This window comes from Ipomoea nil, unplaced genomic scaffold (assembly GCF_001879475.1).
Source record: "Ipomoea nil cultivar Tokyo-kokei standard unplaced genomic scaffold, Asagao_1.1 scaffold2845, whole genome shotgun sequence".
NCBI classification, from domain to species: Eukaryota; Viridiplantae; Streptophyta; class Magnoliopsida; order Solanales; family Convolvulaceae; genus Ipomoea; species Ipomoea nil.
In genome coordinates this window covers 5,363,148-5,435,236 of record NW_017619273.1, presented here as the reverse complement: position 1 = coordinate 5,435,236, position 72,089 = coordinate 5,363,148, and the positions used below count along the sequence as shown (strand labels likewise).

Genomic DNA, 72,089 nt, shown 5'->3' with positions numbered 1-72,089 from the left:
TTCTCTGCCGCCACCTTCTTCTCTGCTTTCAATGCCATCTACGCTAGAGGGAAAACACAAAAATATTTTCTAGAAGAGGAAGGATTGCGTTTGGTGAAGGGCTTCCTGCATTCAAAAAGGTTTTGTTTCACGTTAGTTTAATTGTTTAAACCTTTAATATAATTAAGATTAAGATTGCGCATTTGCTTTAGGATTTAGTTATATCTTACCTTAATAACGCGGACTGGGGGGTAATGAACCAAAAATATCTTACCTTCGCGTTATTAGCACGACGCTCTAACCAACTGAGCTAATAGGCCAAATCAATATTAATTTTACTTTTTAGCTATATGTGCTACGTAGATTTGATTTGTTTATGATGTTCAAACTTTTCACGGTGGTAATTTGAGTTATTTTCTATCTTTTCTGTTCAATATGCATCAAATGTGTATTTGAACTTTTGTTTTTTAAGTGAAAACAAATATTTGCACTCATTTATGATTAGACATTAGGGATTTGCTTATTTATTTCACGTATGAAGAAAGTACCATTACTAACTTTTCAATATTATTTACTAGATTAGATATATAAAATGATTTAATCTCTACTCATTGGTTTATTTTTGCCCCGTGCTTTTGGTTTTATAGAAAAATAAATTACAGGATTTCACATATAGGGATCTCAAATAAGAAAGAACTCTATAGATTTTAAATTTTATGGTTAGTTTTCTAGATTTATCAACAAATGCACTCTATAGTTTTACTTACTTGCACTATATAGTGTTGAAAGTTGCATTCTATACTGATGTTAATTCCACTTTAAAGTTCAAGTTATTTATATGACGAAGAAGAAAATGAAAAGCTCATTAATATGAACTTAGATTGCGTTGAGGAAAAGAGAGAGTTGACTGCCCGAAAGATGGATTAATATCAAATGAAAGCCAAGTCGTACCATGATGTACACTCGAGTAAATTCCCGTTACTTTGAAGTCAGGGATTATGTGTTGAAATGGTGAGAAGCCAGCTGGCCACTAGAGGGAGGAAAGTTGACCCAAATTTGGGAAGGTCCGATCCGTATGTTATCTCTGCTGTAATCCGACCATGGGCTTACATGCTTGAGACCACTACTGGAAGGCTGATGGGCGAATGAGTTGAGATTATTAAATCATTTTATATATCTGATTTAATAAATAATATTGAAAAGTTAGTAATAGTACTTTCTTCATACCTGAAATAAATAAGCAAATCCCTAATGTCTAATCATAATTAAATTATTGCAAATTTTTGTTCACTCAAAAAACAATAGTTCAAATACACATTTGATGCATATTGAACAGAAAAGATAGAACATAACCCAAATTACCACCGTGAAAAGTTTAAACATCATAAACAAATCAAATATAGTCTCTGGTACATATAATTAAAGTTTAAAATTAGTATCAACTTGGCCTATTAGCTCAGTTGGTTAGAGCGTCGTGCTAATAACGCGAAGGTCGCAGGTTCGAGACCTGCATGGGCCATCTTAATTATTTTTGCTTCATTACCCTCCAAGTCCGCGTTACTAAGGTAATATTAAACTAAACCCTAAAGCAAATGCGCAATCTTAATTATATTAAAGGTTTAAACAATTAAACTAACGTGAAACACATTCAAAAAAAAAAAAAAAAAACTAACGTGAAACAAAACCTTTTTGAATGGTAACATTTGGCAAGAATTTAAACAATACATTATACAAAAATTTGACAAGCTAATGCAATCTCAAATATTTTATTAAACCTACCCTATATAACCCAACTTTTAATTATAGATTAATTCTGTTTTCCTAAAATATATTTCAAGTTTGCATTTCTTTTATTTTAAAATATTTAATATTTAAAAATTGAAAAGCATGTCAAAATTAAATTTTCTCCTGATATATTAAATACAAAAATTACTTAATATATATAATTATTTTTAGTGGGTATAATTTATATACTATTTAGATGTAAATGTCTTTATTCAATTTAATTAATGTTACATTTATTTTTAGTTAAATTTATTAAAGTAAGATATTTGGGAGAATAAATTTACTCTTTTAATTTTATGCTTTATCCTAAATTAAAGAATACATTTTGACTTAAAAGTATTATATTTTTCTTTATAAGTATTACATTTTCTAGTACGACTTGTCTCACGAAAAAACGATTTTACACAAATTTTTATCATAAATAAATAGATAAATGGGTAAAGGTTAAATAGTTCTCCACACTATTTCAAGAAAACAATTCATCCCTTGAACTATATAAGCTTTAAAGACACATCGAACACAACAAAGAAAGTGAAATTGCTACTTTTTTTTTTTTTTTTCTTGTAACCTTCCAAACAGTTTTGATATGGTAATTTATGTAGAATTTTTTGCCTTGGTGTTTTTGCAGCAACTCAGTGCCATAGATATTGAAAAATTCCATTATCTCAAGTTCGATAGAAAAGAATTGTAATTTCTTTCCCACGTAATTTCAAGAAATGAAAAATTACAAAGTTTGGTTAAGAGAAATTGCAATTATATGAAATTACAATTCTTCAAATTCGAGGAATTGCAAATCTCACCTCCCTTAGGAATTGTATTTCCATAATACATGGAAAGAAAATTTAGAGTATGAGAACCAACGGAGTAAACAATAGAAAATGATAATTGTGACAGTAATATAAAGAAGTCAACTTCAAAACACAACCCCAAAAAGAAAAAAAAAAAAAGTACAATTGCAACCACAAAATCAAAAAATCAAAATGAATATTCCATCAAATAAACAGAAATAAGAGGGTCAAGCACCTTGTGCTCAGATGACATGTAGTGACCTTTCCCATATGGGAAGTCATGAGATCGAACTTTAATGGAGGTAATACTACAATATAATAAAGTTAGCAGCATTCAAAAAAAAAAAACTAGAGGAGAGGCAATTCAAAAGGGAAGAAAGCATTTTCCTTTAAAATAATATTTGTATTCTTGTAATAGGGGGAGGGAATTGGATAATCATCAATAATTGAAAAACCAAATTAAAAATATATATTTTTTACTGCATCATGTCTACATGTGATTGTAAATTAATGAAAAAAACAAACAAAACAGATCTAGTCTTTATCTTCATTGCTGTTCCTTAAATACTAAAGAAAAACAAGGCACTGATTAGTCTTTGTTTTGGGAGCTAAAGAAGATGGAAAGCAGAGTTGAAGAAGAGAAGAAGCAAGAAATTCCTTTGATTACGCCTTATCAAATGGGAAATTTCCAACTCTCTCACAGGTTTTACTGACTGTTCTACCACTGTTAAATTACTGTCCTCTTAGTTCACACTGCTATATTTATACTTTTTTTTTTCTCAGTTTTAATTTAGACATGATTGATCTTTTGCGATGTAGTCCATATATATATGTTCTATGATTGTTAGGAAAAAAAAAAGCATTAATTTGAACTAACGACGACTGAATAGAAAATTGTCAAAACTAGGTATTCACATTTAGGGGTGTTTGTTAAATAGGTTTTAGCTGAGTTTGTGTGTTTGACTAATTGATAGTGTTAGCTGATAATTGATTATACGCAAAATGATTTTCTCAAAAAGTTGATTAAAAAAGTTATTTTGAACAACTTTTTGAATTTTTATGTTTTGAAACAGTAAGCTGTTATAAAATATTAATTAATCAAACACTTGTATTGATTGTTTAACCAAGTTAAACAATTAATAATTGTCAAATAGATCAAAATTGGCTGATAAATTAACTAGGTTATCAAGTAAGGTTAAATAACTAATAGTTGTTAAATAGATTAAAATTGATTGATAAACTAACTATGAAGTGAATGTTGAAATATGTGATGTGATAAATGCAGAGTGGTTTTGGCACCCTTGACAAGGCAGAGATCATTCGGAGGCATTCCGCAACCGCATGCCGCCGTGCAGTATGCCCAGAGAGCCTCTAATGGTGGGCTTCTTATAGCAGAAGCCACGTGGATTTCTGAAACTGCCACTGGGTAAATTTCACATATATATTTGTTAAGCCAATTAACCAACATTTTCATTTCTGTGATAAATGGGAAACCACAGTCATTAGAGGGTATGTACTATCCTGTTTTGTAATTCTAGCTGATAAAAAGTCATAAGAAAGTATATGAATTTAGGTTGTCCATAGCTGACGGGAGAGAGTGGAACTTGTAATTAGTTGTAATTTTGTGGTTAATTACTAAGTCAACTGTCTGACTAACTTTGTTGGGATGACCAATATTTTTTTTGAATGACAAGATAAACCCACAACTATTACCCGGGGGTGTGCGCTGGGTAAACCAAGAAAGCCAATCAGCCGTTGCAATGTAGATTTCTGAAACTGCTAGAGGGTAAATTCACATAAAATATTTGTTAAGCCAACCAACATTTGTGCATATATAGTTTGGGGATAATAATGTTACGCTTTGTGAAATGGTATATATATATATATATATATATATATATATATATATATATATATATATATATATATATATATATTAATGTATATAGTTTCTACTTACATTTTAAGTTTTTTTTTTTCCTTGAATTGAAGCTATCCCAACACTCCTGGTATTTGCACAAAGGAGCAAGTAGAAGCCTGGAAACCAATCGTAGATGCATGTCATGCCAAAGGTGCTGTGTTCTTCTGCCAGATTTGGCATTGTGGCAGAGTTTCACATTATGGTTAGTTATTTGTTGATATCCATAATGTTTTGACTTTCGATTTAGCTGAGACAGTCTCGAATTGAAAAATTAGATAGCAAGAAATGGGTTTATAAAGTATTATGATTCGATTTATAGATTTTCAGCCAAACGGGCAACCTCCAATCTCTAGTACGGGCAAGGTATTAGCCCCTCAAGTCAGAACCAATGGCGTAGATGTTGCACATTTTTCACCCCCAAGACCGCTAAGAACAGATGAAATTCCTGGTGTTGTGAACCATTTTCGGCTGGCCGCAAGAAATGCAATTGAAGCTGGTGAGCCAATTCTAGAACTTCACAAAGTATTAGGGCCTGTCCAGTACAAAAATGTGTTGAGATTAAAAAGAACAAGCAACAATAATAATAGCAGAAAGTAAAGATCGGACATCTATCCCTATACCAAGAGTCCAACCCAATTCGCTCTAACCCTTACCCATATTCCTTATATTAGACAACTTCTTAATCCTACAAACCCAACAAAATTGCATGTTTTTTTGGTCAGTCATACATCAACCTATGTTTGTTGACTGTTGTTGTGTTTGGTAGGTTTTGATGGAGTTGAGATCCATGGAGCCCATGGCTATCTAATAGAACAGTTTCTCAAAGACCAAGTGAATGACAGAACAGATGAATATGGAGGCTCCTTGGAGAAGCGTTGCAGGTTCGCATTAGAAGTGGTGGAAGCAGTTACCAGTGAGATTGGAGCGGGTAGAGTCGGGATAAGGCTCTCCCCCTTTGCAAACTACCATGAATCGGCCGACTCCAATCCAGACGCTTTGGGCGTTTACATGGCCCAAGCATTGAACAAGTACAACATTTTGTACTGCCATGTGGTCGAGCCGAGGATGATCAAAGTGGGCGAGAAGGCCGAGTGCCACGAGAGCTTGTGGCCGATGAGGAAAGCGTTCAAGGGCACGTTCATGGTTGCAGGGGGATACGAAAGGGAGGACGGGAACCAAGCCGTGGCTGAAAACCGGGCTGATTTGGTGGCCTATGGGCGTTTGTTCTTGGCTAATCCAGATTTGCCAAAGAGGTTTGAGGTTGATGCTCCTCTTAATAAGTACAATAGGGCAACTTTCTATACGCCTCATCCAGTTATTGGTTACACTGACTATCCATTTCTTGAAACAACTACTGTGTGATCTTTGAAAGAATTTCTGGCTTTGTAATTTTTTTTTGGTTAAGATACATAATTAAAATGGGACAAAATAAAGGCTTGTTAATTGAATCAGATACATAAAATGGGACAAAATGAGTATTTCTTAATCTCCATGAACTAGTTCCCTATGCAAATAATAAAATGGGACAAAATTAGTATGTACTTCTTAGTATCTATGAACCTGTTCACAATGCAAATTTTTGTTAATTGAATTAGACACATATACATGGGACAGAATGAGTACTTCTTAGTCTGATCTCTATATATGAACTAGTTGACAATAAAAATCTTTGAATTCCATATATTGCAAAGTTCTTAAAAAGTTACCATGATCATACAGCTACTACCAACTATATATATATGTTTTGTATTTGTTACATCCACAGGTTGCAGAGAACAGTGCCAAACATCAGTACATAACACACAAATTAAGGCTGCTGCAGCTGAGATATATTTTAATTTGTGAGGTATTACATGTATGTTTAATTAACTTCCATTTGGTTTCGGGCGAGTTGAGAACCGCCGGCGCACGTCACCCGCACGGCCGCACCCACCTTGTAGACTTCTATTGGGAAGGAAAACGCAAAGTGGTTTAGGGTAGCCCAAACCGGAAAACTATGTTTTTTTTTTTTTTTTTTTTTTTTTGAGTAAAGGGAAACCGCAGCCACTACTAATGGTGTGCACAGAGTAAACCAATTTAAGTTGTCCATAACTGGTCTGACTAACTTGGCTGAGGTTATCCCATTGCATGTTTGATCCGGTTTTGGTTGTCAAATTTCTGGGAGATAATTGCTCTATTCTCTCTGTGCATGTATAGGATCTTTGTGCATGTCTACAGTTGGTATATATGATGGATGCTTGTCTGGTTGAATTCTCTTTCCGGTGACTGTTCACTACTGGGGTATGTATCAAGATTAGTTCATGATTATTAAGCTATACTGGATTCAATCACGGTTGAAAATCTCGTTGTTTCTGTCTAACCATAATATTGGTCGGTATTTTAATGAAAATTTCAACTTTCTATCACTAAAGATGAGTTGACGGAAAGTTGGTACTTAATTGATAGTTAGTTTGTGCTGTACTTAATGTTGAAAATGGACTATGTAGAAGCTAGTTTGAACTGAAAAGAAATTGAAAGAAGAGGTTAATGCATGCAGGGGAGTATCATAGTAAATTAATACAAAGTAAGGTTATATATCGGGGAGTGATCAGGTGCGGCGAACTGTCACCCAGGAGAGAAATAATAACCATTCAGAGTCGTCCACGTGTTCGATCAACGAATCAGATGTAATTTTTAAAAAACGACACGGTAGCATTATTTTCGTAAATAACTCAAACTTTGGTGCAAGTAAATGTGTCAATAAGTGCAAGTAGCTGGTGCAGTTTTGCAAGTAAAAAATGCAAATAAAATCGCTTACAAGTGTATCTATTTACCTTGTTAACATTCATGCACCTAACAAAAATTTATAAACTCAAGACAACCTTTCTAAATATGGAAAATAATTTCATATACTAGATTGACCCCCTAACAAAATTTTAAAAATAATTTTATAAACTCCAGACAACATTTCTATATATGGAAAATTATTTAATATACTAAATTGACCCATTAAAAAAATTATTTTATAAATTCCCTACAACCTTTCTATATGTGGAAAATAATTTAATATACTAAATTGACCCACAAAAAAATTTTAAAAATAATTTTATAAACTCAAGACAACCTTTCTAAATATGAAAAATAATTTCATAAAATAGATTGACCCCCAAAAAAATATTTTAAAATAATTTTATAAACTCTAGACAACATTTCCAAATATGGAAAATTATTTCATATACATAGTTGACCCACTGAAAAAATTTCAAAAATAATTTTATAAACTCCAGACAACATTTCTAAATATGGAAAATAATTTCATAAACTAGATTCACATCATAAAAATTTTGAAAATAATTTTATAAACTAAAGATAACATTTCCAAATCTGGAAAATTATTTCATAAACTTAGTTGACCACTGAAAAAATTTTAAATATAATTTTATAAACTCTAGACAACCTTTCTAAATATTGAAAATAATTTCATATACAAAATAGACCGACTGAAAAAAATTTAAAAATAATTTTATAAACTCTAGACAACATTTCTAAATATGGAAAATAATTTCATATACTAAATTGACCTAATGAAAAATTTTAAAAATAATTTAATAAAATATAGATAACATTTTCAAATTTGGAAAATTATTTCATATACTTAGTTGACACACTGAAAAAATTTAAAAATAATTTTATAAACTCCATACAACCTTTATAAATATGGAAAATAATTTCATATACTTGATTGACCCCCAAAAATTTTTTTACAAATAATTTGATAAACTCCAAACAACATATCTAAATATGGAAAATAATTTTCTTTACTAGATTGACCCCCTAAAAAATTTTAAAAATAATTTTATAAACTCCAGACAACCTTTCTAAATATGGAAAAATAAAAATTAATATACCAGATTGACCCCTTAAAAAATTTTTAAAAATAATTTTATAAACTCAAGAAAATCTTTCTAAACATGGAAAAGAATTTCATATACTAGATTGACACCCTAACAAAATTTTAAAAATAATTTTATAACAACACACAACCTTTCTAAATATGGAATATAATTTCATTTACAAAATTGACACATTTAAAAAATTTTAAAAATAATTTTATAAATTACAGACAACCTTTCTAAATATGTTAAATAATTTAATATACAAAATTGACCAAATGAAAAAATTTTAAAAATAATTTTCTAAACTCAAGACAACATTTCTAAATATGAAAATTAATTTCATATACTAGATAGACCCCCTAAAAAAATTTTAAAAATAATTTTATAAACTCCAGACAACCTTTCTAAATATGGAAAAAAATTTCATATACTAATTTCACCCACTGAAAAAATTTTAAAAATAATTTTATAAACTCAAGACAACCTCTGAAAATATGAAAAATAATTTCATAAACTAGATTGACCCCCAAAAAAAATTTAAAAATAATTTATAAACACTAGACAACATTTCCAAATCTGGAAAATTATTTCATATACTAAGTTGACCCATTGAAAAAAATTTAAAAATAATTTTATAAACTCCAGACAACCTTTCTAATTATGGAAAATAATTTCTTATACTAAATTGACCCACTGAAAAAAAATTTTAAAATAATTTTATAAACTCATGACAAATTTTCTAAATATTAAAAATAATTTCATAAACCAGATTGACCACCAAAAAATTTTTAAAAATAATTCTTTAAACTCTAGAAAATATTTCCAAATATGAAAAATTATTTCATATACTTAGTTGACCCACTAAAAAAAATTTGAAAATAATTTTATAAACTCTAGACAACCTTTCTAAATATGGAAACTAATTTCATATACTTGATTGACCCCCCAAAAAAATTTAAAATAATTTGATAAACTCCAAACAACCTTTCTAAATATGGAAAATAATTTCCTATACTAGATTGACCCCCTAAAAAACTTTTAAAAATAATTTTATAAACTCCAGACAACCTTTCTAAATATGGAAAATAAATTTATATACTAAATTGACCCATTGAAAAAAATTTAAAAATAATTTGATAAATTTCAGACAATGTTTCTAAATATTGAAAATAATTTCATATACAAAATTGACCGACTGAAAAAATTTTTAAAATAATTTTATAAACCCTAGACAACCTTTCAAAATATGAAAAATAATTTCATATACTAAATTGACCCACTAAAAAAATTTAAAAATAATTTTATAAACTCAAGACAACCTTTATAAATTCGGAAAATAATTTCATAAATTAGATTGACCCCCAAAAAAATTTTAAAAATAATTTTATAAACTCTAGACAACATTTCCAAATATGGAAAATAATTTCATATGGAAGATTGACCCCCTAAAACATTTTTAAAATAATTTTATAATCTCCAGACAACCTTTCTAATTATGGAAAATAATTTAATATACAAAATTGACGGATTGAAAAAAAAAATTAAAATAATTTTATAAACTTAAGACAACATTTCTAATTATTGAAAATAATTTCATATACAAAATTGACTCACTGACAAAAATTTTAAAAATAATTTTATAAACTTCACACAACTTTTCTAAATATGGAAAGTAATATAATATACTAAATTGACCCATTGAAAAAATTTTAAAAGTAATTTGATAAACTCCAGACAACGTTTGTAAATATTTTAAATAATTTCATATACAAAATTGACCCACAGAAAAAATTGAAAAAATAATTTTATAAAATCCAAACATTCTTTCTAAATATAGAAAATAATTTCATATACTAGATTTACCCCCTAATAAAATTTAAAAAATAATTTTATAAACTCCATATAACCTTTCTAAATATGGAAAATAATTGAATATACTAAATTGACCCATTGCAAAAAAATTTAAATATGGAAAACAACTTCATATACTTAATTGACACACTAACAAAATTTTAAAAATAATTTTATAAACTCCAGACAACCTTTCAAAATATGGAAAATAATTTCATATACAAAATTGACCCACTGAATAAATTTTAAAAATAATTCTATAAACTCCAGACAACCTATCTAAATATGGAAAATTATTTCATATACATAGTTGATCCACTTAAAAAATTTTAAAAATTAATTTATAAACTCTAAACAACCTTTCTAAATATGGAAAATAAATTTATATAAAAAGATTGACCCCGTAACAAAATTTTAAAAATAATTTTATAAACTCCAAGACAACATTTCTAAATAAGGAAATTAATTTCATATACTTTATTGACCCACTGAAAAAATTTTAAAAATAATTTTATAAATTTAAGACAACCTTTCTAAATATGGAAATAATTTCATATACAAGATTGACCCCCTAACAAAATTTTAAAAATTATTTTATGAACTTCAGACAACCTTTCTAAATATGGAAAATAATTTTATATACTAAATTGACCCACTGAAAAAACTTAAAAAACTCAAGACAACCTTTCAAAATATGGAAAATAATTTCATATACAAGATTGACCCCCTAATAAAATTTTAAAAATAATTTTTTAAACTCCAGACAACCTTTCTAAATATGGAAAATAAATTAATATACTAAATTGACCCAATGGTAAAATTTTAAAAATAGTTTTATAAACCCTAGACAATGCTTCTAAATATTGAAAATAATTTCATATACAAAATTGACCCATTGAAAAATTTTGAAAAATAATTTTATTAACTCCAAACAACGTTTCTAAATATGGAAAATAATTTCATATACTAAATTGACCCAATGAAAAACTTTTAAAAATAATTTAATAAACACCAAACAACCTTTCTAAATTTGGAAATAATTTCATATACAAAATTGACCCGTAAAAAATATTAAAAATAATTTTATAAACTCCAGACAACCTTTCTAAATATGAAAAAATAATTTCATATACTAAATTGACACACTGAAAAAATTTTAAAAATAATTTTATAAACTCTAGACAACATTACCAAATATGGAAAATTATTTCATATACTTAGTTGACCCACTGAAAAAAGTTTAAGAATAATTTTATAAACTCTAAAAAACCTTTATAAATATGGAAAATAATTATATACTTGATTGACCCCCAAAGAAAATTTTAAAAATAATTTGATAAACTCCAAACAACATTTCTAAATATGAAAAATAATTTCCAATACAATATTGACCCCATAAAAAAATTTTATAAATAATTTTAGAAACTCCATACAAACTTTCTAAATATGGAAAATAATTTAATATACTAAATACACCCATTGAAAAAATTTTAAAAATAATTTTATACACTCTAGACAACCTTTCTAAATGTGGAAAATAATTTAACATACTATATTGACCCATTGAAAAATTTTTAAAAATAATTTGATAATCTCCAGACAACGTTTCTATATATTGAAAATAATTTTATATACAAAATTGACCCAATGAAAAAATTTTAAAAATAATTTGATAAACTCCAAACAACATTTCTGAATATGGAAAATAATTTCATATACTAAATTGACCCAATGAAAAAATTTTAAAAATAATTTAATAAACTCTAGACAACCTTTCTAAATATGGAAAATAATATCATATACTAAGTTGACACACTAAAAAAATTTTAAAAATAATTTTATAAACTCAGGACAACATTTCAAAATATGGAAAATAATTTCATAACCTTGATTGACCCCCAAAAAAATTGTAAAAATAATTTTAAAAACTCTAGATAACGTTTCCAAATATGAAAAATTATTTCATATACTTAGTTGACCCACTTAAATAATTTTAAAAATAATTTTATAAACTCTAGACAACCTTTCGAAATATGAAAAATAATTTCATATATACTTAATTGACCCCCCAATAAAAAATTTAAAAATAATTTGATAAACACTATACAACATTTCCAAATATGAAAAATTATTTCATATACTTCGTTGACCCACTGAAAAAATTTTAAAAATAATTTTATAAACACTGGAAAACCTTTATAAATATGAAAAATAATTCATTTACAAGATTGACCCCCTAAAAAAACTTTAAAAATAATTTGATAAACTTCAAACAACATTTCTAAATATGAAAAATAATTTCCTATACAAGATTAACCCCCAAAAAAATTTTTAAAAACAATTTTATAAACTCCAGACAAATGTTCTAAATATGGAAAATAATTAAATATACTAAATTGACCCATTGAAAAAATTGTAAAAATAATTTAATAAAATCTAGACAACCTTTCCAAATATAAAAAATAATTTCATATACAAGATTGACCCCCTAACAAAATTTTAAAAATAATTTGATAAACTCCAAACAACCTTTATAAATATGGAAAATAATTTCCTATACTAAATTGACCTCCTAAAAAATTTTAAAAATAATTTTATAAACTCCAGACAAACTTTCTAAATATGGAAAACAATTTAATATAGTAAATTGACCCATTGAAAAAATTTTAAAAATAATTTAATAAACTCCAAACAACCTTTCAAAATATAGAAAATAATTTCATATACAAGATTGACCCCCCCCCCCTAACAAAATTTTAAAAATAATTTGATAAACTCCAAACAACCTTACTAAATATGGAAAATAATTTCCTATACTAGATTGACCCCCTAAAAAATTTTTAAAAATAATTTTATACACTCTAGACAACCTTTCTAAATGCGGAAAATAATTTAACATACTAAATTGACCCAATGAAAAAATTTTAAAAATAATTTGATAAACTCCAGACAACGTTTCTAAATATTGAAAATAATTTTATATACAAAATTGACCCAATGAAAAAATTTTAAAAATAATTTGATACACTCCAGAACATTTCCAAATATGAAAAATAATTTCATTTACTAAATTGACCCAATGAAATTATTTTTAAAAAAAATTAATAAACTCCAGACAACCTTTCTAAATATGGAAAATAATTTCATATACTTCGTTGACCCACTGAAAAAATTTTAAAAATAATTTTATAAACTCTAGACAACCTTTACAAATATGGAAAATAATTCATATACTTGATTGACCTCCAAAAAAATTTAAAAAATAATTTGATAAACTCCAAACAACCTTTCTAAATATGGAAAATAATTTCATGTACTAGATTGACCCCCTAAAAAAATTTTAAAAATAATTTTATAAACTTCAAATAAACTTTCTAAATATGGAAAATATTTTAATATATACTAAATTGACCCATTAAAAAATTTTAAAAATAATTTAATAAACTGCAGACAACCTTCCTAAATATAGAAAATAATTTCATATACAAGACTTACCCCCTAACAAAATTTTAAAAATAATTTAATAAACTCCAAACAACCTTTCTAAATATGGAAAATAATTTCATGCACTAGATTGACCCCTAAAAAATTTTTAAAAACAATTTTATAAACTCCAGATAAACTTTCTAAATATGGAAAATAATTTAATATATACTAAATTGACCCATTGAAAATTTTTTAAAAATAATTTAATAAACTCCAGACAACCTTCGTAAATATAGAAAATAATTTCATATACAAGACTTACCCCCTAACAAAATTTTAAAAATAATTTGATAAACTCCAAACTAGGGATGGCAACGGGGCGGGGCGGGGGCGGGGAGTATAGTCCCCGTCCCCGCGACCCTGTCCCCATCCCCGTCCCCGTCCCCGCCGGGGAATTGGAGACACTCCCCATCTCCGTCCCCGCAGGGAATTAAGCGGGGACGGGGATTCCCTATTCCCCATCAACTCCTAGTCAAAATGTTAAATATTTATAATTTTTAATAATAAAAAAATTAAAATCCAATTCCTAATATTAAAATTTAAAATACTAAGTCTGTATATATATAGTATACTCCCTCTGTATTAGTTATATATACAAATATACAGTGACGACATTACTGCCCCTTATATTACCTATATATATATATATATATATATATATATATATATATATATATATATATATTAATACTATACTGCTAGTACTTGCTGCCAGAGATATGGAGACATTACTCATTAGTTATATATATATATATATATATATATATATATATATATATATATATATATATATATATATATATATATTCGGGGACGGGGCTGGGAATCACATATATTCCCCATCCCCGTCCCCGTTCCCCAAAAATTTTCCCCATCCCCGTCTCTATCGGGGATCCTCGTCGAGGACGGGGCACATTGCCATCCCTACTCCAAACAACCTTTCTAAATTTGGAAAATAATTTTCTATACTAGATTGACCCCTAAAAACATTTTAAAAATAATTTTATAAACTCCAGACGACCTTTCTAAATGTGGAAAATAATTTAATATACTAAATTGACACATTGAAAAAATTTTAAAAATAACTTGATAAACTAGATTAACCCACAGATAGATGATGAAGAAGATGAAGTGAAAAGTGCATTACTTGCCATTAAGCACAAACCTTATGCACAAAAAGTTGATGGTATTGGAAATCATGAGGTAAACATATATGTTTTGGGCTATTTTGATCAAAATTATTATAAAGATAGATGATCAATATATTCATAGTTTATATAGTATATGTAGATAGATTTTAAATTTCACCAATGGTATGATTTTCTATTCTTGGGCTATGAATGTCTCTTGATCTAAATGACTATGAATGAAATGAAAGAAATGAAAGAAATGTGTTAGGGATCAAGAGACATTTTAATAGAAGAAATATGTCTCTTGAAATTTAAAAGAAATGTTTAACGAAATATATATATATATATATATATATATATATATATATATATATATATATATATATATATATATATATATGAATATAATCATAGTTTATATAATATATGTAGATAAATTTTAAATTTCACCAATGGTATGATTTTCTATTCTTTATAAAAAATAAAAATAAAAAACAGTTGAAAAAGGATACAGAGATTTACCAAATGTGCAGGTGCAGTGCAACAGCTCTTCTGGATATGGAAGCTTCGACGGCCACACCTCACGCAAAGAATATGGGTCTTGTTCCTCCTCTTCTCGAAGCTCCTTGTTCTCTACACCATTGCTATGCAGTTGCAGAGAATATTTCCTTTTGTTCTTTGTAACTTTGTACTGTTTGTATTGAAGAGAATGTGATGTATATATAGGTGTTTAGATATGATTAAGAGTAACAATTATGGTTTTTATTATATTACCAATTATCAATTAAAATTAGGGTTACCATTTTACATTTGCTTACCCAAAAATTATATATAGATACCTAATTTATATTTGAAGAATATATTTACCTAATTTACGTAAATGAATAATATATAATATATAATTTCTATTTGGTTACCAAAAAATTATATATAGATACCTAATTTATGTAAATGAATAATATATAATATATAATTTCTATATTTTGATAATTAATTAAATTAGAAAATTAAAATATTACATAAATGCCCTTAAGTTTTGGGGGGGAAATTTGGGATGGAGGATTTTACTTTTTGTATTATATATATATATATATATATATATATATATATATATATATATATATATTATCCTACTAAGCATTTGACCCTTAAAAAAAAAAAAAAAAAACTAAGTAGAATATAATGAAGTATTTAAAATTTTCATGTATTGTGTTCTTATAGCACTTTCTAGTTGTCCTTCCTTCTACATTTTTTTGAGTAATTATAAATTTAAATTTTATTTTTTAAAAACAAAAGTTTAAAATTGCAGTCAGTTTGGTAAGTTTGTGGAGATTCAATTTGATCAGAAAGGAAGGATTTCATTGTCAAATGCTTTTTTTTTTAAAGGGTCAAATGATTAGTAGGATAATAAAAAAAATAAAATTAAAATATACACATGACATCTTAATCAGCAAAAACTTGTTGGCAACCTGTTAAAAATGTCAATTGCACTTTTTTTTTCCAAGTTCATGAATCAATTTGGAGCTTATTCGAGTTTGATGGCTTAATTGCTATCGCCAAATAGTTCACTGGCCTATTTGTACCTTTTCCCAAAATTAAATTGTAAATAACTTCAAGACTTGTTAATTTTAGTCAGATGCATAAAATGAGACAAAATGAAGGCTTGTTAATTGAACCAGATACATAAAATGAGACAAAATGAGTACTTCTTAATCTCCATGAACTAGTTCCCTATGCAAATAGTAAAATGGGACAAAATGAGTATATACTTCTTAATATCTATGAAATGGTTCACAATGCAAATCATTGTTAACTGAACCAAATACATAATATGAAACAGAATGCATGCGTACTTCTTAATTAATCACTATAAACTGGTTCACAATGCAAATATTTGTTAATTGAATACATAAGATGGGATGGAAGTACTTCTTAAAAAGTTACCATGATCATACAGCTACTACCAACTATATATATATATATATATATATATATATATATATATATATATTGTATTTGTTACATCCACAGGTTGCAGAGAACACTGCCAAACATCAGTACATAACACACAAATTAAAGGTTGCTGGAGCTGAGATGTATTTTGTGAGGTATTAAATAGATGTTGAATTAACTTCCATTTGCTTTTGGGCGAGTTGAGAACCCCCAGCGCACGTCACCCGCAGGGCCGCACCCACCTTTGTAGACTTCTTAGTGGAGCATTATTAGGCCGGGGTGGTTGATTGCTAGGGGTGTTTAAACATATTACATGTCAACATTCAAGATATATGTGGATGTCAAGTCAGTTAATTTTAACTCATTATTTGATGGTAACTTGTAAAAAAATCTGATTGCATTTTTTTTTTTTAAAGTTGAAGTGTCTAATTGAAATTTTTTGTAGTTAAGAGGACTAATTACACTTTCAACAATAGTTAAAGGGTCTATTTAACCCTTATCCTTAAAATAAATGTTCAAGTTAGAAACTTGTTGAAAAAGTTTCAATATATTTTAGTTGAATACACAGTGAAAGTTCATTTTTATGACAGAAAAAATTGTTAGCATAGTTGATATTGAAACTCTTTTAATTTGAGAAGATTATTGCAATAATATAATACAAAAAAAATTAAAAATTGTTCAAGTTATTTCTTCTTTACTTATTTTCTTATTATTTTTAAATTTGATTTTTTGTATTTAGTAGTATTTTTTAATGTAATTTCTAAATATATAAATTTTATATACTAATAAAAAAAATTAATATTATAAAATATTAAATTGTAAATAACTTGAACTAAGGCTTGTTAAATGAATCAGATATATAAAATTAGGCAAAATGAAGGCTTGTTAATTAAATCAGATACATAAACAGAATGAGTACTTTTTATTCTCCATGAACTGGTTCCCCATGCAAATAATAAATTAAAATGGGACAAAATGAGTATGTATTTCTTAATATTTATGAACTGGTTCACAATGCAAATCATTGTTAACTGAACCAAATACATAATATGAAAAAAAATGAGTACTTCTTAATCACTATAAAATGGTTCACAATGCAAATACTTGTTAATTGAACTAGACACATATGTAACGTTTTCCTGTTATATCATTATTATAACATTAGGATAAGTTATGATAATATTACTTAAACACATATAACTACAATGATAGCCGATGGTTATATAAGGTCACTAGTCTTCTCACTGTTCACATTACATACCTCATATATCATCTAGAGAGTTGAGTAAATCGAAGTGAGAGACAAAACTCTATCCGTAGTAGTCCGGATCTCTCAATACAAGAACTAATGGCGGGAGGTTAGTATGAACTAATGGCGAGAGGTTAGTATGATCCTGTATTGGTATATTTAATTCTACCCGGTTGGCATATTTTCATATCCAAAGTGGAACCTTTTGGCAGAAGAACTCCAAAACTAAATATTTGACCTCTCTGAACAACCGCTCCTATCTTCATCCTCCATGCTGCAACTCCTGACAACCTAGTGTTGCTTCCTTTTCGCCATTTCTGAGTAAACATCTTACAAAGGCCTTTTGCGGACTCCATTTGGAGAAGGAGAAGCAGTTGTTAAGTCCATCTGCGCGTTCAAAAACCACTAACTTCAACTACACCTCCACTTTCCTCTCTGAACAACACAAGAAAAAACTAGAAAATTGTATTCTTGTTGTCATCTAACCGCCGGCGCACGTCACCCGCACGGCCGCACCGCGGGATTTCTCCCTCGCGCCGCCGCTCATTTTCAACGCCAAACGTACTCGCCTTCCAACCCAATGCCGCCATCTCTTAATCACTATGAACTGTTCACAATGTAAATTTTTGTTAATTGAACTAGACACATATACATAAGATGGGACACAATGAGTACTTCTTAATCTAATCTCTATATATGAAGTTGTTCACAATAACAATTTTGAATTCTATATATTATATTGCAAAGTTGTTAAAAAGTTACCATGATCATATAGCTACTACCAACTATATATATATATATATATATATATATATATATATATATATATATATATATATATATATATATAACTAATATGTTTTGTATTCAGGGATGGAGCCAGGAATTCCGTTGAAGGGGGCGAAGAAGCATGGACCGATCTCGAAATTTTTTCCAAGGCAAAACAATAAAACAAAAGAGATAATTTGAAAAAAAAAAATCTTAGGGTTATAAATATTGTTGGATATGAGCAAAAAATAAAACACATCTAAACTATATAAAAATATTAATAATAAAATATGAGACATAATTAATTTGAATAAAAAACACATTATAAATTACACATGACTTTTTTTTTTTTTTTTTAGAAAAAACACATCTCATTATTAATTAAAAAGAAGGTTATATATATATATATATAGGATTATATTCAAATACAAACAGCCCTTAAAATACAAACGTGTGGATTGATTAAGATCGTTGGATATTAGTGTTGGATGGTTAAGATTGATTCTAATATTTCAGCCTTTTAAATTCACCGCGATTGTTTTTATTATTAGCGTTGGGCAATTTTGGAATTTTAGTGTTTATCTAATCCCAAGAATCGCGCACCACGCGCCTGGGGTTTTTGGCTGACCGTAATCCCTAATCTCTATTCATCTCACTTTGCAGTTTTCTCTACGCCTTGCGTTTCTTCTCCGCGTGTGGTCCAACATTCTCATTTTTTAGCAGCGTTGGACGATGGTCGTCAGTGGGGGCTGCAATCGACGCAAGCACCGGGGACCACCCGCTCGGAGTGTAGTCGAGGTATTTTTTCCCCCTTTTGTTATTTTCGATTTTTTTTTATTGTTCTTGTCTTCTCTGTGGTATTGTGCATTTGTCTGGCGGTGGTGCGGGTTATTCCGGTGTGTTTCAACCTCTATATGTTTCGAATGTGGTAGTGGTAGATTTAGGTTTTTTTTTTTTTTTTTTTTGGTTAATTTTTTCCAATTTCGCTGGTCAGTAGCTTTGTGGGTTTTTCGGGCTAGTTTGTTTGGGTGGCCGGTCGGCACTTGTGAGGGCTGTGTGTGATGATGGTATTGCAGAATTTAAAAATGCTACAATGTAGAAAACATTCTCTTTAGGAGTGACCAGGAATGCCCCATTTTTCCACCTAAAATAAGAAAGTATATTGAGATTACAGACAAAGAAAAAAAAACTTGTGGGAGACAAGCAAGCCATATATGGTACTTTGATTTATTGAGTGGGTAGATGAGAATGAGTTTGTGGCTGGTGTTTGTAAGAATGTTTCCAAAAACTTTTGTAGCAAATTCATGAATCTTGCTTTTCGGAGTAAGTAGATTTAGCCATGGATGAGGGACTTCCCACAACCCTTTTTCCTGGGGTTTTATCTATGAGATGTGCACCCTATCCAGAGAGGTCACATGAGAATCCTCTGAAAGAAAGAGTGTGGTATCAATGTAGTTCAACTTTGATAGAAGACTGTTAATTTTCTGCATGATTGGACAACAAAGGCCAAAATTTAGGTCAATAATTGCCCAAAGACAGTAAGGTTTGGAAGCCATTTTCAACTTTGAATATCTACCTGATCCATGGTATCATCATCTTATAGATTGAAGTATTCGGCAACCTCTAAGCAGAAGAGTGTCTTTCTTTCATAGTTGGGTATGATCCACTTAACTTGCCAGTATGTATATTGTTTATTGACCTTTAGTTGTGTTTTATCTTGTCTTTTTTTATTATTATTATTTTATTTTATAATCTATTTTTGCATTAGCACTTGCCAGTACTGTCTGAATCTGTCTTTGTGTAAAACCTTGGAGGATGTTGTGTGCACGCTTTTGTGGTTACGTGTGCACATATGTGTGAAGATGTGAAGAGAGTATGCTTTCGATCTTTGTTGCTTAAGTGTCTGTTGTTTGTCTTATGTTGTTCGGTAGGGCTTGTAGTGATGTTGTTGGTCTTTATATTTTCTTTACAGGTATGAAGACCGGTGTATCCAATTTTGTTCATGGTGCAATACAACTGCAGCGCCTCCGATTTTTGTACATGAAGCAAATTGCAACATCCAAGTTTAATGTGCACCGATGCATGAACATTTTGCGAGCGTACCACTTTGTTAGCAACCCACTTCTACCAGTTAGTTTTGTAATGCGATTCTGTAGTATTTAGGTGTCTTTTGTTTATAAAGATTATTTGGGTGGTTTCAGATGATTTTTGTGTCTACTTGGTGTTATTTAGTCGGTATGGTTCACTAAGGTGTTGGGATGTAGTTGTTTTGCATATTAGTGGTAGGAATCCGTACTTTTGTTTGCATATGTAGTATCCGGTGGATGCACTAGATCTCTCTGCAACTGCATTTTCCCCTCTTTATTATTTGATTACTAGATGTAATTGTTCATCAAATTATTTATATTTCCACAGCAGTTAGTTGCACACTTTTTTTTCAATTGTGAACATTGATTTTAACTATACTGCACAGGAAATTCACCATGGGTGCACACATTTCCTCTCAGTGCTTAAGCATGATATAGGAACTACCGTAGCATACTTTATTAATGGGTTCCGTACTGTGCACTCATATTTGACAATGTATGTACACATATATCCTCTCATTTCTTACACACGAACGTGGTAATAACGTTATTCGGTTACTGATTTCGTGTACTATGAGTGCACACTTCCACCCTAGCATGTGCACACTAGTTTTGTAATCAAAATATAACCATGCATGAGGAAGCGTAAGTGAGAGTTTAAAGCAAAAGTGCACTGTTGCCGCAAGTCTACCATATATTACTTACAAAATGGTCTCAAATATTTCATGCTAATTCAACACAAACACAAGGGGAATTTGAAACAAATAAATAAACTTGTAGTATAAATGGAGTTACATTTCCATGCACCCAACATGAGTCTCATTATTAAACTGATTTATTCCTTTGATTATAATTATTTTATGCCAATAGCTCCATCACTAGTCTCTGGTTCAATTCTGTTCTCAATTGCCCCTAACATTCACAATTCATTCCATTAACAAATATTTATTTCCATTAGTTTGTTGTATTGTGTGTCGCAAGTGCACACAATTTTAGGGGTCATTGCACACCATAAAATGCTAGAAATTGTCTGTGCATCAACCATAGTGCTACCACTGTATAATGTGTCTCCGGTCTGCACACAATTTTCAGTCAATGCACACCACATCATGTCGGGCTTTGTCTCTCCATTTACCACAGTTTAGTCGCTATGTATTGTGTGACGACAGTGCACATATAGTTATTAAGAAATGCACACCACAACCCCACAACGGTAGCGTATGCCCGGTAGAAATGAAATTCTTGTTCTATTGTTTTAAATCGTTGCCTTGCATAAGGTGTATAATTGTCTCATCGCATGTTAGTTTCCAGTACTTTGTTCCATCCGGGGATATTTCCATGTCACATTCCTGTAGCCCACCTCCAATTTGTTGTGATCATGTTTACCACACCAACAAACCAGTTTATTATTTACACGTTAAGCCTGCACGTATGTTACCAAAGGCAAATTTCCAATCGACATGTGCACACAAATGCGGGCGTTTATGCACGCGTCTCAATCTATTCTGGAACCACTCATATTTTGTCAAATATAAACCCCGTGCACACACTTATATGTGTCTTTGCACGTTTAGACATTATCTTTGTGCATGATTGTACAATACTGCGTGCGTGGACACTATTTGCCCTTAAAAAAAAAAAACCAAAAAAAAAAAAAAAAAAAAAACCACTACACCCAACATCTTCTGCCAAATGGATGCTAACCTAGACCTCTTCATCCCATTTTTCCATCCACTGACCATCCATATCTTCTCTCTATCTCACGTTTTACACTTAAATCATTAAAAACAATCTATAACAAATTGAATAACACGCATTCTACTATGGTGATACAAGGCCGGATTGCTTACCTAATTCCGCCGCCTCCATGTCGTCAGTCGTTGGTTAAAATTCTTCACGCTTGGATGGTTTGTCGGCATATGTTACTGATGGAATTGTCCGATTACAATAACACTGTGAATCCTTCTTAAATTACAATTCCTCTAATTGTGGTTAATATTCTAAACAAATAAATCCCGTAATTATCCAATGCATGTATTACCATTATTACCCTTTTTAAAATAAAACATATTAAATATTTCCTATCATCCGTGTGAATCTAAGCCATCCAAATCTCTAATCTTAGGGCCTCAAACTGTCCACATGTTTGTATTTTAACAGTGTTTGCATGTGAATGCAACCCTATATATATATATATATATATATATATATATATATATATATATATATATATATATATATATATATATTTGAAATAAAGAGCTAATTTATTAATCATACGACGAAAAGTTTATAATAAGATCGATTGAATGATAAAACATTCTTACAATCAGACATTGAAACAAATTCCCAATGCTACACGAAACTTGAATCTCTGATTGTTTTTCAAGATTGAATCTGAATTCGTTTGGAGAACCTAAAGCTTCTTTAATATTGTTAAGGAATAAGGGTCAAATAGGCCATCGAACTACACACGATAATACAATTAGGTCACTGAACCGAAAAAACCAACAATTAGGTACCTAAACTAACCAATTTCAAATAATTTTTTCAATTTCAAGGTTTCCAACAGGTCAACAGGTCATCCTCTCAAATTAATTATTTTTTAAAAAAATAAATTTTAAAAAATAATTAAAAAAAAAAAAAAAAAAAAAAAAAAAAAAAAAAACAGAGTCCGGCCGGAGACAACCATTTCCGGCCAGTTTCTTCGTCTCCAGCAATAGAGAAGAAGAAACTCTTCGTCTCCATGGCCGGAGACGAAGAGTTTCTTCATCTCCGGCAGTGGAGACGAAGAAATCTGTCTCCGGCCGGTCCTTTTTTTTTTTTTTTAATTTTAAAAATTTATTTTTTAAAAAATAATTTATTTGGAAGGATGACCTGTTGACCTGTTGGAAACCTTCAAATTGGAAGAATTGTTTGAAATTGGTTAGTTTAGGGACCCAATTGCTGTTTTTTAGGTTAGTGGCCTAATTGAATTATTGTGTGCAGTTGAATGGCTTATTTGACCCTTATTCCTATTGTTAATGATCTTGCTACCCAAGTCTGACTCTATTGCGTCTCTTCTGTCCATAGACAATATCTCCATTAATTTGAATTGCATACAATGTTGCAAAACACGTTAGGCGCCCCCTAGGTGCCAAGGGGGCGCCTAGGCGCCGATTTTTTATTTTTTATTTTTAATTTTTAATTTTTTTTTAAATTTTTTATTTTAAAAAAATTAAACTAAAAATTATAAAATTCACTAATTAAATATAAGGTTCCTCTAGGTTTTCTTACCAACAATTTATTTGAGTAGTTATAAAGTAGTTTAAAATATTGTTGAAATCATCTAAATAGATACGCGATTTGAAAAATAAAATGTCCAAAACGGACAATCAAGTCAAAAGTTATGCCTCGACAAAGTTTTAAACCCTAAACCTAAAAAGGAAAATTTGAATCGGCCGAACCGGCCGGCTAAGCGGACGGCTAGACCGCCAAGCCGGCCAGTCGCAGAGGAGGCCGATTCCGGCCATCCTCGCGGCGGTCGAGGGCCGCCTAGGCGCGATTGATTTTTGCAACACTGACTGCATATCAATGTTCAGATCTTCTTTGGTGCTCGGGATGAAGCAAACATACTCCATAAATTGTTTCACCTTATAAAAAAAAACTCGCTAAAGACACGAGAGGAAATAACTCGCAAATGAAACGATAGGAAATAACTTTAACAAAACAACAGATGAAAATCAAATCTAAAACAACCAAAACAAATCCTAAACACCAAACCACTATATATGTGTGTGTGTGTGTGTGTGTGTATTAAATATTAAAAAAAAAAAAAAACGTAGTTGGGTTGAAGCAAAAAAAAAAAAAAAAAAAAAACTATGAAAATGTGTTAATACCAAGATTCAAACCCATAAGAAGCATTTGTTACATCTATCCTAAGAAGCATCCACAGGTTGCAGAGAACACTGCCAAACATCAGTACATAACACACAAATTAAGGCTGCTGCAGCTGAGATATATTTCGTGAGGTATTACATGTATGTTAAATTAACTTCCATTTATTTTTGGGGGAGAACGAACCGCCGGCGTACGTCACCCGCACGGGCACACCCACCTTGTAGACTTTTATTGTGGATTACTACGCTTCATTATTACGTTTTTGAGTTTGTTGGTTGAGGGGAAGAGAGGAGAGGAGCGAATTGAATAGAATGCAGATAGGACAAACCGACAAAGTAACCGAAAAGAAGGGATTTTGGTTGCAGATCGAAGCAAGCTAGCTATGGAGAAATTACCTGCAAGGGCAATGGGGACTGGTGCGAGTTTCGTGTTGAGAGTGACTCAGCTCATCTGCTCCGTCGCCGCCGTGCTGGTCGCCATCATCCGCCGGAAGGGAAGGGAGGTCACCAGATCTTCCGCTGGTCGGATTTTCCTATGTATGCGTCGCTCACCATGTTCACCGCCTCCTGAACCAGATTCACCGCAAAGGACAGAGAAGGGCTTCTATGCACTTTAAGGCTAAGCACTCTGCCCGTATAGCTTCCACAGGCTGATCAAATTGTATTCTTGTTGTCATCTAACCGCCGGCGCACGTCACCCGCACGGCCGCACCGCGGGATTTCTCCCTCGCGCCGCCGCTCATTTTCAACGCCCAAACGTACTCGCCTGCCAAGCCAATGCCGCCGTCTCTTAATCACTATGAATTGGTTCACAATTCAAATTATTGTTAACAGAACCAACTACATAATATGAAACAGAATGAGTAATTCTTAATCACTATAAATTGGTCCACAATGCAAATCCTTGTTAATTGAACTAGACACATATGTAAGGATTTTCTATTATATCATTATTATAATATTAGAATAAGTTACTTACACATACAACCACAATGATAGCCGGTGATTATATAAGGTTACTAGTACTCTCAGCTCACATTACATACCTCATATACCATCTAGAGAGTTGAGTAGATCGAAGTGAGAGACAAAACTCTATCTGTAACAGTTCGGATCGCTCAATACACGGACTAATAGCTGGAGATTAGTATAAACTAATAGCGGGAGGTTAGTATGATCCTGTATTGGTATATTTAATTCTAACAACATATACATAAGATGGGACAGAATAAGTACTTCTTAATCTGATCTCTATATATGAACTAGTTGACAATAAAAATCTTTGAATTCCATATATTGCAAAGTTCTTAATTAAAAAGCTAGCATGATCATATAGCTACTACCAACTCTATATATAGCTAATATGTTTTGTATTTGTTACATCTATCCTAGGAAGCATCCACAGGTTGCAGAGAACACTGTCAAACATCAGTACATAACACACAAATTAAGGCTGCTGCAACTGAGATATATTTTGTGAGGTATTACATGTATGTTGAATTAACTTCCATTTATTTTTGGGCGAGAATTGAACCGCCGGCGCACGTCACCCGCACGGGCACACCCACCTTGTAGACTTTTATTGGGAAGGAAAACGCAAAGTGGTTTAGGGTAGCCCACACCGGAAAACTATGTTTTTTGAGTTTGTTGGTTGACGGGATAAACCAATCTAAGTTATCCATAATTGGTCTGATCAACTTGGTTGAGGTTATTCTATTGCATGTTTGATCCTAGCCGGTTTTGGTTGTCAAATTTCTGGGAAATAATTGCTCTATTCTCTCTGTGCATGTATAGGATCTTTGTACATGTCTACAATTGGTATATATGATGGATGCTTATTTGGTTGAATTCTCTTTCTGGTGACTGTTCACTACTGGGGTATGTATCAAGATTAGTTCATAATTACTAAGCTATATATACTGGATTCAATCACTGTTGAAAATTTTGTTGTTTCCGTCTAACTATAATATTCGTCGGTATTTTAATAAAAATCTCAACTTTCTATCATTAAAGATGAGTTGATGGAAAGTTGGTACTTAATTGATAATTAGTTTCTGCTGTATGTAATGTTGAAAAGGGACTATATAGAAGCTAGTTTGATCTGAAAAGAAATTGAAAGAAGAGGCTAATGCATGCATGGGAGTATCATAGTAAATTAATATAAAATAAGGTTATATATATATATATATATATATATATATATATATATATATATATATATATAGGGGCGCGCTCAGATTCAAACTTTGCCCAAGAAAGAAATAAGAACCCTTCAGAGTTGTTCACGTGTTCAGATTAACGAATCATATATAATTTTAAAAAAACAACGCGGTGGCATTTTCGTAAATAACTCAAACTTTGTTGCAAGTAAATGTGTCATAAGTGCAAATAGCTGGTGCACTTTTGCAAGTAAAATCACTTACAAGTGCACATATTTTCACTTACAAGTGCAAGTAAGTTTACCTTGTTAATATTCGTGCACCTAGGTGCAACTACTTATAACATTAGTGCACCTAGTTATAACGTTAAGTGCACTTAGTATTGATGATCAGTATAAATTTTACTTGCACATGTAATACATTCTATATGCACTTATAATACATTTTACTTGCACTTCGATGTTCAATTATTTACGAAAATGTCACCGCATTTTTTAAAAAAATCAATATTTCTCATCCGTTAGATTTGGACACGTGAACGGATGACATATTCTCATTCCTTTACTGGGCGGGCAGTTCTCACATAAACGTAACTATATATATGTGTGTGTGTGTGTGAGACAGAGAGAAAATCTCACCATTAATTAATATTAAAAAAGTCATAAAGAAATTTTGGTACAGTGAAAAGTCATAAAAAAAGTAAAAATACAACAATGTAAAAGCGGACCACTTAGGGATGTCAACGGGGCGGGGTGGGGGCGGGGGACATACCCCCCATCCCCGCCCCCGACTTTTTTCCCATTCCCCGTCCCCGTCCCCATCCCCGCCGGGGAATGGAAAACTCCCCCCATCCCCATCCCCACGGGGATTATTCGGGGACGGGGAATCCCCACCCCATTAATAAGTTATAAAAAAAAATTAAAAATTAATCATTCATAAACATTTAAATAAATAACGTATATATATTCATCCCCAATTTAAAATAGTATTCAATATTTTACAATTAAACGTGTTATTTAAATATGCATTTCATAAGCATGACAAACAATGACAACAATGCTTCTAAAATTATATATATTGTATACAAAGTAATACATATGTGTGTACTCCCCATACATACATACATACATTGGGGACGGGGCGGGGCAGGGAGAGTACTCCCCATCCCCGTCCCCCGCGGGGAATTCAAAATTACCCCCATCCCCATCCCCGATCCCCTATTTCTATCCCCATCCCCGTCCCCATAAGGGCGGGGAATCGGGTTTCCCGTCGGGTGCGAGTACAATTGACATCCCTAGGACCACTGACCTTAAAGTTATGCATGTGATTTTGCATCCAGTCTAACTAGTTTCTTTTTAACATTTATATGTTTTTTGTATACCTATACTAAAATTTTTACTTTATCTCATATAGGGATAAAATACAAATAAGCCACTAAATTATTTGGGAAACAACAATTAAACCATCAAACTCAAATAACCTTCAAATAAGTCATTGAACTCGAAAAAAAGAAAAAGAAAAAAAAAAGAGCAAATAAGTCATTGAACTTTAAAAAAAAAAAAAAAAAAAACAATTAACATTTTTAACAGGTTAACTCTAGGATTTTGTTGACTGGATTGACAAATGTTTATTTTATTTACGTTTCTTTTATTATAATCCACTTACATAGTAATATATCTTAAAATAATTATAATCAAAATAATTTTGTCTTGTTGAGATTTGATTGATTGATTTATTTATTATTATTTTTTCACCGAGTATTCTGTTTAAATAATTATAATAAATAAATAAATTAGATGTAGACAAGACAAAACATTTTTTATTATAATTATTTGAGTAAATACCCAAAATGGTCCCTCGCCTATAGCTAAATTCACAAATTGGTCTTCGACTTTCAATTTCAACCAATTAAGTCCTGAACTTTGCAATTTGAGTTAATTCCAGTAATGGTCCTCTGACTATTGCAATTTTCCAAATTTAGTCCTCGTCTTTTAATTTGGACAAAATAAGTCCTTGACTATCAAATTTATTCCACCATTGGTCCTTCCGTCAACCAACAGTTAGATAGACGTTAGTGAAAGGCTAAAAGGGTCATTTCCTCTGCAAACATTTGATCCAACGCTGCAAACATCGGATTCATTGCACATCCGGGAATGAAGCTCATGAAGCGGCTACATTCGCTTACACTTCACACATCCACCAGGAACTCTGGTTCTACATCCAGAGAAAATAAACCTTTTTCTCTTCAATTTTCCTCTGCTCCTCTTGTTTCCTCTGAAACACAGGGTATATTTTTCATTGTGTTTTATACTTTTATTCCATAGAAATAGTTCTTTTTCTCTGTGTTGAAGAAATACAGATGAGGAGTCTGATCGAAATCCATTCTAAAACCTGTGAGGACAATTTGATGCATTTGTCTGAGGAGTTCTGCACCTTTTTCATTCATGTTTATCTATGTTGATTTCTATATTTATCTCTCAATGTGTGTATGTGTTTGTTCTTATCTAGTTCTGCATGTAGCTACCCGTGCTCGTCTAAGATCAATGTGATTATGCGAAGAAGAAAAAGAAGTCCCAATGCTCATGCTAAATTGATCTCCCTGCTAGTGTTGCATATTAGCTCTCTGTACCTCTTTTCCATGGCTGATCTGTGTTAATTCAACGGCTACACTTGCTTGTTCTTGAAATATGCATCTTTCATTTGAATTTTTTTCGAATTTTTCAATTGTTCCATTGTTTGGCTCTCCTCACGACCTCACCTTTAGCTTCCTTTCTAATTGTCTATGAAAGCAGTGGCTAGTCATGGAAGCAAAAATTCAATGTTTTATGTTATTGATTTACTCCTAAGTACGTCTGCTACAATTTCTACGTTTCTAACGAATGAAGATGAATACAGCACCATATTGGCATGCCCAGGATCTTTAAGTTCGATTCTATATTTCTTCTTTTCATACTTTTGCGACAAAAAGAAAAGGTAATGTACCTTAGGACCTCTGGGCCATTTCGCCAAAGGGGGGTTGAGGTGGTGTCACACTTAGTGCAACCGCGAGTGACGAGCGGGGCGGCGGCAGCACGGGCGGACTTGTGGGATGAAGAAGATAAAGAGCGACGTGATTCAGTGAGCGGCCTCTCATTGGCAGAAGTGAGACGAGTGGAAGGCATTCTCAGAGAAAGAGTACAATCCACCAAAGAAGAATAGTAGATGGTTTGATCATAATCTGGAGCTTCGTCATTATAAATAGTACTGATTATAATTCTGATTTGCCGGCGGGGAGGAGAAGAACATGGAGGATTGTACAGTCCTGACTTTTGGCATTTCTCCTTTATCATTTGTTCACAAAGTGTTGCTTCACCATGAAGAGTTTGTCCCACGGGCATCTTGCATTGGAGCGCAGACATCTTTCAAGTCTGCAATTATTCTCCTTTAATTTACTATTTTTTTCTCTCATAATCTGAACCTGTCGAACAAGACGAAGGGGAAGAAGAGATTAGATATGGAAAGTCCCATTTTACCCCTGAACTTAACGTCTGTTTAATGCCAATTTGATGGAAGGACCAATTGTGGAACAAATCTGATAGTCAAGGGCTTGTTTCGTCCAAATTAAAAGACAAGGACTAAATTTGGAAAATCACAATAGTCGGAGGACCATTGCTGGAATTAACTCTTGCAATTTTAACACGATTTGATCCTCCGTTTATTTGATCGTTTGTTGACTGTGATTTTTGAGGATATATATGTAATTTCATGGTCCACGTCGGTTTTTTAAGGTTCCGGTTGGATTTTCAGACTGCACTCTAGTTGAGTTCGTACCAGAGCGAAGAAGACAACGTGTTTCCGAAACGGTGCAACGTCATCCTGGAGGCCTCCATGTGCTCTGACGAGAGCTGCAAGTTCTTCTGGAGATCGTCGATGACGGCGCAGCCGCCGGCGATGATGCAGAATCGTGGCGAATGGTGCAGAATCATGAAATTTACATATATATCCTCAAAGATCACGGTCAACAAACTGTCAAATAGACGGATGACCAAATTGTGTTAAAATTGTAAAATTAAGAACTTAATTGGTTGAAATTAAAAGTCGAGGACCAATTTATGAATTTAGCTATAGTCGAGGAACCATTTTGAGTATTTACTCTAATTATTTTAAATAATTTTTTAAAGGGAAAATGGCACTTTTTCCCCCTTTGTTATATACTTATAGCACTTTTTTCCCCTAAATTATTTAAGTGGCAGTTTTTCCCCCTGATATATTAAATGGACATATTTACCCTTAAAATAAATATTTCATTTATTTTTCTTCTCCAACAAATTATAACCACGATTTGAAAAAATAAAATACATTAAGTGTTAAATTCAGAATATTTTAAAAATAAAAAAATAAAATTTTAAAAGAAAGTTTGAACCAACCATTCAAATTGGATCCAAAATCGTGAACCGACGGTTCAAAATAAAACTCAAATCGCGATTATATATACTTATATGTGAGAGTCAATATAAATGCGGGAAAAAACATACACTATTTGCAAATATTATAATTCTAATTTAAGCTATTGCTAGTAGTTGTTCCGATTTGAACCTCCGGTTCACGATTCAGGATCCATTTTTTTTCCAGTTCACGATTTTAATAAACGGAAACCCAAATATTGGGTTATGTTATGAATCATAATCGAAATTTTTTAATTTGATTGCTATAGTGTTTGGTTCAGTTCAAACCGAACCGTGGTCATCCCTACGTATAAGTAATAATTTGGTGAAGAAGAGAAAAAAATAAAATATTTGTTTTAAGGATAGAAATGTCCATTTAATATTATCAGGGGGAAAAACCACCACTTTTATAATAATTGAGTGGGCAAATGTGAATGCATGAATAACTCAGGGGGAAAAAGTGCTATAAGCATATAACACAGGGGGAAAAAGTGTCATTTTCCCTTTTTTAAATAATTTAGTGACTTGTTTGTACTTTATCCCATATATATATATATATATATATATATATATATATATATATATATATATATATATATATATATATATATATATATATAAAGGTGGGGTGGGGAGTGTAGTTCCGCCCTTGACTGGAGAGGTTCTGTTTATGTTTCTTGGAAGAAGCTAGAAGAACTCTAATCAAGTCAAGAACTTGGAGTTCTTGTTATAACTTAATTGTGTTCTTGTTGTCATCTAACCGCTGGCGCACGTCACCCGCACGGGCGCACCGCGGGATTTCTCCCTGGCGGCGCCGCTCATTTTCAACGCCAAACGTACTCGCCTTCCAACCCAATGCCGCCATCTCTTTCCCGGCGCCGGTTTGGAGGCCGCAGCAGTTCTCACTTCTCTGTGGAGCATTATTACGTACGGGTGGTTGATTGGTGGGGGTGTACGGTGCATTGCGTCTACCTATGTTCTTGCTGCTGTGTTCTTCGGAAACGTTTACGTTTTTTTTGCTGATCAATGTGGGCGGTTGGCGGATCGGAGCAAAATTTATGGCGTTATGTCATGTGTGTGTGTTTTGTCCGAGTTAACTTGCAACCATGTCCGAGTTTCATTTATCGCAACTTAATTAGCTTTTGGAGTTTGTTGGTTGAGGGGGAGAGAGGAGCGATTTGAATAGATATGACGAGATCGTGGATTGCAGATAGAACAAAGTTACCGGAAAGAAGAGGTAGAAAAGAAGGGATTTTAGTTTGGAGATGGAAGCTAGCTAGCTATGGAGAAGTTACCTGCAGGGGCAATGGGAACTGGTGCGAGTTTCGTGTTGAGACTGACTCAGGTCGTCTGCTCCGTCGCCGCGTTAGTAGGATTCTTATATATTTTTTTTTTATGAGGTTTCATTTATTTACAAAAACAGGACCATAAAAATTTAAAAAGGAGCCAGAATGGAATGAAGTTATCTGTATGATTTGTGAAAGTTTCCTATATTGTTTGCCATGCTGCAGCAAATTAAATTGCTTCTTTGTAGAGCAGCATTATATTGTGAAAACAAAAATTCTGACTAAGGCTCTAGCTTAGGATGGCAACGGGGTGGGGAGTATATTCCCCGTCTCCGTCTCTGATAGAAAATTGAAAATAGTTCCCATGTCTATTCCGATGGGGAATTAGGGGGACGGAAATTTCCCATCCTCAATCAACTCTTAATCAAAATCTTAAACTAGTGTAATTTTTAATTTTAAAAATTTAATATATTATTTATTATTTTTAATTATAATAATTATTCGGGGACAGGGCGAGGCGGGGATGCATCCCGTCCCCGACGAGGAATTATTACATACATTTTTCGTTCCTGCCCCGTTTCTCGAATTTTTTTTTACATTCCCGTTCCCGTCCTCGACGTTGGAATTACATCTCTTATTTACTATTCATTAATCAAGCTATTTCTTATTTACTTATTTTCTTATTATTTTTAAATTTGATTTTTTGTATTTAGTAGTATTTTTAATGTAATTTCTAAGTATAAATTTTATATACTAATACAAAAAAAAATTATTAAAAATTAAATTGTAAATAACTTCAAGTAAGGATTGTTAATTGAATTAGATACATAAAATGAGACAAAATGAAGACTTGTTAATTGAATCAGATACATAAAATGAGACAAAATTAGTACTTCTTAATCTCCATGAACTGGTTCCCTATGCAAATAATAAAATGGGACAAAATGAGTATGTACTTCTTAAATCTATGAATTGGTTCACAATGCAAATCATTATAACTGAACCAAATACATTATGACTCTGTTTGGTAAAATATTAGCCTATTAGTCAATTTTGGCTTATTTGGCTCCTATTAATTGTTTGAGTTGTTTTAAAAATCAAAGTGTTTGATTAATTAGCTTTTTGTAATCTCCAAATACTAAAATTCAAAAAGCTACTCAAAGTAACTTTTTCAATTACCTTTTTGAGAAAAGAAATTATTCCAAACAGTTATCAACTAACAACTAATTTATCAAACACCTTTTTACAATTAGCTAATATTATCAACTAGTTATACCCTATAATTAATCCAATCAGCAATAGCTAATTTGAAATGGAATGAGTACTTCTTAATCACAATGAACTGGTTCACAATACAAATACTTATTAATTGAATTAGACACATATACATATACATAAGATGGGATAATCGAAATGAGTACATCTTAAAAAGTTACCATGATCATACAGCTACTAACAACTATATATATATAGGTAATATGTTTTGTACTTGTTACATCCACAGGTTGCAGAGAACACTACCAAACATCAGTATATAACACACAAAGGCTACTGCAGCTGAGATATATTTTAATTTGTGACGTATTACATGTGTATGTTGAATTAACTTCCCATCCATTTGTTTTTGGGCGAGAACCGCCGGCGCACGTCACCCGCACGGCCACACCCACCTTGGAAAATTCCTGGAAAAGATAGTAATGCTCTGATCAAAACCCCTCTGATCTGCAGTTCTCAAACTCAATCTAGATTTGGTTCAAGGGAGTAAGTATGTTATAACTTAATTGTGTTCTTGTTGTCATCTAACCGCCGGCGCACGTCACCCGCACGGGCGCACCGCGGGATTTCTCCCTGGCAGCGCCGCTCATTTTCAAGCCAATGCCGCCATCTCTTTCTTTCCAGGCCACGGAGGCAGTTCTCACTTCTCAGTCGAGCATTACTACGGGTGGTTGATTGGTGGGGGTGTACGGTGCATTGCGTCTACCTGCGTTCTTGCTGGCGTGTTCTTCGGAAACGTTTACGTTTTTTTTTTTTTTTTTTGGCTGATGAATGTTGAAAAATTTTCCGGAATGTGTAAATGTGGGCGGTTGGCGGATGGGAGAAAAATTTATGGCGTTGTGTCATGTGTGTGTGTTTTTTCGGAGTTAACTTGCAACCATATCCGAGTTTCATTTATCGCAACTTAATTAGCTTTTGGAGTTTGTTGGTTGAGGGGAAGAGAGGAGCGGTTTGAATAGATTGACTCATTGACAAGAGCGTGGATTGCAGAAAGAACGAAGTAACCGAAAAGAAGAGATAGAAAAGAAGGGATTTTGGTTTGGAGATCGAAGCTAGCTAGCTATGGAGAACTTACCTGCAGGGGCAATGAGAACTGGTGCGAGTTTCTTGTTGAGAGTGAGTCAGGTCGTCTGCTCCGTCGCCGCCGTGCTATTCATGTGCGCCGCCGCTGGGTTCTACCAATATTCATCCTTTCGGTACCGCCATACCTTCATATATACATACACACCGTTTTGCTTGAATGGGTTTTTTCATTTCTCTGTTTTCTTGCTAATTAAGAAGGGTGTTTTAAATGAGCTCTCTTCATGGGAAGAATTTTAGGATAACTTAGGTTCGATTCTTACAAGTAATGATTCTTCGGGTCAACTCCTAGCTTTGAACGGGGATTACTCGGGTGGATCTGGACCGTTAAACGGACAAAGAAAGATTCGGACGACCTCGTGGTTTACACCTAAAAAAAGAGGGTATTTAATTTGTCTGTTATGTGTTTTGTTAGTAACTAGGGAAACCGGCAGTGTGTGCACAGGGTAAACAATTCTAGGTTGCCTATAGCTGGCCTGACCAATTTGACTGAGGTTACCCCATTGCATGTTTGATCTTGGTTTTGGTTGTCAAATTTCTTGGAGATAATTGCTCTATATATTCTCTCTATCTGTGCATGTATTGGATCTTTCTGCTGAGTGTTCACTAATGGGGTATGTATCAAGATTAGTTCATAATTACTAAGCTATAGTGAATTCAATCACTACTGGAAATCTCGCTGTTTCCATCTAACTATAATGTTGGACGGTATTTTAATAAAAATCTCAACTTTCTGTCACTAAAGATAGGTTGATGGAAAGTTGGTACTTAATTGATAGTTAGTTTGTGTTGTACGTAGTGTTGAAGAGGGACTATATAGAAGTTTGAATTGAAAAGAAATTGAAAGAAGAGGTTAATGCATGCATGAGAGTATCATAGTAAAGTTTGAACTTTTTTGTTGTTGTTTCAAGTGGAATAAAAAAATTGGGCAATTCAAATTAAAAACCTTGATTTACTATGGGGTTATGCACTATTTCATATCATTTTTGGTCAGTTGCATATATAAAACATTTGTAATTGATTTAATTTCCTTCTATATATGATTGCTTGCAGGCTTCTGGTCATTGTGATGGGGGCGCTGATACCCTGGAGCGTCACGATGGCAGTTGTAGACGCTTTCCTCGTCTTCATCCGGGCTCTAGCTCCCCGACCAAGGGTAATTCTGATGGTCGTTATAATCGATTGGGTAAGTGTATTCATTACTAGCAAATTAAATGACAGTTGATGAACACTAACCCCGGTTTTTGGTGAGTACGTTATAACGTTTCCTGTTCTATATCAACAGATACTCGCAATGCTGTCGCTTGCTGCTTCCTGTGCAGCAGCTAGCACAGCAGATTTCCTGTATCCCCGCCACGACAGCTCCAACGATACAACATCGTGGAGCCCTCATTGCATCTCGGCTGTTGTAACCTTGCTGTGTTTTGCATCAATGTGTGGCAATGCTCTCTCCAATATATGGATCCTTCCTAAGCTTTAACTGTCATAGAATGCATTGTCTGTTATTGGAACATTGACAGTACTTAATGATGTGCTAAACCTGTGCATGTTCTATGTTAATGATGTTTTTCGCGGTTTTGAAAGATTGTTTCATCACTGCCATCCTTAGAAATGTGTTATATATGCATTGTTGGTTTAACCATTTATGTAAACAAATCAATGTGTTGATAGAATCTGGTTCTAAACAATCGTCATATACTATTTATTTACTATGTCAGTTACATATACTTTACTTAGCGAACCGACATATATATATATGCAAAAAAATCGATGTATGGTAGTATCTATTTTCTGTAGTAGTGTGACCGTACTTAACTATTTACATATTCTAGCTCTGCCCATATATTGCTTATCATTTATGATTGTGATGTGAACCATGTAGAAATTAAAATTTAAGCCGGAAGGGCATAAATAACAATTGTATTTAACCAAATAACAAGTTGAGCATGTAGGGTTCAAACATAGGTGTTGAGGTTGGGAGGTTAGAGTAAAGACCTAGTTAACACCAACGAACATCCTCTGACTATGTTATTTAGTACCGTCACATTTAATCCTCAACTTTTTTATTCATCATCGTCAATACATCCTCCTATTACAAGTTTCCTTTGTCTTAGCTCATTTTCTCAAGAGTATTTTTTTGTCATTTTACATTGTACCTTATATAACCCTTCTTCCTTCTCAAAGATATTTGTCGTTTTTAGGGACGACAATTTACCCCGTTCTTGACGGGGATATCCCTCCGCGGCCCACTCTGTCCTCAAATAATTAGTATAATTAATATATATATTAAATTAAGACTTAAGTTTTTAGTTTTTAAAATTAAAAATTAAACTAATTTAAAATTTTGATTAAGAATTGACCAGGGACAAGGAATCCCGTCCTAGTCTAATTCTCCGCGAAAACAGAGATGTAGACTATTTTTAATTCCCCTCCGGGAATAGGGATGGAGACAGGGTCAGAGTTTCGGGGACGGGAACATGGAGTATACTCCCCACCCCCGCTCCGCCCTGTTGTCATCCCTAGACTCATTCTTTCGTGCAGCAACTGATGAGAAACCCAAAGCCCTTCCATTGCATAAGCACGCATAATGATCATATTACAACCATTTGATTCGAATCCCATGATTTCAATTACTGCGTTAATCCTATTATGTTCTTGATTCAGGTCAGAAGTTCTTAGGAGAGATTCTGTTGGTATTTTTCGGAAGAAGAAGAAGAAGCTCTGATCTAAAATCGATTAAGAAGTTGGAAAATTCCTGGAAAAGAGAGTAATGCTCTGATCAAAACCCCTCTGCAATATAATTCTCAAACTCAATCGAGATTTGGCTCAAGGTAAGTATATTATAACTTGTGTTCTTGTTGTCATCTAACATTCTCTTCTTGATCTCAAAGGACGTACGCTAATATTAACTCAGTAAATTAAAGACCACTAGACTTAACAGTGTTCCTCCCTAACAATGAGTGATTGTCATGTCTCGATCAACCTCATCTGACCCACCCACTAGCTTGTTGTCACCACTCGGTACCCTTCTCTTTAGCTAACTTTTAGCCCCTTCTACTTGCATAAGGGACATGGTAGACTAGCTAGCTGGCCGGAGTAAGGTCAAGTGTAGTTGTGCACTTGTAGGTTAAGGCCGAGGTTTGAGTTTCAATAATTGTGCCTATTTCACTTTTTAACTTGACTATACAATCGAGGTTTGAGTTTCAATAATTGTGCCTATTTCACTTTTTAACTTGACTATACAATCTTTTATATCTGCACTGACCAAATTATCATTCAGCCTAAACCCCATGACTTCATCAACATATATGTTTTGCATGACTTCAAAATTTCTTGGTCCATAGTTAAAATCCCCAATTCTTATACCATGGACCATAGTTCATAATGCATTGTAGACTCTGATGCATGTTTATATGCTTTATGTTGTGAGTTTTTGTGTTATAAAACTTTGTACTTTAAGAATATGAATTTTGTACTTGAAACAAATTAGTAATTATGTCATATATTATAAATGTTTGTTTTGTGTTATGAAATTCTGTACTTCACGAAAATAAATTATGTATCTCGTCATTTTGATCAAGAGTCTATAATGCTATGCAAACTTGGTCCATGATATAAATTGCCTAAAATCATTTTATATATCAAACTAATAAATAGTATTAGAAAGCTAGTAATAGTACTTTCTTCATGCCTGAAATAAATAAGCAAATCCTTGATGTCTAATCATAAATGACTGCAAATTTTTGTTTTCACTTAAAAAACAATAGTTAAAATACACATTTGATGCATATTGAACAGAAAAGATAGAAAATAACCCAGATTACCATCGGCCGCGAAGAGTTTGAACATCATAAACAAATCATATATAATCACATACATATAAATAAAAAATAAGATTTATAACAGTTTGGCCTATTAGCTCAGCTGGTTAGAGTGTTGTGCTAATAACGTGAAGGTCGCAGGTTCGAGACCTGCATGGGCCATTTATTTTTGATTCATTACTGTCCAAGTCCGCGTCTTACTAAAGTAAGATAAAATAAACCCTAAACCAAATGCAATCGTAATCTTAATTATATTAAAGGTTTAAATTAAACAATTAAACTAACATTATGGCATGACTCTCCCATATAGAAGGTTATAAAATCAAATCTCGGTGAAGGTAGTGTAAAATCGAGTCTCAGTGGAAGGCAATGTAAAATCGAGTCTCAGTGGAAGCAATGTTGACTCTTTGTAGTTTGTGAAAAAATATAATCAAGTCTTAGTGGAGTATAGATGAACAGATACTACAATGTAATAGAGTCAGTAGTACTCCCAAAAAAAAAAAAAAAAAAAAAAAAAAAAACTAACATTTGGCACGACTTTAAATAATACATTATACAAAAATTTGAAAAGCTAATGCAATCTGAAATATTTTATTAAACCCTATATAACCCAACTTTTAATTATAGATTAATTCTGTTAGTTTTCCCAAAATATATTTCAAGTTTGCATTTCTTTTATATTGAAAATTTGAAATACATGTCCAAATTAAATTTTCTCCTGATATATAAAATACAAACATTATTTAAAATATAATTATTTTTAATGGGTATAATTTATATACTATTTAGTTGTAATCATGTAAATGTCTTTATTCTTTTTTTTGAAAACTAAATGTCTTATTCAATTTAATATTACATTTATTTTTAGTGAAATTTACTCAAGTAAGATATTTGGGAGAATAAATTTACTCTTTTAATTTTATGCTTAGCCCTAAATTAATCAATAAATAAAGAATACATTTTCCCTCATAAGTATTATATCTACTATACTAATAAGAACCCAAAAGAGTTAGGCCTATAATGGATAAAAAAAATGACGGTCAAATTTTTTTAATCAAATGAATGGCTCAAATTGATCAGATTTTAATTTTTCTTTAAGATTTCTTAATTTATCGTTAATGAATATGATTATCCGTTAAATTTTCCGTTGAATATTATCTTTTCCGTTAATTTCTGTTAGTTCACCGTTAATTTACTCATTGATTTCAATAAGAAATATCTTAGGTTCGAACATTATTCCAATCAAAGTTGGCATAATTAGTAATATATTTTACTCTTATTAAATTAGTAGTATTGGGACTCGGTCCCCCTGACTCTATTTTGGTTTATCTCTAAATATAACCGCGTTGGTTGCTTTAAAAAAAATTAAATAATAATTTAGTAGCTACAACAAAAAATAATACATATGCATTTCTTTAATTTAGAATTATGTGTCTACAATGCCTTTTTTCAAAAAAAAATTATTCATTATCAATAAATTAAATAAGAGAAATAATTTCATTAGTTATATTGTCTTTATTTTTCTCCAATATAAAAATTCTTTACATTCAAATTCATCAATTGATTATATTCGTTACATTGTCCCTACAGTGTCTTTATTAAAAAAATTTTATTCATTATCAATAAATTAATTAAGAGAAATAATTTTATCAGTTATATTGTCTTTATATTTCTCCAATGTAAAAATACTTTACACTAAAATTCATCAATTAATTATATTCACTACATTGTCTCTTTTTTTTTGGTGCACTATTTTTTTAAATTAAATATCAATGTTATAATACAAAATAATGCTATATATTTATTTACCAAGTATTTTATTAATACCATGAAAAAATTAAAAAAAATATAATTAATAAAGTCAATCATATTAACTATGGGATTTGTTGACAAAGAGAGTATTCAAATCATACAACAAATTGAAGTGGGAACTAACTCGCAATGTCCTTGTTTGACAATCAGCAATTAGCGGATTTGACCAGCGAATTATATCAACGGTTGGTAAAAAAATATTTAAAAAAAAATTAGTTGTTTAGATTAACATGTAAAATGACCTAAGAGTATACATAATAATAATAATAATAATAATAATAATAATAATAATAATAATAATAATAATAATAATAATAATAATAATAATAATAATAATAATAATAATAATAATAATAATTTTTTTAAAAATATATATAATTAAGCCAATCATATTAACTACTTGGGGGTTTATTGACAAAAAGAGTATTCAAATCACACGACAAATTGAAGTGAAAAACTACCTCGCAATGTCCTTGTTTGTCAATCAGCAGTTAGCTCTTCAATATTAGTATATATTTAATATTTTATGCCCTAATTTTTATTTGCTCTCCCTTATGTCTCGTATTTGGTTTCAACCATACCAATACAATTATAATATTGACAATTATAATCAATCTTGACTATATTATCTTGCATTTGTAAACTTAGAATTACATATTTAAATACGCAAATTCAACATTCAATAATTATCTATGCATGAACAATTCCAATACAATCTTGCATTAATATACTTTAAAGTACTTATTTAAAAAAAAAAAAAAAAAAAACATTGGGCATTATCCCAATCGCGCAATGCGCGTAAAAACTAGTATTCCCTTATAAGTAACAAACACTTTATTCTTGATTAGTATTACATTTTCCAGTATAAGTATTACATTTCATATTGACCCGACTTGTCTCACGGAAAAAGATCCGTGAGACGTCTAACTCAAGTTTTTGTCATAAATAAATAGATAAATGGTTAAAGGTTAAATACTTCTCCACGCTATTTCAAGAAAACAATTCAGCCCTTGAACTATATATAGAAGCTTTAAAAACACATCGAACACAACAAAGAAAGTGAAATTGCTACTTTTTTCCTGTAACCTTCCAAACAGTTTTGATATGATAATTTATGTAGAATTTACAGAGATAGCTTGAAACATGTACCATTCACCAATTCACGGCCAAAAAATTTGTTATTGTTTATTTGAACTTTGGAGATAGTAGGTTAGTAGGATTTTGATGGCTTCGTTTTAAAGATTGCACTTATATTTTTTTGTAAGATCTCATTTATTTACAAAAAGGGACCATAAAAAAAAAAAAAAAATTTAAAAAAGGGGCCTAGATGGAATGAAGTTATCTGTAAGATTTGTGAAAGCTTCCTGTAAATTAAATTATTTCTTGGTACTCTCTTTATCTTATTTTACTTCATGTGGCTCAATCTCATGACCTCCTATATGGAAGAGACAATACATGTCATCTGAGCACAATGTGTTTAGTTTGTATTTAGTACGGAGTAGTATTTTTAATGTAATTTCTAAGTATATAAATTTTATATACTAATACAAAAACAAAAAAAACAAAAAAAAAAACTTAATATTATGAAAAATTAAATTGTAAATAACTTCAATTAAGGCTTGTTAATTGAATCAGATACATAAAATGAGACAAAATGAAGGCTTGTTAATTGAATCAGATACATAAAATGGGGCAAAGAGTACTTCTTATTCTCCATGAACTGGTTCCCTATGCAAATAATAAAATGGGACATAATGAGTATGTACTTCTTAATATCTATGAAGTGGTTCACAATGCAAATCATTGTTAATTGAACCAAATACATAATATGAAACAGAATGAGTACTTGTTAATTAATCACTATAAACTGGTTCACAATGTAAATACTTGTTAATTAAACTATACACATATACATAAGATGGGATGGAATGAGTACTTCTTAAAAAATTAGCATGATCATACAGCTAATACCAACTATATATATGTTTTGTATTTGTTACATTCACAGGTTGCAGAGAACACTGCCAAACATCAGTATATAACACACAAATTAAGGCTGCTGCAGCTGAGATATATTTTAATTTGTGAGGTATTACATATATTTTGTGAGGTATATATATTACATGTTGAATTAACTTCCATTTGTTTTTGGGCGAGAACCGCCGGCGCACGTCACCTGCACGGCCACACCCACCTTGTAGACTTTTATTGCTATATATTTTGTGAACCAATATTCATCCTTTTGGTACCTACATACCTTCATGTGAACCAGATTCACCGCAAAGGACAAGGAAGGACTTCTATATATGCACTTTAAGGCTAAGTACTCTGCCCGTATAGCTTCCACAAGCTGATTAAATTAAACGACATAGCACTACCCGGCCGGTTCGCATATTTTCATCTCCAAAGTGGAACCTTTTGGCAGAAGAACTCCAAAACTAAATATTATATTTGACCTCTCTGAACAACCGCTCCTATATATCTTCATCCTCCATGCTGCAAGTCCTGACAGCCTGGTGTTGCTTCCTTTTCGCCATTTCTGAGTAAACTAGCTTGCTTCTTATAATAATAACCACCACATCGCTAATCCTCTTTTTGGGCGGTTCAGATCAGAGTAAACATCTTACAAAGGCCTTTTGCGGACTCCATTTGGAGAAGGAGTTCTTAAGTCCATCTCATCTGCGCCTTCAACTACACCCAGGGACGGAGGGAGAGGGGGGCAGGGGGCGGCTGCCCCTCACCCCACTCCCACCCCATATATAGTATTTGTATGTATATATGTATATATAGTACATGTTTTAGTATTAGTATAAAAAAAAATTATAAAATGTTAATAAGAAGTGAGTTAGAGTAGGTGATAGAGCACATCTTTAGTAATAATAATGAGGTTAATGGTTCCAATCTTAGCATTAACATAGTTTTAAAATTCTTTTTTAATAGCTTTTTTAATATTACACACACTCTATAATAAGACTTGTAATTTATAATGTGTTTTCTATTCAAATTATTTTATTAATTATGTTTCATATTTTGTTATGAATATTTTTATAAAGTTTTGATGTGTTTTATTTTCGTCCATATCCAACAATATTTACAATTATATTTTTTAAGTAGTTTATTTATTTATTTTTAAATTATCTCTTTTGTTTTAATGTTTCGCCTTTTCTGGAAAAATTTTCTGAATCCGTCTGTACTGTTTCGCCCCTCCCCCCCCCCCCCCCCCCCCCCCCCCCCCCCCCCCCTCAACCGAATTTCTGGCTCCGTCCCTGACTACACCTCCACTTTCCTCTCTGAACAACACAAGAAAATACATAAAAGCGAGGGAGTTGGTGAGCACGATCCCGTTCCCAGGTACTAAGTATATATGTTATAACTTAATTGTCATCTAACCGCCGCCGCACGTCACCCGCACGGCCGCACCGCTGGATTTCTCCCTGCCGCCGCCACTCACAATTCAAATCATTGTTAACGATCCAAAGAACAAATTGCATTTTTGGTCCTGTGACTATTAGGGTACTGATAATTTGAGTACGTGACTTTCAAAACTCTCAATTTAAACCTTTAACTACGCAATTATTAGAAGATTTGGACATGCCGGCCAATTTTGGCCGAAAAAATGTAATTCTTTTAAAATTATTTATTTATAAGGACAAAATGGTCATTTAACGTCATTTCTTCTTCTTCTTCTTGCGTCTGCGTCTGCGGAATTCACTCCCTGGATCAGATCATCAGCGGAATCTGGTTTCCCATGATAACCCGGCACAAATGGCAACCCTAGATTCTACGCTAATCCAGAATTGAACAACATCTTGAAATTAGAACTTTGAAAATCGCAACTAAGAATGCAATCCATAACACAATTACATATGAAACAAACAAAAAATCAAGAACTCAATCTTATAATTCCTCTACTTTCTCAGTGCAAATGCACTGTGATTTTCATAAAACAGAAATTTTCATTTGTGCTCTAAGAATCCGAACAGGAAACTAAAGCAACTAGAGAAGTAATTACCAAGATAATCAACAGCGATTCGTCCATTGGAGAAGCGGCCAGTAGGTTGGCGAGTGTCGAAATCCCATCCGTAAAGAAGCCTATCGGCCCGAGCAAAGTTGCCGAGAAAAGTGTGGTTTCCACAGTTGACGGAGGAGTCTCCGATCACGAACAAAGTCGGAACCAGTGGCGGAGAAGAAGGAGGAGAGTTGGGAGACGGAGCAGGAGCAGGGGCAGGGGCAGTGTTGAAGAAACCTTGAGCACATCCGAGAGGCAGAATAATCAGCAAAGTTGCGACAAAAGCCATGGATGTGCCTGTGGCTTCAGAGAGAAGTAGACACAGCAGACGCAGACGCAAGAAGAAGAAGAAATGACGTTAAATGACTATTTTGCCCTTATAAATAAATAATTTTAAAAGAATTACATTTTTCTGGCCAAAATTGGCCGGCAATTTGGCAAACAAGACCAAATCTACTAATAATTGCGTAGTTAAAGGTTTAAATTGAGAGTTTTGAAAGTCACGTACTCAAATTATCAGTACCCTAATAGTCACAGGACCAAAAGTGCAATTTGTTCATGATCCAAATACATAATGACCCTGTTTGGTAAAAAATTGGCCTATAAGTCAATTTTGGCTTATTTGATCACTATTAATTGTTTGATTTAGTTAAAATATCAATATAAATGTTTGGTTAATTAGCTTTTTGTAACTTCAAAAAGTTAAAATTTAAAAAGCTACTCCAAACAATTTTTTCAATTAGCTTTTTGAAAAAAGAAATTATGCCAAATAACTATCAGCTAACAGCTAATTTACCACACTTTTCTACAATTAGCTAATGTTATCAACTATTCATACCTTCTAATTAACACAATTAGCTAACAGCAAACAGCTAACAGCTAACAGCCATTTTACCAAACAGGGTCAATATGAAATCGAATTAGTACTTCTTAATCACTATGAACTGATGATTCACAATACAAATCTTTGTTAATTGAATTAGACACATACACATGAAACAAATGAGTACTTCTTAATCTGATCTCTATATATGAACTTGTTGACAATAAAAATCTTTGAATTCCACATATTGCAAAATTCTTAATTGAAAAGTTACCATGATCATACAGTTACTACCAACTATATATATATATATATATATATATATATATATATATATATATATATATATATATATATAGCTAATATGTTTTGTATTTGTTACATCCACAGGTTGCAAAGAACAGTGCCAAACATGAGTACATAACACACAAATTAAAGGCTGCTGCAGCTGAGATATATTTTGGGCGAGAACCGCCGGCGCACGTCACCCGCACGGCCGCACCCACCTTTGTAGACTTCTCAGTGGAGCATTATTAGGCCGGGGTGGTTGATTGCTGTGGATGTACGTTCTTGCTGCTGTGTTAGTTCTTTGGAAACGTTTATGGTTTTTTGAGTTTGTTGGTTGAGGGGAAGAGAGGAAAGGAGTGATTTTAATAGATATGATGAGGGCGTGGAAAATATAGAATTCAGATAGGACAAACTAACCCAAAAGAAGGGATTTTGGTTGCAGATGGAAGCTAGCTAGCTATGGAGAAGTTACCTGCAGGGGCAATGGGGACAGGTGCGAGTTTCGTGTTGAGACTGACTCAGCTCATCTACTCCGTCGCCGCCGTGCTATTCATGTGCTCCGCCGCTGGCTTCTACCAATATTCATCCTTTCGGTACCGCCATACCTTCATATATACATACATACCCTTTTGCTTGAATGAGTTTTTTCATTTCTCTGTTCTCTTGCTAATTAAGAAGGGTCTTTAATTTGTCTGTTCATCAATTGCATCAACTATACAGATAGATGATTATTCATTTTGTCAATAAAAATATTCCAAGTGAACCAATTGAAAAGTCAGTTGTGCAAAAAAGTTAAATGATGCATGGTAATTAGTATTTAGTATTGTGTTTAAATTTTGAATTGCTATTTTGTTATATAATGTTTAGAGTTTGGATTTGGATTATGTGATTATGTATTGTTTAATTTGGTAGTATGTTCGAAAAATATGAAAATGTTGAAATTTGGGAATCTTAAACCGAACCGAATTAAACCTGAAACGAAATCGAACCGTACTCTAAAATTAAACCGAATGGTTTAACTTTTTTAAAAGCCGTGGGATTCCCCATCCCCAATCAACTCTTAATCAAAATCTTAAATTAGTGTAATTTTTAATTTTATATATATATATATATATATATATATATAAATACTTCAAAGTATATCAATGCAATATTATATAATAGATGTTCATGCATAGGTAATTGAAGGTTAAATTTGTTTAGTTAAATCAATAATTCAAAGTATATGAATGCAAGATAATATAGGAGATGTTGATTATAATTGTCACTAAAATAAATGTTTACAACTTTGTAATAAGGCTAGTCAAAATACTTAGTCTAAAAATGATAGTCTAAATAAATACTACTTTTGGATTGAATTTCTCTAAGTTTCTTAATTATATTCTCTTTTGGGTAGCATTGTCATTGTCTTCATGCTCAGTACTTGTCTTCTTCTTTTTTTATTGGTAGTATGTCATGTGCAATTTAGTAATCGGTGGTAGCATAGAGAGCAACGACATGCAATGGGATTATGGTGTAGGAAGTTGTAGATTTTCCTTGTGTATATGATTGAGATCTTAGGTGTACTATGAACTTTTTATATTGCAAGCGCCTGTTGATATTTGACAGTGGTAATTTTTTCCCCATACATGTTTCATGTTTTGTGAGATGTGTCGTATATTTTAGGATGTCATGTGTATATTTTAATTAAATTTATTATTATTATTATTATTATTATTATTATTATTATTATTATTATTATTATCCTAAGCATTTGACCCTTAAAAAAAAACTAAGTAGAATGAACTATTTCAAATTTTCATGTATTGCGTTCTTATAGAACTTTCTAGTTGTCCATCCTTCTACATTTTTTTGAGTAATTATAAATTTAAATTTTATTTTTTTAAAACAAAAGTTTAAAATTGTTGTCGATTTGGTAAGTTTGTGGAGATTCAGTTTGATCAGAAAGGAAGGATTTCATGGTCAAATGCTTCTTTTTTTTTTTTTAAGGGTCAAATGATTAGTAGGATAATAATTAAAAAAATAAATAAATTAAAATATACACATGGCATCCTGCTAAAAATACTAATTGTACTTTTTTTTCAAGTTCATGGATTAATTTGGAGCTTATTCGAGTTCGATGGCTTAATTGTTATCCCCAAATAGTTCAATGACCTATTTGTACCTTTTCTCAAAATTAAATTGTAAATAACTTCAGGCTTGTTAATTGAATCATATGCATAAAATGAGACAAAATGAAGACTTGTTAATTGAATCGGATACATAAAATGAGACAAAATGAGTACTTCTTAATCTCCATGAACTGGTTCCCTATGCAAATAATAAAATTGGACAAAATGAGTATGTACTTCTTAATATCTATGAACTGGTTCACAATGCAAATCATTGTTGACTGAACCAAATACATAATATGAAACAAAATGCATGAGTACTTCTTAATTAATGGTTTACAATGTAAATACTCCCTCCGTCCCGAATTGGTTGTCTCATTTGCTTTTTGCACGTTTTTTAAGGAATTAAAGTAAATGTTATATATTTTCCAATTATGCCCTTCACTTTTTCACTTTTGGAAATAAAAGCAAAAGTCATAAGGGTAATTTGGGAAAAAGTAGAATGATGGTGATGTTCAATTTTGGAAAGAGGACAACATTTTGGGACAAACTAAAAAGGAAAGTAAGACATGCAAAATGGGACAGAGGGAGTACTTGTTAATTGAACTAGACATATCATATACATAAGATTGGATGGAATGAATACTTCTTCAAAAGTTAGCATGATCATACAGCTACTAACAACTATATATATACATATATATAGGTAATATGTTTTGTATTTGTTACATCCACAGGTTGCAGAGAACACTGCCAAACATCAGTATATAACACACAAAGGCTGCAGCAGCTGAGATGTATTTTATGAGCTGAGGTATTAAATTAGATGTTGAATTAAGTTCCATTTGGTTTTGGGCGAGTTGAGAACTGCCGGCGCACGTCACCCGCACGGCGGCACCCACCTTTGTAGACTTCTGAGTGGAGCATTATATTATTAGGCTGGGGTGGTTGATTGCTGGGGGTGTACGTTCTTGCTGCTGTGTTACTTCTTTCGAAACATTTAGGTTTTTTGAATTTGTTGGTTGAGGGGAAGAGAGGAAAGGAGCGAATTGAATCGATATGACGAGAGCGTGGAATATATAGAATGCAGGTAGGACAAACTAAACGAAAAGAAGGGATTTTGGTTTGGAGATCGAAGCTAGCTAGCTATGGAGAACTTACCTGCAGGGGCAATGGGAACTGGTGCGAGTTTCGTGTTGAGACTGACTCAGGTCGTCTTCTCCGTCGCCGCCGTGTTGTTCATGGGTCCTACCAATATTCATCCTTTCGGTACCGGCCTACCTTCATATATACATACCCTTTTGCTTGAATGGGTTTTTTCATTTCTCTGTTTTTTTGCTAATTAAGAAGGGTGTTTAATTGGGAAACTGCAGGAATTAACTAAGAATTGACTGAGGATGGGGAATCCCGTCCTAGCTTAATTCCTCACGGAAATAGAGATGGAGACTATTTTTAATTTTCAGTCGGGAATGAGGATGAGGACGGGATCAGGGTTTTGGGAACGGGGACGGGGCCTGTTCCCCTGTTCTTGATTCAGGTCAGAAGTTTTTAGAAGAGATTCGGTTGGTGTTTTTTCTGGAAGAAGAAGATGCTATGATCTAAAATCAATTAAGAAGTTGGAAAATTCATCTAAAATCTTGTTGTCATTTAACATTCTCTTCTTAATCTCAAAGGACGTCCGCTAATATTAACTCAATAAATTAAAGACTACTAGACTAAGTGTCCTTTGATTATTGGATCATGTAAGAAGGGAAGGGCACCATTTAATAACGTTCATCCTAACAGTGAGTGATTGTCATGTCTTGATCAACCTCGTTCAATCCACCCACTAACTCATCATCACCCTGTACCCTTCTCTTTAGCTAACTTTTAACCGCTTCTACTTGCATAAGGGACATGGTAGACTAGCTAGTTAGAGTAAGGTGTAGCTATGCACTTGTAGGTTAGGGCCGGGATTTGAGTTTAATAGTTGTGTCTCTTTCACTTTTTGCTAATAATTCCAACTTAACTTGAACTATACAATCTTTTAGATCTGCACTAACCAAATTATCATTGAACCCAGACCCCATGACTTCATCAGCATATAGATTAAATAAATTCTTTGATATCCTACAATAATTTTATAAAATTATGAGAGCGGATATCAATAAAGTACAATACTCGAATCTTGACATGACATAACCATAGTCTAGATGGAAATTAAATAGCCAAACTTGAGCCCATTAAGTGCTTGAAATTAAAGTTGGGCTAGCTGTAGGATGGTCATAGGATAAACCAAGTAATTACTTCCATTAAAAGCCAAATTCCCAAGTAAAACGTTGACTGCAGATGTAGGGTGAAATGCATCCCAGAAAAGGTATTCCTGTCTGTTGGAACATGGCGTCTCGAATGGAAGACACGTCACCTCCCCTGAGTTCTTCCCCACCCCACAACACCCTCGGTCGAACACACTAAACCCTATACAATTAACAACTTATCATTAGAAGATTAAAAAAAAAAATTGATAATTTTAAGAATAATGGACAATATGCATATATGTACTTACCATATCTTTTGTTGTTGTTCATAATATGTTGAAACATTTTGTCAGTGTCGATGAAGACAAACTTGGCATCTGGGTGTGTGGTGCTGAATTTGTTGATCATTTGCTTCACATTGGCATTGAATGGAAGGACTGCTTGGTTCACTGACTCTAAGCATTCACCATTATCTGCTCTGGCCAGCATTGTTGGAATGCATCCCATTTTCCCTATCCCAGTCAGCACAAATTTCCTAGCTCCAAGTGTGTATAGTCTCTGCAATGTTAGGATCAAGCGATTACCATTACGTCAAAAGTATAACTCGTACTGAAAACGCACTGCCACACATTTTCGAGATCCAAGGTACCGGACTTGGCCTTTTACCAACCTCCGCTCAACAATCCTTTTAGTCACATGGTACTAGACTTGGCTCAGTCTCACAATTTCGAGAGCCAGGGTGCTGGACTTGCTTGGACAATCACCCTAGCCACATGGTGTTGGAATTGGCACCCCACACATTTCGAGAGCCAGGATGCTGGATTTGGCCCTTTACCAGCCTCCCCCAACAATCCCCTAGCCCCCATGGTGCTAGACTTGGCACCGCCACACATTTTTTAGAGCCAGGGTGTTGGGCTTGGCCCTTTACCGACCTCAGCCCAACAATCTCCTAGCCACATGATGTTGGACTTGACACCGCCACACATTTTCGAGAGTCTGGGTGTTGGACTTGGCCCTTTACTGACCTGCGCCCAACAATCCTCTAACCACATGGTGCTGGACTTAGCACTATTACACATTTTCAAGAGGTAGAGTATTGGACTTGACCATTTACCCGCCTTGGCCAACAATCCTCCTAACCACATGGTGTTAGACTTGGCCCTTAACTACCCGCCTCCACCCAACAAGCAATTATATATATTATTGTACCAAAACACATTTATAACTTCCGGTTTGAACCAATATAATAGAGATGAACTTACAGTGAGTTGCTGGGTGTATTGTTGGACCAAGGTGGAAGCAAATTGGTTAGGATCATAGAAAAAACTGGTAGGGTAACCAGGCATGAAGTAGTTGTTGAGGTAATCATTGCTACCCATTCCCACAAAGAAAATGCTCTTTGTTAAATCCTTTGCCACCACATCTGCACTCAGGTTTGCTGACAATTGATTCTTTGTTTTCTCAAAGTTGTCAATCTGCTCGTTGAATGGGATGCGCCCCATCTGAAAATTAAATAAATAAATAAATTAGGATAACATTATAACAGGAATACAAAATGTGTTGGTATAATTATTTGTAATGGTATAACTTAATACATTGTATTTAAGTTTTGTACATACATTTATAATTTTTTTCCCCAATTTTACCTTTCAATAGGTTATGTAAGTGTTATGGTAAGAAACTAGCTTCCGGGATTCAAGTTATATTATTAATTTATTAGTACCGTTTATTATTGAGTTACGTAAAATGTTTCACAGACAGGTCAAATCTAAGATACTTGTTGTTATTTATGATAGAAATCATAATGTGTGTGTGTGAAATTATAATACTATTTAGGGTAAAATAATTGTTATTAATGATAAATATTATAATATTTATAAATTATAATTGAAATTGTGATACATACAAAATATCATTCTAATGTAAATATTGTACTCTGTAATATATTTATATATGAAATATTACTTGTGAAAGAAATTGTAATACTTATTATAAGAAATTTAATATCAATTACAAATAAATCGTTGCTTACGATAGATATTGTAATACTTTTCTGTGAAATTGTGATATTATTTACGATATAAATTAATTGTTACTAATGATAAATATTATTATTATTATTATTATGGAGAAAGAGTAGTACTTACAAAATGTTGGCCAGTAAAATCAAGAATACCAGCAGCAGCTGAGGCATAATTGACTCCATAGCGCATTTGGTCAATGCTGGGCGATTCTAAGTAGGCTGCAATCATGGGTAGTCCCAGTTGCTTTGCTGCTTGTACGTACAGTATAACTCATGGTTAGATTACAATTACGTTAATTACCATTTTACCCATAGGCTAAACAAAAGCTGCCATATATCACATTGCACTTGCTAAAATAGTTGGAATAATTTTTCTATAATCCTCTTTATTACAATGTCACTTTCAAAACATAAAAATAAAAATTGAGGGTATTTTGGTAAATCAGATCAATTGGGTTGCGAAATAAATGAAAAAGAAGACGTGGTAGAAATATCATCCATTCCCTATGTTAACAAAACGACATCGTAGAATCTCTTTTAAATAGTTATATACATGGAATTACGTAGTTAATATTACCGTAATTTGTACAACTGGCTTTTAATTTTTAATTACTTTCTAGAAAAGTAATTTAAAAAAAAAAAGTCAAATTACAAGAGTTGAAAAAACGTAATTGGTTTTGATTCTTACAAAAACGTAATAAAAATAATTATATATCAATAAAATTAAAATACTAAATAAATATTATTATTCCAATAAAATAAAATGGGTAGGACTAAAGAATCAATCAAGAGAAAATTAAAGAAAATTGATTTTCAAAAAAAAATAAAAGAAAATTACCATCTTACTTATTAAGGAGATTGAGAATGATTTACATACCAATTGAATCAACAATAGTGTAACCATTAGAGAACCGGCCAGTTGGATTGTTGTTGAAGTCAATCCCGTAAGGAAGATAATTGGCTTTGGCAAATGAAAACAAGTTGTTATTGTTGCCATTATCAATGAGCGAGTCTCCAAATATAAACATCGCGGGCACCAGTGCGTTATTACCTTCGCCACTAAACCCTAGCGTTGGTGCCTGAGCAAGAACCGGAACCGGTTCAGTTATAGCACTCACGAACACCAAAGCTAATATAAAAAGAGCAGAAAACACACTAGGATTATTCATGTTTTCTTGTGTTTTTTCTCTTTTTTTTTAGTAGAGATTATTAGTGGCGTGAAGTGTGGGGAGGGGAAGGGATTATATGGAGAGGGTTGAGGGTAATTAATTAATTAATTAATTAATTAAAGAACCATAATATTAAGGGCAACATGGAGATGAAGAGATTACGCGTTTACTTTAATTTTATGTTCTTGTCTTTATTGTTTAGTATTTAATGAATGGTTTGTGTTTAGCAGTTATCACATCTGACCATCCTTAATTAGTGGACCCTATTCACATAATCATATTCTAATTTTGACTTTGAAGTTTGAAGTGATGATGATAGTCAGATAGTGTAAAAATTACTTTTATTACATATTTTGATTGCGTGTTGCTATTTGCACCACCCTTTGACCAAAAGACATCTTGAAATTGTAAAAAGTGAAATTTTTTTAATAATTAATGGGTGGTGTAAATAGCAAAATGGGGTACATTTTGCTATTTGCACCACCTGGTCAAACTTGCAATTAATAATTTATTAATTTAATATTTAATTAATAAAAATACCTGGGTTGCCTTCTCCGGTGAGAAGGCGACCCACTGGACTGACTTCTCACCGGAGAAGGCAGCCCAGTTGCCTTCTCCGGTGAGAAGGCAGTCTGTCGCCTTCTCACCGGAGAAGGTGACGAATTTTTTTTTTTTTTTTTTTTTTTTTTTAAGCTGGGCTGCCTTCTCCGGTGAGAAGGCGGCCTGTCACCTTCCCACCGGAGAAGGTGACGGGTTTATCACCTTCTTCTTCTTTTTTTTTTTTCTTTTTCTTTAATTAATATTTTAATGATTAAAAAAATGAAAAATAAATAATAATATTTGATCATTTAATGATGATGGACTTTTTTATTTGCACCACCTAAAAAGCTATTTGACCTACTAAATAGGTGGTGCAAATAGTAAAATAGGTGGTGTAAATAGAATTACCCATTTTGATTTCATGTTATAAATTTATTATGTGTCTTGTATTGTGGAATTTTTTTTATCTATAAACATAAATTATGAACTAAAATCATATTTGAAAAATGAATAAATATGCAACATGGGTATATATTTTGTATTGTGATTTTTTTTTGTCTTTACGAATATAAATTTTGTACCTCATCGTTTTGATATAGGATTTATAATGTTATATGGACTCTGCCTCATGATATAAATTGCGGCGAACCAGTTAAGCCCGTGTGGATCACATTTAATATTTTGTTTGACTAGATGCCTAGCTTTGTAATAATAACGATATATTTACTGATTGTGTGGGAGATATTCGGTAATTATTTGAAATTGTAAATAAATAGATTGAATATACATGACTCGGTAATAACAAAAATGGGTGAATTAATTTCCTTAATTTGGAGAGATTTAATTGTTCCTTCATAATAATAAATTATATGCGCTTCATTACTTCATGGGTGATAATAATGTCCTCGTCTAATTGCCAGCTGCCATGTCCATCTCGATCTTCAAAGATGTTTTAGATTTTTTTTTTTTTTGTTTGTGTTTAATTTTTTAAATGTTTCATTATTTTTGTAAACTTCTCTTTTAGAAAAATGAGGTAGTATTATATTTTTCATTTCAAGTTATATTACATATACGTAATCCCTATTTCTACTCCATCGCTTTTATTCTATAATGTGAGAAAGAATGTAAAGTTATCTTTATTTTGTGGGTCTCAAAAAAAATATCAACATCAAAATTTTAAAAAAGTGTACAAGTTGCGAGTAAAAGTAGTATTTTCCAATGATTTTTTTACCCTTCTAAAGTTTACCTTCCTACTTTTCTCTCTCGTTATGACTTAAATTATATTCATTGAGTGATTTTCTCTCCGGATTTGACTTATATTCCTGTGTGCTCATGAATTGATTGATCTCACCCACTTGTAATCAATGTTGTAATAGGGCGTCGGAGGCACCTAGGCGGCAACTTTTTTTAAAAATAAAAAATAAAAAAGAGTGACAATATGCCATTTAATTAACCAACGAATTGGCGTGGGTACTAAGTGTTGTAATTTGGCCTATCAACTAACTTAGTTCTCGCGTAATGTTTGCACGGTAACTCGCCCGGAGGTTCGTATATATGTATGCGTGTATACGTAAAGGAGAGAAAAAGGAGAAGAAGAAGAAGAACATCAAATGTAGGGCACAACAATATGTGTGTCATTTCATTAGCCTTCACTCCATTATATAAGGTTTCATACAACCTTTCACATACTCAACATCAATACATGATTAAAGGCTAAGTTATTGAAAGGTCTAATGGTTTAATGGCCACTAACAAAATATTTATAACACTCCCTCTTGGCCATTAAATAACTATACTCATGCCTCGTTAAAAACCTCGCTAGAAAAACTCAGTGGAAAAAACCTAGACGAGGAAAAAAGTACACGAAGTATGTCAAACCATTGTGTTGCATCGTTGCCTCATTAAAAACCTTAGCCTAAGAAAACCCAGTGGGAAAAAACTTAGCTAAGGGAAAAAAAAGTGCAACCATATGCCTTCAGAGCATAATCTTCAAGATTTCAAGGGTCTTCACGACTATCCACTCAAGTGCACCTACATCGATTGCCTCATTAAAAACTTAGCTTAAGAAAACCCTGTGGGAGCTAAGAAAACTTTGCTAAGGGAAAAAGAGTACAACTATATGCTTTCAGGGCATAATCTTCAGGATTCAAAAGTCATCTAGATCGTCCATTCTAGCACAGCTAGGGGTTGTCGCTCCCCCTGAAGATAACAATCTTCTAAGCCAACGCATCCCAATTTTAGAAACATATTACTCAAAAGTGGATGTAAGCAGAGATTTAGTGAACATATCTGCAAGATTATTCACAATTGAAGCATGTGCTCCATCTCAACTAAAAGCCTAAGCTGATAGTTAGATACACATTAATGATTATATGCTCACACGCCCCCTCACGTGTACGGTGGATTCCAACCAACACGTGGACCGGTAAACTGTAGTCGCTTACGAGTGACGTTGAGATTTGAACCCATGACCTTTGGTCTGGCTCTGATACCAAATTGAAGCATGTGCTCCATCTCAACTAAAAGCCTAAGCTGATAGTTAGATACACATTAATGGTTATATGCTCACATTCACTAGGGCGAACTTTCTCAACAAGAATTTTACCACTCTTTTGGAGTTCATGTGTGTAGAAGAACTTAGGTGCAATATGTTTTGTAAGGTTCCCCTTAACAAACCTATTACTTGCTTGGGCAACACAATCTTTATTCGTCCTCATATGGGGCATTGGGGGTAAAACATAGCATAACCAGTTTGGGACTTGGCACGTAGGGATCAATGCCCTTCAAACCCACATTGTTAGCAAACCTGCTTCTAGCTAAGATTTTAATTGCCTCGATGAGTTTGGTCATTCTTAAATATCTTGATCACTTGTTTCTTATTCTGAGCTCGAAACTCATAGCACACCGGTTATAATTTCGACCGCAAGCCCTTATAAAGTTGCTCAACTGGGTAACATTATGTGCTTCAGGCACCTGTCCAAAAACCGACCAGACATGCATTTTGATTCTTCATCAACAACTAGTTATGTTTCTCAGCCACAATGAGTGCTAAAATCAGCTTAGGATGCTTCTCATAATTTGTTATCTTGTACTACTGCTGGAGGACAAATTACTCGCATGAAAAGTTGGCAATATCTTTTCAATTAAATATTTCTCTGAAACTTTTTGTTTAGAGTTTCACTTGCGAGACTATTTTGTGCATAGCTGAATTATAGTTAATCACTGACTTACATTATAATCTCAAAATTAAACATGAGATTAAACTTGTCAAAATGTGTCTGAGGAATAACATTTGATGACTTCTGGTCGGAATAATCCTTCAGGGACCTCCATTAATTCAATGGGTTCTTTTAAAATCAGATACTCATTTTTTAAGGTTGTGGTTCAAGTGGTGACGTATGAAAATGAGAGCTTGTGCCTTCTAGGCATCGATGCTCTATGACTTAGCAACAAAAAAACTTGTCCCAATTCTTTAGATGCCGAATATATTTCAATATCAAGAGCTCAAGCTAAATAATTGCTTCATTCATATATGAGCTCAATAAATTCACATTTGGCCATGGAAGGCGTAATCTACAAAACATATATCATATGTTCTCATATACATTCATAATATCACATGCTCATAGCAAAAATAAGGAATTTGACATCTTCTAGATGCAAATCAAACTTTCAGAGATGAAGTCGAAATGTGAAGTCTGAAAAAACAAATTAACCTTTCGAAAACACACAAGAGACCATAAAAATGACCTTTCGAGTATTCAACCTTTCGGCAGAAAACAAAATATCTTTTCAGATCCATGCAAGGAAAACATAATTTTCCATTTTGAAAGGTCTAATGGTTTAATGGCCACGAATAAAATATTTATAACACTAAGCACTTACATACCAAATTACAATCTGTTGCTAATGGCTGACGACGCACCGCTGCACCAGATTACGGAGGTAGCACTCGTAGGCTGGCAGCAAAGGACGAAGGAACGAACAGGAATTGCAACGACAAGGAAAACGAAGCAATCAACCAAGTGAATGACAAGATGGAGAATTGTTGATGCTACGACTGCCAAATTTTCTATCAGCTTTTTAAGAAAGTCATTTTGAATGTAATCAGCTATCAGCTAATAGCTAATTTACCAAACATCTTTCTACAATTAACTAATATTATCAACTAGCCAAACCCACTAACCTATCAGCTAACACCTATTTACACCCCAATCAAAAATTTAAAAAAAAAAACAAATTAAATGTAAAATAAATACTCTTATTACAAATTACAATAATCTCTCATAGATACTAACAACAAATAAAATACACAATTCCGTTAACCTATAGAGACTTTTTGTTTTTAATTGTGTAATAACTTTGTTATATTTATAGATCTTTGCAACTTTGTTATTCTTAATGGTCATTGTATTTTACCTTTATATAAAATGTTTGAATAATTCCAATTATTATAATCTCTCAAGCATTCAAAATACTCTCATATTATGAAAATTAACCAAAATTCATCATATTATAAGTGAGTATATTTTGAACATTTTAGACTAAAAGTATAACCATTTGGAAATTTTGAGTATGAAAAGTATAGAATACAATATAATAATAAAAGCAAAGGTGATTACAATATGCCATTACTAACAACAGCTTGTTGGCTTGTTTTAAGGAAAAGGTCCGGACCAAGCCGCCGTCTGTGGGGATCGAACCCACGACCACGTGGTTAAAAGCCACGCGCTCTACCACTGAGCTAAGACGGCCATTCGGTAAGAGCTAACAATTAATCGTAATTATAGTTTTGGACTATGTTTGACTATATAAAATTTGCATGAATAGTACTCGACTAGGAAAATGAAAATAGAGAAATGAACTAATTTGACAATATTTAATTTATGTACTTTTTCATTTTTAAGCTTCTTATTTTTCTAATTTTCTTATTTAATTTTTAGATAAAAAAAATTTCAATATACTAATACTAAATGTGTAAAAAGTAACAAAAGCTAATAAAAACATATTACTCCGTAAAAGTAAATTACAATTATTTTAGTCATTTAAGCACATAATTTGATTACATAACAAAATGCGCAGAACCACATTGATTACAATTCCCCTATTTAGAATATGCAATGTCTTCTCGGATCTCATGCAACACGTACTGTTGAGACGTATCTAACTGTATAAGTTTATTTGCACCACAACTCTAACTACTACTAGACATTTCCATGTCTTCCCTCTGATAAAGCAATTGATCCACTGCATAATGCATCCGTATAAAATTGTGTATTGTACAAGTAAGGGAATATGGACTTGTCTTCGTAATGGGTAACCATGAATGTATTTAAAAATTGGAAACATCATTTTTAGTAATCCAAAATATCTCTCTATGACATTACGCAATGACAAGTGTCGAGAGTTGAATAGAGCTTGCTTATTTTATATCCGTCCTTGTCCACTGAATTTATTTAAATGATAGTTCTCTGCACCATAATGTACCAAAAACTAAGGAATATTTTGATAATTGACATCAATAATGTAGTAATAACATGTATAAATGTTGTCCACATAAATAATAACCTATTTATAGTTTTCAACAAAATAATTTACTTTACTAAATTTTAACAAAAATAACCAAGATCATACAAACGAAAGCTACATACGGATTTTGTAATTGCATCTAGAAATACTCAAAAATTATTTGCACTTCCCTCCCAACCTGAGTAGATAAATTAATATATGTCATTTCAACAAATGATCCTGACATTTTAGGTTACCGTTGATCCCTGCCAACCATGGTACAAGTTGCTACATGTGTTCCTGTTCAAATTAATATGTTCCTAACGTTGATTCATATAGTAAAGTTTGTAATTCTATATGACATTTACCGTGATGATTAGTGATGTATAAATGCAAAATTATCGCGTAAAATTTTATCCCTCTCATTCTGTTAAAATATAAGAGTTAAATTAAAGGTGTATGTTAGAGAATTTTTTGGGTTCTTTTAAGAATATTTCCTTTTCTAGATCATTTTTAAAGAATAATGCCAACAATATTTAAGCAATGATTGTGGCAGTAATCTTTTTAATTTTTCTCTTCCAAAACACGCAGACCCAGGAAAACTCTTGAAATTAACCGGGACGGAGTCAGGAATTCTATTAAGCGGGAGCGAAGAAGCAGAGACGGGTCCATAAATTTTTTCGAGTGAAGACAAAACATGAAAATAAAAGAGATAATTTAAAAAAAATAAAAATAAATTACCCAAGAAATATAGGTCTAAATATTGTTGGATATGGGTTAAAAATAAAACATATCAAAATTTTATAAAAATATTCATAACAAAATATATGAAACATAATTAATTTGATAAAATAATTTCAATAGAGAACACATTATAAATTACACGTCTCATTATTAATGTGTGTGTGTGTGTGTGTGTGTAAAATATTATAAAAGCTATTAAAGGAGCCAAGAGAAACTGTGAAACTGCCAACTAATCTAACTCACTTCTTGTTAACATTCATCTGTTTCTTTATACTAATACTAAAACTTGTACTATTATATACATATATACATACAAAGGTTATATATGGTGTGGGAGTGGGGGGGGGGGGGGGGGGGGGGGGCAGCCCTGGGGGTTAGGGTTTTCTAGTTTACGTATCATCATGAGGGAATTAAGGTATATATATCAGAGAGGTAAAACATTTTATTCATTCGATTTCGAGATTAAATTTCAATTAAAATCAAGTAAACTTTACCTTTATTTCTATTTTAATTAAATATCCATGATCATGAATATTGTTTGATTGGTTGATTTGGTTTACATGCGATTCAATGTTTTAATTAACCATGGACCAGGGATCACAGTGCACTGTGACCATGATGCATGTGTACGTGTCTTATGTCATGAGTTTTTGCATCTTGTTTATGAAATTATGTACCTTGAGAGTATGAATTCTGTACCTGAAACAAATTAGTAATTGTGTCTTATGCTATGAATTTATGTGTCTTGTGCTGTGAAATTCTGTGCCTATGAACACAAGTTATGTACCTAAATCAGAATTGAAAAATAAGTAAATATATAACATGTGTATGTGTCTTGTGTTATAAAATTTTGTACCTTACTAGTATGAATTTTGTACTTCGTCGTTCCATCCAGGGTCTATAATGCTATCATTGCTATGTAGACCCTGATCCATGATATAAATTGCGCATTTATTAGGTATTTAGGTCACATTTAATATTTTATTCTCCTTCCTCCAAATACAATCAATATTGTATGGACCATACTATCAAATAATGTACATTCAGTACACAAATAATGTACTTTTAGTATATTAAAAATGTACATTGGATTCAAGGAATGTACATTATTTGAGTACTGAAAGTACATTACTTTGTGTAATGTACATTCAGTACACTAATAACGTACTTTCAATATATTAAAAATTGTACTTTTTGGTATGGTCCATACAACATTGTGTAGACCATAGTCCACACAATAATATGACACCCAAATACAACCTACTGGATCAATGAACTAAGCCCGTACATGCACATTCAATTGTTATACCATGGACCAAGGTTCATATTGCATTGTGAACCCTGATACAAAAATCATGTACCTTTAGTTAACACATTCTATACCTACAATTAACAGTTTATGTACATGTAAACAAATAACTCGATAAGAACAAATTGCACTTTTGGTCCTGTGACTATTGGGGTGCTGGTAATTTGAGTACTTGACTTTCAAAACACTCAATTTAGTCCTTTAAGTATGCAATTGTTAGCAGATTTGGTCCTGCCGGCCAAATCGCTGGCCAAATGTTACCAGAAAAATGTAATGGTTTTTAAATTGTTTATTCATGGGGACAAAATGATCATTTCATATCACTTTCTTCTCCTCCGTTTACCTCCTGGCCGGAATTGCACCTGCTGGACTATTCTTCTCAAATCCACCTTCGTGAACAACTTTTAATTAATCATCTTGAGATAAACTTTTAATTACCTGCTATGATTTTTAATTAAACTTTTGCAGCGTTGTTCTAATCTTTCTTCTAGAAGCGTGTGGAAGAAACATGAACCTGGTTGACAATCTCAATGCCTTCGCAAGAATCCGACAAGGCGGCAGGTGATCTGGATCTAGGCCTGATGAATCGGTGACGCCGTCGAAGGAATCGGAAACGTGGTGTCTCTCCAGGGCATGCCGCTCATGGGGGCCAATGATTTGCTTTTTTTTCTGCTACTTCAAAGATGAGTCTTTGTGCGTTCGGACTATTCTTGCCAATTAGTTCTTAAACATCGATCAAGTGGATTGAATCTTTGAGCAGAGTAGTCTAGAGGTCATGAGGTAAGTTTTGCAATTTCGGTCAGCAGGTGCAAATTTATAAACACAACCATGCCCAAATCCAGTCAGCGGTGGTCGATCTGGATTTGATTCTCCGACGGCGGCCTCAATTGCAGAGGAGAGGAAATGGGTTCGAAGAGAGCTTCTGATTTACCAAATTATTTCCTAATTTTCTAGTAGCTGAACAAAGAATGATACTAATTAATTAATCTTGTATAATCCACATTATTGTATAATCCAAATTATTTCCGTCACTGCAAAGAAATTAATGGCTCCGCCGCCATTGATGGATGCTTGGAGGTGGCAGTTTCCGGCCATTGCTGCAAAGGAAGAAGAAGAAGGGTGAAGAAGAAGGGAGGAGAAGGAAGAAGAATACCGAAATGACTGTTTTGCCCCCATTTATAAATAATTAAAAATGGTATATATTTTTCCGGTGAAAATTGGCCGGCGATTTGGCCGGCAGGACCAAATCTGCTAACAATTGCATAGTTAAAGGACTAAATTGAGAGTTTTGAAAGTCAAGTACTCAAATTACCAACACCCCAATAGTCACAAGACTAAAAGTGTAATTTGTTCAACTCGATAATTATTGACACATAATATGATAGCTACAGATACAGAAACTATCAACTGTACTGCAACTACATAATGTGTCAACTGCAGGTACATAATGTGTCAACTATAGATATATAATCTGACTTGATAATTGCTGACACATAATATGATAGCTATAAGTACAGAAACTATTGACTGCATGTACAGAATGTGTCAACTATAGATACAGAATATGAAGGTTATTTTTGGTCCATTGTATAATTTGCCGACCACATTAAATATTTTGTTTGACTAGATGCCTAGCTGTGTAATAACGATATATTTACCGATTATGTTAGAGACATTCGGTAATTATTTGGAATTGCAATAACTAGATTGAATATTATATGTATGCAAAAACAAAATAAGATAATAAAATAATTAAAAACAAAAACAAATTAAATATAACATAAATACTCTTATTACAAATTACAATAATCTCTCACACATCTTTCAATCAATAAATAAGTCATTACTAACAACAAAACGCAAAGAAAATACACAATTCCCTTTAACAATAGAAACTTAATTGAAAAAAAAAAAAAGTGTAACTTTGTTATAGTTATAGATCTTTGTAATTTTTTTTATACTGGTCTTTGTATTTTACCTTTTCTATAAAATGTTTGAATTCCAATTTAATTATAATAATCTCTCATGCATTCCAAAATACTCATATTATGAAAGTTCACCAAAATTTATCATATTATAAGTGAGTATATTTTGAACATTTTAGACTAAAAGTATAATAATGTGAAAATTTTGACTATGAGAAGTGAAGAATATATATTAATAATAAAATCAAAGTTGATTACAGTATACAAAATGCCATTATAACTAAGGAATCATAGCGTAAAAAATATTTTATTTGTTGATGTATTAAATATTTCATTGACATTGGTAATGTTAAAAGGCTTGTGGCTGTTTATGCAGCCAAACAAACGCCGTCTGTGGGGATCGAACCCACGACCACGTGGTTAAAAGCCACGCGCTCTACCACTGAGCTAAGAAGGCCATGTTAACCAGTAACTATACTTATATACAACTATTTTTGACTATATATTTATTATTTCAAAAATAGTTCCCGACTAGGAAAATGAAAAATAAGAAATGAACTAATTTTCCATTTATTACTTTTTTTTTTTTGAAAATAATTTTCCATTTATTTAATTTCTCTATTTTTTAGTTTTCCAAATTCAATTTTTAGATAAAAAGAAATTCAATAACTAATACTAAATGTGTAAAAAAAAGAACAAAAGCTATAATAAAAGCATATTACTCCGTATTAAGGGTCCGTAAAAATATTTTAATTTGCTGGTGTTTGGTTGAATGTTGAAAAATTATTTTTTCTGTTTGGCTAAAAGTTAAGAAATTACATTTTTCTATTTGGTTTATTTTCCTGAGAATGAACATATTATTTGTTATAATAATAATAACAATAACAACAACAACAACAACAACAACAACAACAACAACAACAATAATAATAATAATAATAATAATAATAATCAATTTGTGGTGATGGTGGTGGTGGTAGTGTTGGTGTCGGTGGTGTGACAAAGGTGGCCACACGCCAGTTCAAGGTAGAACCAACCCTGAAAAATGTGAGTCTGGACCTCACTGAACTTGGATTGGACTTAACTCGGACCGTAACCAGCTTGTTAAGCGCCGATTCAAGTCCTCTAAACAAAATTCGGGACCCGGCCCAGGCCCCAAATTGGCCTAAGCCCGGACAAATCCATAATTTACTTATTTATTTTCACTCTTATTTTATTTTTATTTTTTTCTTTTGAATAAGGATGTCACATTAACCTTAACCATCATATATATATATGGATACCATATAAGCAAATGTTGAAAAATTACTTTTTGACCACTTGTAATTAAATTACACTATTTTTAAGAGTTTAAGGGTTCAATTGAGTTTTTATTTTAATTTGATGGCTAAATTACATTTTTCTAAATTCAAACAAATTAAACTAATAAATGTAGGTCCGCAAACAAGCAAAATTGTCTTGGCATAAAAACAAATGTGCTTACTCGAATAGGTTTTATGGAAATGGTAATAAGGTGATTAAGAAGATCGAGATAAAAACAAACTAATTAACAGTAAGATATATGCGATTACTCTTTGAATATAATTTTAAGCAGTTGAAGTAAATGCAATGTTTAGTAAGTCAATAATCATTTATTATGTCAATACACACACCACCTAAGAACATCGAAAAAATTAAATATATATGCAACAACAAAAAAACAAGATACATTTTTCTTTTATTAATTCATTAATCTCTTCATACAAAACAAGAAACAAGGAAAAAGATAAACGAAAACCAAACATGAGTAGTAGAATCATAATACAATTTTCTTAAACATGAACCAATTCAAAACATATATAGGAGCTAATTAAGACATAAATTGCATGTAGATATAGAACAATCCATGAGGATATATGAATACTAGAGCATGGCTAATTGTTGAATGTTGATGGGATAAGCAAAGACTTTGGATGTTGAACTGAAAGCTTTCTTGGCTAGAAGAATATTTGCAACTTCAGTGGGATGGAATGCATCCCAAAATATATACTTTGACCGATCATCACATGCTTGTTGAAGAGGAAGACAAGTTATTTGGCCATTGTTCTTCCCCACCCCACAACACCCTTTATCCACCACCTCAAATCCTGTCGTTTCATTTAACAAGTTAAATATAAATATATTCATTTCAAAATAATCACGGTTATCAAACTGGTCACCTTCTCCAGTCGCTAGAAAAGACGACCAAACTGGTCGCCTTCTGATCTCCAGCAAAGGATAAGTCAACCAGTTGGTCTGCCTTCTCCCGTCGCCAGAGAAGGCGACCAAACTGGTCACTTTCTCTAGCAAAGGATAAGGCAACCAGTTGGTCTGCCTTCTCCTTCCCGGAGAAGGCGACCAGTTTGGTCAAAACCTAATTATTGGTGTCATCATGCAATCATTATATTTCAGAGCGAGGTAATTATTATTAATTAGTTGCATGGATAGATAGATGTTACCATATCTTCTTGCATTGGCAACAAGATCTTTGGAGCTTGCAAATGAATCCAAGTAAACAAACTTGGATCCAGGCAGCTGCCCCTTGTTGAACTGATCCACAAGCCTCTTGAGCCCAGAGTTGAAAATGGTTATGGCATTGTTGATTTCTTCATTGCATTTGCTGTCATTGCCATTATACCTTGCTAGCTCATATGGTATGCATCCGATTTGCCCAACCGATGTCACAACTATCTTTCGAGCTCCCAATCCATGCAAGTTCTACACCACTCATACCAAATTAATTAAATCATCATTTCTTTTATTTTTGATACCAAATCGAAGTATGTGCTCCATCTCAACTAAAAGCTTAATAAGCTGATAGTTGGATTGCATATTTATGTGTATATATTATATGGTGAACAAGAAGGAATTGAAGCTAAGGGTGGTAGTACAAACCGTTAATTGTTGCAAATAGTCCTTGAGAAGGGCAGCAGCATAGGCCTGAGGGGTGAAATCGGAATGAGTTGAATAAAAGTCAGGCATGAAGTAGTTGTTAAGATAGTCATTGCTTCCCATTCCCACATAGAATATGCATTTGCTTAGATAGGCATTGAGTGAGTTGCTATCTCCTCTAAAAAACCTCCTTAGCACCTCCACTGTCCTTGCAAAATTCTCTACTTGTTGGTTCATTGCCATATGATCACCCTACAATCATTTTACAACATTAAAACTATTTATAGGTATGGAAGGGTAAATATGTAAATTCATTAGTTTCCTCCCAAAACACACATCAAATAAGTGAAAAAAAATAGATTTTAAGTCAAAAACATTAGCCAGTAACTTTGTTTTAATTTCTCTGTAAATTAATTTAAATACTCCTTAACGAATAAAAAAAATAGTAAAATACTATAACTAATTGTTTTAAAAATGATTGAGGGGGGCTAAGAAAAGACTAGTAATAAAGTGATAAAATTTAAATGGGGTGAGACAAATAATTTAAGGACTAAATGAGGTTACATGTATAATTAAATGATTGAGTTGACTATTCCACTATAATTGAGGGACTAAAATAGTCATTTTTCTATTTATATAATCTCGGTCTTTGTCCCACTTGGGCTCTGCTTGGTAAGTGGCAGAATTCACTCATTTTTAGCGGTTTAGACAAAAAAAAAAAAAAAAAAAAATGTAGTGTACTTAGGGTTTCTATCATCTGACTAATTCCCTCGCTAAATTGTACGTAAACATCTCTATTGGGTGGGATAACTGGCCTGGAGATTTAAGGTTACTCCATACCTAAAGTTAAAGGTAGAACTCTTGATATTTAATTAAAAATGAATAAGTCCCTTCCACTCAATCATACCCCAAGTTCGGTTTTGACTGTTATGTAGCTAACTAAATGAAATTAAGATTTTAGATTGAATAGTGTACCAGGTTGTTTCCGGTTTCATCTCGGATGCCTGCGGCTCCTGAAGCGTAATTAACACCTCGGAGTAATTGCCGACCTCGTGCACTTGCAAAAGGTGGAATGTAGCTATCAAACCCTAGAAGTTGAGCTGCATTCCATTCCAAACATTAATTTATGCAAAACAAAACAAGTCTCCGTAAGAACTAATAGTTGGAAAGAAAGAATTAGGGGATGAATTGTAATAGTTGGAACTAATTTTATTTTTTTTATTAATAGTTTGATTGTTAAAAAAAAAAAAAAAAAAGTTTGACTACATTTATTGAAGGTGTCATTTCTCTATTTGCACCACCTATAAAGCTATTAAACCTATTAAAGGGGTGGTGTAAATAATAAATAGGGTGGTGCAAATAGAATTCCCCTTCCATTATCATACCAAACGTCCCAAAAGAGTGACACATTTCCATACTAAAAACAATACATTTTCAAACGATTTCATATTTAAAGACCAATAGTCTTTAAAAAAAAAGATAATTTAACCACTAAAACTGTTGCTATTAAGTTAAACTAAAAATTAAATTACTCACAGTATAATTTTTACAGTACAGAAGTTATAAAAAATCTCGTCAAATATAATCAAAGTGACTCTAAATTACCTAAAATGTCGACGAAAGTACGCCCGTTGGTGAACCGGCCAGTCGTCCCGGACGGGAAATCGACTCCGTAGGGCATGTAGTTTGCCCTGGCAAGAGTAAGGATGCCATTGTTGTTACCATTGTCAACCAGAGAGTCCCCAAAGATGAAGAAGCATGGCACTTGTGATGGGTCTCGTTGTTGAGACCAAGCCTTTGCTGTACACCACAACAAGAAAAAGAAATGCACCCACAAAGAACAGCACTTCCCCATAACCTATATATATATATAAACAACAATTAAAGAGAGAATATTGCACAAATTCTTTGGGAATTGTAATCTGATTTATACTGAAAATCTCAGCTGGGCAGCAAGTTGGTATAAACAGTTAGGTTTTAAGGAGTTCATGTGCCCAATTTGGTAAGCTTAAGTTAGTAGTCCGTGAAAGTGAGATTTAATTTATTGGAAAACTTTCCTTAGCTGTAGATCAAGTTGTGATATGTAGCGGTGACAAGAAGTGCATCTCGTGAATTCGTGAGCCTTTACAACAACATAACATTCTATTATTCTTTTATTATTTACTTAATAATAATTAATACTAACTTACAAATAAAATCACAAAATATAACACTAAAATATCACAAATAAGTAGGCAAGTAGATTCATCTAAAATCAATAAATCTCAGGGCATCCACCATCTGAATCTCTAACCATAGATCTTAAGAGAGATTAGTGAAAAAGTTATGATTATTTTTAGAAAAAATGTAATCATGTGAATATGTGATCACCATCATGAAGAGAGAAAATTATGTCAAAATTAACATTTTTCTATTTTAGAGACTAATTTTTCTATAATTGTATATAGAAAATTATAATTTTCTAATCATACATTGATCCTGATTATACTAATTTTAATAGGGATGTCAGTCAGGATTACTTACTAGAGCTATCAGACTTACCGATTCAAACTAATCGTATTAATTTTTAATCAGGTTAAAAAAAAAAAAAAATCTCTAACTCTAAAACCTAGAGCCACCAAACTTTTAAAGTAGCTCAATTAAAATTTTTAACATTTTAAGGTGTGTTTGGTTTATGTGTTTAGCTATCATGAATGGAAATTAAAGTCATTGTTATTGTTTGGTTGACAGTTTTCTAGAACACTACTATGAGATTTTATTACCCACTTTAATTAAAAAATGCATTTCCTAATAAAATAAGAGTTTTACTTCATAAAATAAGGATTTCATTTCAAACTTGATTTTTAAGTTTGAATTATTATTTTTAGATTTTTGTTTTGTTTTGTTTGTTTGTTTTTTTTTTTTTTTTTTTTTTTTTGTTTTTCTTTTGGTTCATATTGGTGCTTTTTGGATGTCTTTATATTAGAATCAACTGTCTTGATTTTTTGTTTTTGTATTTTTAAAACCTTTATTCTCATTATAGGATCATACATAACCAAACAACAATATTGGTAATCATTCCAATTTCACCCTACTACCAAACATGCAAAATACTTTCACCAAAACTTATTACTATTATCAAGTATTTGATTCCCATCCGCTTTTAATTCTCATATGCGAACCAAACACACCCTTGAAATTAAAGCGCTAAACTTTTTATTTGAACAAATACCACATTTATATTACTAATATAAATTCAAAACATCATCTAACCAATCCAAATCTTCAATTTCAAATTCCAACTCAAAAACATAATGTAGTACTTACGAACATTTGTATAAAATATATAAATTAAAATTGTTTATATTAATAAATTTGTTTTCATTTAAAATAGGAATAAGTGTCAAATTGGCCACTGAACTGCACACAAGAATGCAATTAGGCCATTGAACCTAAAAAACCTACAATTAGGTCCCTAAACTAACCAATTTCATTCAATTTGTCCATTGTTTAGGTTTCTCAAGTTGCTAACAAGTTACCCCTCCACATAGGATGCATATGTGGCATTTAAAAAAAAAATTAATTAGTTTTTTTTTAAAAAAACCTTAAATTAATTTTTTTAATGTTTAATAAATAAAAACTAAAATAATTTATTTTTAAATTAAATTTTTTTAATGTTTAATAAATAAAAATTAAAATAATTTGTTTATTTTAAAAAAAAATAAAATCCAAGCCCTGAACCACGTCTTAACAAATTATTTTATTTTCAAAAAAAAAATCTATTTTAATTTTTATTTATTAAACATTAAAAAACTAATTTTAAAATAAATTATTTTAGTTTTTATTTATTAAATATTAAAAAAAAAACTAATTTAAAAATAAATTATTTTTTAAAAAATGCCACATATTCATCCTAGGTGGAGGGGCAACTTGTTAGCAACTTGAGAAACTTGAAAATGGACAAATTGAATGAAATTGATTAGTTTAGGGACCCAATTGTAGGTTTTTTAAGTTCAGTGGCCTAATTACATTCTTGTGTGCAGTTCAGTGGCCTATTTGACCCTTATTCCTTTAAAATATTACAAAAGAAAATTTATCTATATTTATAATATAATAAGTTATTATTTTTCATTATTTATTTTTATAAATATCAGTTTATTTTGTAATAAATTTATTAAAATCATATTTTAAAACTTAATTTAAAAATCAAGACTAAAGGGGCAACAGTTGGTCCACACAGCTGTTTGGACCACAGTCCAAAAACGACATCGTTTTGTGTAATTTTTTATTTTTTATATTTTTCACGCGACCTGGTGCAACATACATTTTTATAACTCATAACGTACATTATTTTAAAGCATAATATACATTGTTCTAACTCAAAGTTATTATTCTAACTCATAAAATATATTATCTTACCTCAAAAGTTTCATTATTTTAACACATAATGTACACAATTATTTGCCACTAAAGGAGGGCAATTTATATCGTGGACCCTAGTCCAATACACATAATGTACATAATACATATACACAATGTACAGAATTTATGTTCATAATACACATACACATAAACACGATATAATGAAGACACATAAACACTTAATATAATACACATAATTCATGTTCATAATGTACAACATAGTTCATGTTCATAATGTACAACATAATTCATGTTCATAATGCACAGAATTCATGTTCATAATGCACAGAATTCATGTTCATTATATCATGTTTATGTGTATGTGTATTATAAACATAAATTATGTGAACTATGAACATGAATTCTGAACATTATGAAGTCACTGTGCACCTTAGTCCACGATATAACGATTGCTAAAGGAGAGCCCCTAATCCCCTATATATTCAATCGTTATATCGTGCACCATTGTGCGCCCTGACCCAAAACGACGTCATTTTTATAAGTATTACATAACAATCTCGTTACAGTTTTTATTTTTTTATTTTTTTTAGTTTTTTTTTTTTTTGTTTTTTAGTTTTTTTGTTTAGCACTTGTGTTTATGTGTATTATGTAAGAGTTTTGTATATTATGTTAAGAGTTTATGTATATTATGTATTATGTATTATGTATTATGTTAAATTATGTGTATTATGTTAAGAGTTTGTGTATTCTACTATAAAATTCTGTACATATAAAACATGAGATTTTTTTTTTTTAGAAGTTAGAGGAGGAAAACAAATACAAAACACGTTGGTTTATGCCACAATATAATTTGCCCTATATATTTTCACCGGCAAATTATGCCCTGGACCCGTGTCCACATTGAATTGTGGACACGGGCCCAAAACGACGTCTTTTTTAAAAAAAAAACGCGTCATTTAGTTAAAAAAAAAAAAAAAAAAATTCACGCGCGTTTTGCTGTTAACGGCGTTATTTTTTTTTTTTTGGATTATGAATGTATAGTTATGCCGTTATGAATGTACAGTTATGCCGTTATGAATATACAGTTATGCAATTATGAAATTATGAACACAGAGCTCTAACATTATGAACTTACAATTATGAAAATATATAGTGATAAAATTATGACCATGGAGCTTTAAAATTGTGAATATAGAGCTTCGAAGATTATGAATGTACAGTTATGGAGTTATGAATGTACAGTTATAGAGTTATGAATCTACAGTTATGGAGTTATGAATCTACAGTTATGAGATTATGAATCTACAGTATGGAATTATGAATGTACAGTTATTGATCGAATTATGAACAAAGAGCTCTAACATTATGAACTTACAATTATGAACATATAGTGATAAAATTATGAACATAGAGCTCTAAAATTGTGAACATAGAGCTTCGAAATTTATGAATGTACAATTATGGAGTTATGAATGTACAGTTATGGAGTTATGAATGTACAGTTATGGAGTTATGAATATACAG

The 72,089-nt window shown here is 32.1% G+C and overlaps 4 protein-coding genes, 4 non-coding genes and 1 pseudogene across 8 annotated transcripts; 4 read left to right on the top strand and 5 right to left on the bottom strand.

Annotated features, from left to right (window-relative positions):
- Positions 1 to 85, bottom strand: part of LOC109159992 — a 628-nt pseudogene extending 543 nt beyond the window's left edge.
- Positions 86 to 1,424: 1,339 nt separating this feature from the next.
- TRNAI-AAU lies at positions 1,425 to 1,498 on the top strand. Its single transcript has one exon. It is a non-coding gene; the product is annotated as a tRNA-Ile (tRNA).
- Positions 1,499 to 3,089: 1,591 nt separating this feature from the next.
- On the top strand, positions 3,090 to 5,877 carry LOC109159722 (putative 12-oxophytodienoate reductase 11). The gene is made up of 5 exons (XM_019307821.1): positions 3,090 to 3,255; positions 3,838 to 3,978; positions 4,545 to 4,675; positions 4,793 to 4,969; positions 5,240 to 5,877. The coding sequence occupies exons 1-5, from the start codon at positions 3,170 to 3,172 to the stop codon at positions 5,833 to 5,835; spliced, it is 1,131 nt and encodes a 376-aa protein (XP_019163366.1). The 5' UTR covers positions 3,090 to 3,169; the 3' UTR covers positions 5,836 to 5,877.
- Positions 5,878 to 34,956: 29,079 nt separating this feature from the next.
- LOC109159881 (CASP-like protein 5C1) lies at positions 34,957 to 37,699 on the top strand. The gene is made up of 4 exons (XM_019307991.1): positions 34,957 to 35,066; positions 36,028 to 36,160; positions 36,260 to 36,408; positions 37,639 to 37,699. Exons 1-4 carry the CDS (start codon positions 34,957 to 34,959, stop codon positions 37,697 to 37,699), a joined length of 453 nt encoding a protein of 150 aa, XP_019163536.1.
- A 1,184-nt stretch (positions 37,700 to 38,883) lies between these two features.
- On the top strand, positions 38,884 to 38,957 carry TRNAI-AAU. Its single transcript has one exon. It is a non-coding gene; the product is annotated as a tRNA-Ile (tRNA).
- A 10,969-nt stretch (positions 38,958 to 49,926) lies between these two features.
- Positions 49,927 to 53,312, bottom strand: LOC109159982 (GDSL esterase/lipase At1g71691-like). The gene is made up of 5 exons (XM_019308103.1): positions 52,976 to 53,312; positions 52,223 to 52,347; positions 51,338 to 51,577; positions 50,384 to 50,633; positions 49,927 to 50,295 (listed from the first exon to the last, which is right to left on the bottom strand). The coding sequence occupies exons 1-5, from the start codon at positions 53,265 to 53,267 to the stop codon at positions 50,075 to 50,077; spliced, it is 1,128 nt and encodes a 375-aa protein (XP_019163648.1). The 5' UTR covers positions 53,268 to 53,312; the 3' UTR covers positions 49,927 to 50,074.
- Positions 53,313 to 58,489: 5,177 nt separating this feature from the next.
- Positions 58,490 to 58,561, bottom strand: TRNAK-UUU. The gene has a single exon. It is a non-coding gene; the product is annotated as a tRNA-Lys (tRNA).
- A 5,117-nt stretch (positions 58,562 to 63,678) lies between these two features.
- TRNAK-UUU lies at positions 63,679 to 63,750 on the bottom strand. Its single transcript has one exon. It is a non-coding gene; the product is annotated as a tRNA-Lys (tRNA).
- Positions 63,751 to 64,977: 1,227 nt separating this feature from the next.
- On the bottom strand, positions 64,978 to 68,139 carry LOC109159762 (GDSL esterase/lipase At1g33811). Its single transcript, XM_019307877.1, has 5 exons — positions 67,809 to 68,139; positions 67,179 to 67,303; positions 66,207 to 66,455; positions 65,771 to 66,029; positions 64,978 to 65,419 (listed from the first exon to the last, which is right to left on the bottom strand). Exons 1-5 carry the CDS (start codon positions 68,056 to 68,058, stop codon positions 65,196 to 65,198), a joined length of 1,107 nt encoding a protein of 368 aa, XP_019163422.1. The 5' UTR covers positions 68,059 to 68,139; the 3' UTR covers positions 64,978 to 65,195.
- Between the last annotated feature and the right edge of the window lie 3,950 nt (positions 68,140 to 72,089).

Coding starts and splice junctions, on each gene's coding strand:
- LOC109159722 (XM_019307821.1), top strand. CDS start 3,170: ATGGAAAGCAGAGTTGAAGAAGAGAAGAAGCAAGAAATTCCTTTGATT. Junction 3,979..4,544: donor ATTTCTGAAACTGCCACTGG/GTAAATTTCACA, acceptor CTTGAATTGAAG/CTATCCCAACACTCCTGGTA. Junction 4,676..4,792: donor TGGCAGAGTTTCACATTATG/GTTAGTTATTTG, acceptor TTCGATTTATAG/ATTTTCAGCCAAACGGGCAA.
- LOC109159881 (XM_019307991.1), top strand. CDS start 34,957: ATGGAGAACTTACCTGCAGGGGCAATGAGAACTGGTGCGAGTTTCTTG. Junction 35,067..36,027: donor TTCATGTGCGCCGCCGCTGG/GTTCTACCAATA, acceptor GATTGCTTGCAG/GCTTCTGGTCATTGTGATGG. Junction 36,409..37,638: donor TTGCTGTGTTTTGCATCAAT/GTGTGGCAATGC, acceptor TTCTTGATTCAG/GTCAGAAGTTCTTAGGAGAG.
- LOC109159982 (XM_019308103.1), bottom strand. CDS start 53,267: ATGAATAATCCTAGTGTGTTTTCTGCTCTTTTTATATTAGCTTTGGTG. Junction 51,578..52,222: donor ATTTTACTGGCCAACATTTT/GTAAGTACTACT, acceptor TTTAATTTTCAG/ATGGGGCGCATCCCATTCAA. Junction 50,296..50,383: donor GAACAACAACAAAAGATATG/GTAAGTACATAT, acceptor TTAATTGTATAG/GGTTTAGTGTGTTCGACCGA.
- LOC109159762 (XM_019307877.1), bottom strand. CDS start 68,058: ATGGGGAAGTGCTGTTCTTTGTGGGTGCATTTCTTTTTCTTGTTGTGG. Junction 66,030..66,206: donor ACTATTTGCAACAATTAACG/GTTTGTACTACC, acceptor TGAGTGGTGTAG/AACTTGCATGGATTGGGAGC. Junction 65,420..65,770: donor TGCCAATGCAAGAAGATATG/GTAACATCTATC, acceptor ATGAAACGACAG/GATTTGAGGTGGTGGATAAA.